Genomic DNA, 72,089 nt, shown 5'->3' with positions numbered 1-72,089 from the left:
GAAATACCTAGGGAATCATGGGGCGATGTTGCTAGGCGCTCTTACCATGATTCGATGGGTAAGTCGGAAATTGTTGTTCCGAGTCACAAGGAGTTGTGAGCCCATGGCTAGCTGTATTCCTGAACCATTGAGGGTTACACAAGTAATGGATTACTAAAACCCCGTAGAGATAGTTAAATTTAAAGAGTTAAATTTAATGAAAGAGAAGTTGGACATCTTAACTAAAGGGAGTGGGATTTCCTAAAATGACATAGGAATGAGCATTTTGGAAATCACTGAATTTGGATTCAGAAAAATTATCTTGACTCTAAAAGATGCAGAAATGGTTTCTGTGCACATTGGTGAAATCAGTTTATCAATCGGAGTCACGATGAATTTTATATTAATTTCTATAACAACAGGCTTGGCTTGTTGGGCTTAAGTTATGGATTGTGGGCTTTAAGGAGTTAGAGTCCTGATACAATTATAACTAGAAATTATCTATAAATAGAGGTGTTGGGTTCGAAAATCACACACATTGTATATTGCAATTTTCGAAAATACACTCTAGAATTTTCAAGGGGATTTTTGAAATCCTCTGTTCCTTTTGGAGAAAATTCGGGTTGTGATTTTTGTGAAAAATTACAATCCGGATTAACAGATCATATCTGTTTATTCTCTACGCAAACTTCTGATTGATTTCTAGTGCAGTCAATCAGAGGGTTTTGTTTTCTATTTGTGGACCTGATTGAAGAAACGTTCGTTCATCAGTTCCGGGGATATACAACAAGAGCAGATTAAATTCTGTTGGTGTCCATAATCTCGCTTCGAGATTTTAAGGTAAAATATTTAATAGTGATTATTTGTTTTACTTACACAATTTAATCGTAAAGTTTTGATACCCAGATATGGAATCGTTCCATATTAATAAAATAAATTTTTAAACTTCCGCTGCTCCGGGTATCAATTCTAATTGATCTGAGCACAGTTTTCCAACAAGAATGCCACATAAAAGAAATGTACTTGCAATGAACTTCTCATTCTCCTCTTGAGTATGATCCTAACACAGTGCAAATACCTACCATAGAACACGAGGTCTCAGATTGGTGATCCCCATCGAGTGTCTTCAGTGCTTATGATGCTCGAGGATTTTGATATGAGGAAGTTCCTCACTCGTATTTCTACATTCAGTCTGGATATTGTGAAGCAGTTCTTCACCTCTGCTAGAATTGAGAATCGAAACATCATTTGCACCATTGGAGAAACCAACTATGTTGAATACATAATTTTTGCGTTAAACTTAAAAGGGACAAAATTAGTAAAGGAAAAATTGGTAAATAAACATATAAGGCAACAATCCACAAGCATAACTGAATCTACAAGACTAGACTAGACTAGACTAGACGACTGAATATTTTAAGAAACTGTGACTAGGAGTAGTAAGCAAAAGACGACTGAATACCATGACTAGACTCAACACCTTAACTGAGTCGTAACTAGAAGGATTTCTCAACTGGTCAAGGATGCTCCACTAGTCTAACCACAACTGAAGACTGATGCATTACGGAGTATATTCAAGAAAGTCAGTCAAGACCACCAACATTTCGAGCATTATCAGAGTATATCAAAAATGGTAGTTGAACTTTTTGGATAAGTTTTTCCATACACTGTGAACGCTGCTACAATATCAGTTCCAATTTTTGTACTATAAGTTAGGGAATGATTACATGGACAAAACAACAAGGTAATGGATAATTCATTTAGAACGGATCTTTTTCAAACATTTATGACCGTTGCAACCGATGAATATAAATATGCTTGAAGATCATTCGAATAACAAGTTTGTGAATTCTCACAAGCTCAAGTATTCTATCAAGCTCTTACACTCAACTGAATCCTCAAACAATCAAAATATACAAGCACACTCTTCATATTCATATCTGATCAAGTTCAAGAATCAAATTTTGTAGTATATTTGAGTTGTCAAATATTTGTAACAATCTCATTGTATTTATTAAAGAACAGTTGACTAGGAGTTTTAGTTGAGGCAGAATGCTAAGTCCACGATTGAATTGGGGTTGTAGAATTGTTTTTGTATTAATCAAAGTCTTCTAGTATAAGCCTTCCAAAAAGGAATAAGGAGTGACATAGGAGTATTTAATTCTCCAAACATGAAGAAAAATTTTCTTGTGTTTTTCACTTTTCAGTCGAGTTATCTTTACGAAGTTTTCTATCTATTAGTTGAATTCATTCCCTACTACATTTAGTTAGTTGACTGATATTGATAGTCAAGAAAGAAGTAGTGGTTCAGTTGACATTTTCAACTGAGCTACTTTTTGAAGAAGAAAAAGTTACAAGTGTATATTCACCCCCCTCCCCCTCTACACACGTTCAATGATCCTAGGAAGTGGTATCAGAGAGAGGATGTTTCTTGCTTTGAACATATATATATATATATATATATCAAGATGGCTTCCTTCAGGAAAATTCCTATGTTCTCCAAAGAAGATTTCGATGACTGGAAGATTCACATGCAAGCTCATCTTGCAGCTCAAGATGATGATATGTGGTTTGTGATTACAGATAGACCCATGACTATTACCAAGATCAATACATCAGCAGCAGTTGGAGGTGGATGATTTGAAAATCCAAGAAGAGAATGGACCCGTGAAGACAAAAATAAAGTCAATCTTGGTAATGTGGCTTTACAAAACACTGGACAAGAACATGTTCAGTAAAATCAAGATATTTAAAACTGCAAAGGAAAAATGGGAGAAGCTAATCTAGTCATGTAAGGGCAACAATAATATAAAATAAAATAAACTATCAATAGCTACTCAAAAGTTTGACAACATCAAGATGAATCCAGGAGAAATAATGTCAGAATTTGACGAAAGAGTCAGTAGCATCGTGATTAAACTGAATGGACTTGGCAAAGTGATACGAATTCCTATTAGCATGAAAAGAAAACGCAATTATTGATGAAACTACACCTTCAATTCAATAACAAAAAAAGATTCAAAAAAGTTGTCCCGGTCTTTGAAACAAGTAATTTTGAAAAAATTCACCCCTAGTTTACGAGAATTAGTAACAAAGATTCACGAAAAACAATTGAGAAACCAAGAAGACCTTCAAAGGAACTTGTCTTTGATAATCCAAGTGATACTCAATTGAAAAATGCCACAAAGTATTAAACTTTGATAAGTTTGATTTGAAACAAATCAAAGCCGTGACAAAAATTATAGAGAGAATTTTTTATACACAGTAGATTCCTTTCTATGTTGAGACTCTGTTGGAGAGGGTTCACAGGGCGGAGCCACAACGAGTGGAGTGAACAAGAGAGAAATATATGAAGCAAATTACCTTGAATTTAGGCTTATTTAGCATGCATATAGGTCCCACCCTATACAGAACTAAGGCGAGCAAATACCAGGAATATTATGTAGCAGAGAGAAGCTAACATGAGGCAGAATATCTGAGAGAATAAAAAAAGATCGAGGCAGAGTGCAAAAGGAAATAATCTTTTCTTAGTGATAAAAGACAAAGCAAATATCTCAAGCAACCACAACCAATTAAACTTCGATAAAAAAATATTGGTGCATGAACCCTGAATCGATAGTAGCTAAACCTAACAAATTGATCAAATGATCTAAAATCCCAACCAAATCAAGAAGCATAAAAATAAACTAAATCCCCGATCCCAATTTCAGTTTCCCTCGTTCTTTATAAGCTACCAGCTCAAAGTAAGCTCGATAGGTAAAAATGTTGACTAAAACTTTAATCCAAATTCAACTGCGTGCAAAGATGACATCATGATGGGAACTAAGTTGCACCAAAAATGTCGCACATATTTTTTTTAAAATCCTATAGATATGTATAATATAACATTTAAATCGTCTCCTTCCCATAAAAAAGTTGATTCAGGCCAAAATATGAATTATAGAAGCATACAAGAAATGAACAGAAAATCTACATACTCGGTTTTGGTCGATGACGTCAAGATATTAAATAATTTTTTTCTTGCACGACTTTAGGAAAAGAAAAGAAAGAGTTTCACCCGTTTTCAAAAAGATGTTTTCTAAAAGATAGGACAGCATGAGTGCATGACATAGCTTATGGTTCTAGAGATTTTATTTTATTTTATTGTGATAGGAAATGATGCTTAAGATTCTAGAGAATTAACTTTAAAAGAAAACAAATACTTACCTGTCCAAGTCGCACAGCCTTCGGAGGAGACGCTGATCTTTCAGCAGATTTTAGGCACCGGGATGCAAGATCACACATGGAATGCAGCTGAAGAATACCACATAACAAGTACCTAAAAGTGGACTTGTCTCTTTCCCAAGCCATAATCACTGCAATCAGGCGCAAAGGAAGACATCTTGCAAATTTTTCCGCATCAATCTGCAAACCAATGTAACACCCTATCAATATTTAATGGCAGAAACTTAAGGTTAATAATAAATCATAACATTGTAATTCATTCTAACCTGAAACTGTGATCCATCTTCAGCAACATATCGGATAATATAGGTCCCAGAATCCTTTATTAGTTTTCTAAGCTGTTGAGCGCTAAGATCGTGAAGTGTATTTACAGCAGCAACTAAATCAAGAACCTTTATAAAGATGTACCATAAAAAATTATCATGCAATTTGATGAAACTTTGCCACATATAACCATGCCTAAAAAATTATATGTTGAGAGAAAGATCAGCCTCCTCACGTATTTTAGAGAAAACAAGTTTTGGAATAAAAAAATGGTAGTTTTTATTTGAATAAAGCCCATTGTTTAATCACTTGAAAAAAGAGTATGTAGAAGAAAAAATGGATAGGCAAGACAAATTGCATCAAGAAAACGAAAGTCCTGCAGTTTTCCATTCAAGGGTCATTCAAATGAGGTCATCTACTGAAACTCTTGGGCTAGATCAAGTTCTCCTAATGATAACTGTATAAAATGTAAAATATATTAATGAAGAAACTGTATATAACCTAGACTTTCATGCATACACCATAAAAAAGCAACAAAAAATGAAAAGCCTTGCAGATTCATAACAAATTTCTGAACACAAACTCACTGGCTCAGCTCGTCCTCTGGATTAAGTGTTTATCAGCTCAGTGCTGGTGGAAGCTTCATCCCTTGATGATCTCATGTTTCAATATCTGAAAAGAAGAAGAAGATATACAATTTTGAAATTTTCAACATATATTTTACATAGAAAAATTGTAGAAGGTTCAAAATTCTGTCACAGATTACACAATTAGAATTGTATCTATAGAATTAGAATCAGTCATATACACATACACAATTCCAACAACAACTAACCAATCACTAGAGACACCAATCACCTGGCAATGAAAATTAAAAACAAATGGATGGGCAAAAAAATTAATATATTGACTAAACCAGTTTCGAACTACTATTCATACTCATATCCATACTCCAATCACAAGAAACCCATACTGCCCACCGAAAGGAATGCAATAATGACGAACACTCAAATTACTAATAAAATAAGGAAATAAAAACGTACAATAAAAAATACAAACCATAATTTAAAAACAACATCACACTGGATCTCACAACATGAAAATGTTCATTCATTAACAACCCCCTTCCATCGGTGTTCAACAAAAAAACTTCAGCAAAATTTTGAAACCAAATGCGCAGCTTCGTAGAAAACCTAAAAATTTAGGAACACTTGTTGAGAAAACCCCAAAGTCGATCGGGAGTAAAATACAAGGAGTTTAACAAACTTGAATCCACACTAGAACACCAAGAATCAATCAAAAATCGGCGTTCAACTCACCAAAAAAGAAGCGCATAGAAGCAAATCTCGGAAATACTTCGATTGCACGAAAAAAGAGCTCAAATTAGTCGATCTTTGGCTCAAAACGAAGATTATGTTGTGGGGAACAAAACCATAACACAATTTTTATGATTCAAGAGAAAAGGACGGTGATTCGACGGCAAGAGTGGGCGGCTAGGGTTGAGAGACGAGAAAGGAACATCCACGGCACAAACTTGAAGAAGATGAAAATGAAATAAGACGATGCACGTGCAAGTCACGGAAAATAATATATATATTTTAAAAAACATAAAAAAAATCAAATACAATGGTTTTTAGAACTGTTGTTGAAGAACCTCAAAAAACACGCTTATAGACAACGGTTTTTTAAATCTGTTGTCGTAGAACCTTAAAAACAAGCTCATAGACAACGGTTTTAAAAAACCATTGTTGTAGACCATAAAAAAAACCTGCTAAACGACAACAGTTTTTAAAAACCGTTGTATTTGACATATAACCGTTGTCTTTGTTTATTAAAATATTGTCAACAACAACGGTTTTCGTAAAAACCGTTGTTAAATACCATAAGACAACGATTTTTTACAAAAACCGTTGTCTTTTCTATGTTTTTGATACCCAAATTTGTTGTAGTGAATCAGAATAGAAGACTCGATCTACTTCGCTCATCTATTCTCAGTCCGAGAAACTTAAGCTCTGATACCACTTGTTGTGGGGACCTCGGGTTGCTAATCTCATCTTAGGGATATTAATAATTAATAACACAATTAATCAAGTATTTAAAAGAATACTCAAACCAAATAAACTTTTTTTTAAAATCTTGCACCTCGCTCGATCGGTTGAATTCATCCGATCGAGCGAGCTGGAATCTCCATTTCTCGGGTCAAAGCATATTTTGGTCTCGCTCGATCGGTGGAACTCACCCGATCGAGCGAGCTCAAAATTCCATTTCTCTGTTTTGCATTTTAAAAGCCGCGCTCGATCGGTGGATTTCACCAGATCGAGCGGGCTCCAATTCCAGAAAAACTGTAGAACAAGATTTTTGTTGTCAAAGTATGAACAAGGCATGAATCATCAACAAACATGGATTCTAAACATGTTATAAATTCTAGAAACATGCATACATACATGTAGTAAGTTCCTAGCATTAAACCATGTGATTATTACATCAAACGGATCATTAAAAAGATGTTAAACTAACAGCATTCAACCAAACATCATAAGTGTTTCATGTCTAAACTTCTCTTAACAAGTTTGATGTATTCTACAGTACAACTTCAGCTACAACCCGAGTCCTCACTTTCTAAACTCTCTCCCAAGCTGTCAATGTTGTCTTTGACCAACTCCTACCCCCTCTGTTGCCATACACACATACAAAACAAAGCAACAACCGGATAAACTCCGGTGAGAATACAATCTTAGTATAATCGACATATAAAGTTTTAAATAAATCATATCAACTATAATCATAATCGACTCAACATTATAGTAAATAACGCATATATCGATTAAGAATTGATTCATATAACGTCGTTGCCATCAAGATTCGTAAACAATCTTGACATGAATATTCATCTATTGTAGTCATTCTGGACTAGAAAATAAGATCGCCTCAGATCTTGGCATAGAATCAATTCAATATCATATCATATCGTAATCATATTGACTCAAACTCAAAGATCCAATACCTGAGATGGATCGACAACATCAAAATCAAATCAAAATAATAAACAAGTATGTGATTTTGGCAGGACAACTCAAGAAGCTTCATTCTCGAGTTTCAAATCCCTGACTCGCGATGTCGTCTTATACCTTCATATTTTCTTGGTTTTGTACGCTTCAAATCTGAAACATAACATTACAACATTCATATAAAAATTCATTCAACTCTATCATTTCAAAATCGATTCAAAATCATCAATATATCTTCAATCAAAATCACTTCAACCTCGACTTCTTCTTCTTCGGTTCGAATTCAAGTTCTTGAGTCGTTAGCATTCAAAACTAGTATGAAATTGAAGAATAAAATTTCTATAACATCAACAACATCTAAATGAAGATTTCAGCTTAGTCATAGGCTATCAAAACGGTCTCAAAACATGAATTAACGGCGTAGCGACTGAAAATCGGTAACCGACATAATATCAAAACCATTCTAACTTCATATGCCACTTCTAATCAATTCATCTCAGTCATATACCATCAAAAACCAGCATAATCATAAGCTATACAAGTCGAAACACTTGCTGGAAATCTTAACAAACACAACCGATAGCCGTTCGTCGATTCGGTGTGGATACGATACACAAATAATCTCAAGAACATAACATATACTCAAATTATGATCTCTACCATATCTCAATATTCAAAACATGCCGAAAGAAATAAAGACTTACACTAGATCAAAGCCCTTTTCGCAAGGATTCCAGAACAATTTTCAAAATCGAAATCGGACGATCGGATCAAAAGTTACGGAGTTTTGTGTTGTAGAACGCGGCGATCAGATCAATCAGAATTGATACCCGGTGCAGTGGAAGTTTAAAAATTTTATATGGAACGATTCCATAATGGGTATCAAAACTTAACGATTAAATTGTGTGTGTGTAAAATTAAATAACAATTATAAATTTTTACCTCCAATCTCGAAGCGAGATTATGGACACCAACAGATTGCTCTGCTCTTGTTGTATATCCCTGGAACTGATGGACGAACTGTTCTTCAATCAGGTCCACGAACAGAGATTTAATCCCTCTGATAGATTGCACTAGAAAATCTATCAGAAGTTTCTACGAAGAGAATTAACGAATTTGATCCGTTAAACCAGACTGTAATTCAAAATTCACAGGCTGGATTTTTCCTGAGCAGAGGGGAGGGGGGCGGCCACTGTTAGAGAGAAAACTAGGGTTTATCAAAAATTGTGACCTGTTGTGTCTAATTTCTGTACTGCAATAACTTATTTATAATGTAGGCCGCTAACAGCTTAGGGCCCATTAGTCATAAGTTCAAGCCCGACAAGCAAAGCCCGCATGTTCAGAAATTAATATAAAATTCATCATGACTCCGATTGATAAACCGATTTCACCAATGTGCACAGAAACCATTTCTGCACCTTTTAAAGTCAAGATAAATTTTTTTGAATCCGAATTCAGTGATTTCCAAAAATGTCCATCCCTATGTCATTTTAGGAAATCTTACTCCTCTACTCTTAAATAAGAAGTCCAACTTCTTTGTTCATTAAATTTAACTCTTTCAATTTAACTATCTCAACGGGGATTAAAAATCCATTACTCTGTGTGACCCTCAATGGTTCAGGGATACAGCTAGCCGTGGGCTCACAACTCCTTGTGACTCGGAACAACAATTTCTGACTTGCCCATCGAATCATGGTAAGAGCGCCTAGCAACATCGCCCCATGATTCCCTAGGTATCACTGATAGTGCCTGCAAGAACCAATAGATTTTGGTTAGCATACAGTACGGTCCCTTCATCCATATATCCCGATCGAATCAACAACCATTGGTAAATCGAGAGTCGTTCGAGATTCGATAACTATGCAATACATCTTGAAGATCAAATAGTGACATCGCATGTGTTACTAAGAAACCATTTCTTAAAACACATCATGTACTCTGGCCAGAGATTCGTCACACTAATATCTCCTCAGATCGCATAGAATATCCACACTCGCAAGTATGTGGTGAATCCTTGACAACAAAGCATCGACTCCTATATGTGTTGTAACTGTACCCAATCCCGACACCTGATGACCCCAATAGAGTCGGTAAACGAGTCAAAGCACAGTACTAGCATATAGAGTCTCAATGATGTTTCAAGTAATAAGGACTAATGGTGTACAACCAAAAACGCGGACTTTATCCACTCGATAAGTGATAACCACTTGGAAAGTCCGGATAGGGTAGTTCGATCATTCATCGTATGAATATCCATTTGCATGCTTCGAACATCTCTATGTTCCTTACCAATGAAACGTGGTACTCTGCATCGCAAATGCTAGTCTCAAACTCGAGCGATCCTTATCCTTATTATCGGACGGCTCAATCGACTAGGAACAGTTTAGAATACACAGTGACTATAAGATGTGTTTCATGATAGACATCTCCATGTTCTACCACATCTTACATACACTATAGTATATTCAAGGTCTTTATCAAAACAACAATAGTATATCACAATATAACAATATGAAGAAAGATAAAGTCATTGTCATTAATAAAAGTGTAAATTATATTAAACAAAAGATTGTTTATACAAAGAGTCATCAAAGCCCTTAGCCACAAGTTGGCTCACCGGGCACCTACTCTTTCAATCTCCCACTTGCCCTAAAGCCAACTAGTCATACTACGTAGACCCATTGCTTCGCGATGTTTGTCAAATAATGGTCCTGGCAAGGGCTTAGTAAGTGGATCAGCGATATTGTCTGCAGAGGCCACTCTTTCGACAGTGATGTCTCCTCTTTCCACAATCTCCCGGATGATGTGGTATTTCCTCAGTACGTGTTTGGATCTTTGATGAGACCTTGGTTCCTTTGCCTTAGCAACGGCACCCGTGTTGTCACAGTACACCGGGACTGGACCAACAACTTCAGGAATGACGCCCAACTCTTGGACGAAATTCCTCATCCAAACGGCCTCTTTAGCAGTAGCTGATGCTGCAATGTATTCTACCTCAGTGGTGGAATCCGCTGTGGTATCCTGCTTGGAACTCTTCCAAGAGACAGCACCGCCATTGAGCATGAACACAAATCCAGAGGTTGACTTCGAGTCATCCACGTCACTTTGGAAGCTAGAGTCGGTATAGCCTTCTAATTTTAGTTCTCTTCCTCCATATACCATGAACATATTCTTAGTCCTTCGTAAGTACTTAAGAATATCCTTCACGGCTTTCCAATGCATTTGACCAGGATTAGCTTGATATCTGCTCGTGACACTCAGAGCAAATGCTACATCCGGTCTGGTAGATATCATCCCATACATGATACTACCTATGGCTGACGCATATGGTACATGTGTCATTTTCTCTATCTCTTCATCAGTCTTGGGACACATAGACTTGGATAGAGAAACTCCATGACACATAGGTAGATGTCCTCTCTTGGACCCATCCATTGAAAACCGTTTCAATATGGTGTCGATGTAGGTTGCTTGAGTGAGTCCTATCATTCTCTTAGATCTATCTCTATAGATCTGTATCCCTAGAATATAGGATGTCTCACCCAAATCCTTCATCGAGAATCTACCTGATAACCATATCTTTGTTGACTGCAACATCCCTACGTCATTCCCAATGAGTAGGATGTCATCAACATAAAGTACTAAGAATGTCACAGCATCCTTAACTACTTTCTTGTACACGCATGGTTCCTCCGGGTTCTTGATGAAACCAAAATCCTTTATTGTTTCATCAAATTTCTGGTTCCAACTTCTTGATGCTTGTTTTAGACCATAAATTGATCTCTGAAGCTTGCATACCTTATGCTCGCTTCCCATGGATGTATACCCCTCAGGCTGCTTCATATAGATTTCTTCCTTAATGTCTCCATTAAGAAAAGCAGTCTTCACATCCATTTGCCATATCTCATAGTCATACCACGCAGCTATGACAATAAGGATTCTTATGAACTTAAACATTGCAACTGGTGAAAAGGTTTCATCATAGTCAACTCCTTGTCTTTGAGTATAACCTTTCGCCACCAATCGCGCCTTGTAGGTCAATACCTTACCATCAGGCCCAAGATTTCTCTTGTAGATCCATTTACACCCTATTGGAACAATTCCATCGGGAGGATCTACTAAAGACCAAACTTGGTTTGTATGCATCGAATCTATTTCCGACTGCATAGCTTCAAGCCATAAATTTGAATCCGCATCAGAAATTGCTTCCTTGAAGTTTCTTGGATCACATCCAAAATCGGGTTCATCTTGATCCCCTTCAAGAAGAAGACCATATCGAATAGGAGGTCTAGAAGTCCTCTCGGATCTTCTAGGTACAGGCGTGCCTTGTAAGAGTGGGTGCCCAGTGAGCCAACTGTGTGGCTATGGGCTTTGATGACTCTTTGTATAAACAATCTTTTGTTTAATATTATTTACACTTTTATGGCAATGACTTTATATTACTTCATATTGTTATATTGTGATATACTATTGTTGTTTTGATAAAGACCTTGAATATACTATAGTGTATGTAAGATGTGGTAGAACATGGAGATGTCTATCATGAAATACATCTTATAGTCACTGTATATTCTAAAAACCGTTCCTAGTCGATTGAGCCGTCCGATAATAAGGATAAGGATCGCTCGAGTTTGAGACTAGCATTTGCGATGCGGAGTACCACGTTTCATTGGTAGGGAACATGGAGATGTTCGAAGCATGCAAATGGATATTCATAGGATGAATAATCGAACTACCCTATCCGGACTTTCCAAGTGGTTATCACTTATCGAGTGGATTAAGTCCGCGGTTTTGGTTGTACACCATTAGTCCTTACGACTTGAAACATCATGGAGACTCTATATGCTAGTGCTGTGCTTTGACTCGTTTACCGACTCTATGGGGGTCATCAGGTGTCGAGATTGGGTACAGTTACGACACATATAGGAGTCAATGCATTGTTGTCAAGGATTCACCACATACTTACGAGTGTGGATATCCTATGCGATCTGAGGAGATATTAGTGTGATAAATCTCTGGCCAGAGTAATTGATGTGATTTAAGAAATGGTTTCTTAGTAGCACATGCGATGTCACTAATTTGATCTTCAAGATGTATTGCATAGTTATCGAATCTTGAGCGACTCTCGATATACCAATGGTTGTTGATTCGATCGGGATATATGGATGAAGGGACCGTACTGTACGCTAACCAAAATCTACTGGTTCTTGTAGGCACTATCAGTGATACCTAGGGAATCATGGGGCGATGTTGCTAGGCGCTTTACCATGATTCGTTGGGCAAGTCGGAAAGTGTTGTTCCGAGTCACAAGGAGTTGTGAGCCCACGGCTAGCTGTATCCCTGAACCATTGAGGGTCACACAGTGTAATGGAGTTTTAATCCCCGTTGAGATAGTTAAATTTAAAGAGTTAAATTTAATGAAGTAAGGAGTTGGACTTCTTAAATAAGAGTAAGGGAGTAGGATTTCCTAAAATGACATAGGGATGGACATTTTTGGAAATCACTGAATTCGGATTCAGGAAAATTTATTTTGACTTTAAAATGTGCAGAAATGGTTTCTGTGCACATTGGTGAAATCAGTTCATCAATCGGAGTCACGATGAATTTTATATTAATTTCTGAACGAGCGGGCTTTGCTTGTCGGGCCCCAGCTTATGACTAATGGGCCCTAAGGAGTTAGTGGCCTGCATTATAAATAAGTTATTTCAGTACAGAAATTACACACAACAGCTCATAATTTTTGAGAAGCAAAAATCGAACCCTAGCCTCTCAAAAGTTTCGGCCGTCCCCTCCCTGTCCTCTGCCCGAGAAAATTCCGGTCTGTGATTTTGAATCGCAGTAAGGAATAGCGAATCAGATTCGTTTATTCTCTTCGCAGAAAACTTCTGATAGATTTTCTAGTGCAATCTATCAGAGGGATTAAACCTCTGTTCGTGGACCTGATTGAAGGAGTTCATCGGTTCCAGGGAGAGACAACAAGAGCAGATCAAATCTGTTGGTGTCCATTAATCTCGTTGCGAGATTGGAGGTAAAATTTAATAACTGTTATTTAAATTTTACACACACAATAATTTAATCGTTGAACGGTTGATACCCACACTATGGAATTGTTCCATAACAAAATTTTTAAACTTCCGCTGCACCGGGTATCAATCGTGATTGATCTGACCGCCAGTTTTTTCCAACAGTGGTATCAGAGCCAGGTTGCTCAGATCAAACGATTAAATTAATCAATTGTACAAAATTTTTGAGTCTCGGTTTTTGAAACAAAATAAATATTTTTAAATAAAAATTTTTTTTTTTCGGGGCAAAACCCGGGCAGCGATTGGATCGCTGCCCGGTGGGGCAGCAATTGTTGCTGCCCCGGGCGGCGCACGGCGCCGCCCAGGGCAGCGCGGTGCGCTGCCCAGCGCAGCGCTGGGCGCTGCGCAGGGCAGCGCTCGGCGCTGCGCCGCCCAGGGCAGCGCACGGCGCTGCCCTAAGGGGGCAGCCGGGCTGCCCCCGGCCCGCGCCCCGGGTGCGGGCCGGCCCGGGAGTGTCCCGGGCGGCCCGCGGGAAAAATTATATTTTTATTAATTTTAATATTTAAAATTTTATTTTTGGTCCGGTCAAAAATTGTTTTTGATTGGTTCACGAGATTTCGGATCGAATTGTTCGAGTCCGTAAATTTTAAAATTGATTTTGGATAAATTTGAATTTTTGGAAAATTTTAATATTTTATCCGTAAATTGAATTTTGAAATCAATTATTTTGGTACAATTGATGATAAGATATGATCTTATGATATATTAAGTAAAATATGATTTTATTTGTAAAATTGGATTTTATAGATAAAATATGATTTTATTTGATATAGAGATAAAATATGATTTTATATGTGAAATGAGATTTTATATATAAAATATGATTTTATCTTGTTTAAATTTGAATTGCCACAGCATGTTATCCAATAAATTAATTTTGAATTAAATGTTATTGGATAAGGATGATCGATTGCCATGACCAATTTTGTAGGTGTATGTTAGGAATTTACATTTTGTCTTTATTATTGTTGGTTTTATTAATGGGCCTGGTTTATGGCCCGATATGAATGTCATATGTAATAAAAGTGGGCTTGGTTTATAGCCCGTTCCCACCCCCTAAAAATGTATCCACTACTTGTCATTGTTATTTATTGTAAATACATTAGATTTAGTGGGAGATCAAGATTTGAAGATGGTGGGCCCAGCGGACAATGAAGACTGAAGAAATGTAAATTGGAAGCATATGTAATAGGATTGCATTTGCATACTGCATATTACCTAGGATTGGACTAAGACCCGTGATTGGCAACCACGGGTCAATTAGAAATGGAATCGATCATCCTATATAATATGTGATATTATGATTGTATGCATGTTTAGACATAAATTGCGTGAATCCGGCAATGCATGCAATAAATTAAATATGATGAGACAAATATTTTTATAATTAAAAATCCCTCATTTTAAATATGATTTAAAATTTATATCAAGATAAATAAAGGAAATTTAAATTTGTTTAAATGTTCCCACCTTCCATCAACGGTCAATGTATGTGACGCTACCCGCGGATACGGTCCGGCTCATATTATTGGGGGGGCCCGTCCGTCGGAAAGCTGTACATTGGATCGACAAATGTTGTAAGTTGGGTGGAACTCCCATGGGATCGGCTCATATTATTGGGGGATCCACATGGCGACCGTCCATCACAACTTAATATTGATGGGTCATCTTGACATGTCACTTTAAACGGCGTCATATTATTGGGCCCTTATTGGACATGAGGTAAAAACATGGGGGTTGCTTTGGAAGCAATTGGGCTCTACCTTTTGAGAATTATGGTTGGCTGATATTATTCGGGACCATAAGTTTGTCAATTGGACTCCATGTTCTCACTAAGGAAAAAGTTTCCCGTTTTCACTAGAGGGTGGTGAAATCGTTAAAATAGTGGGAGTGAGATTCATAAAATAAAATTCGCCAATTTTATGTCTTAGTAAATTATTTAAACAATCATCGATAATTGTCTGTTTTATCTCAGTAATCCACATGTTTCTGTTCTCCAACAAAACAAACTTATTGACGCAAACAATACAGAATGATTCCATAAGTTAAGATTGTCCTAAGTTCGGGAAAAGATTTTCTAAGTGTTAGAAAAGGCTTCTCCGAAAACAGCCCCGGCTGATGTAACTGCCGAAAGGTTGGCCGAATTAGAGAAATGGTTGGACCATGATCTCAAGGCCAAATGTTACATGCAAAATTGGACAAGTCTAAACAAGTTTGCCATCACTGCAAGAAACCCGGTAATTGGAAACGTAACTGCAAGGAATACCCCAAGCAGTTGCGAACTGCAAAGGGTATGTTTTACATTGAAATAAATGTTTTTCTTAATACTACTTCTTGGGTATTGGATACCAGATGTAGATCTCATATTTGCAATGAGTTGCAAATGATGACAAGAAGTCGCAGGCTTAGAATGGGTGAGACCCAGCTGAGGCTCGGGAATGGTTCCAGAGTTGAAGCTACGGCCATTGGAGATGTTTGTTTGATTTTGCAGAATGGTTTTAAATTATTGTTGAGAGATGTTTTATTTGTGCCAGATTTAATTAAAAACATTATTTCTATTTCTATGCTTGATAGAGATGGTTATTCTTGTAATTTTGTGAATGGGATTTGCAATATTTACAAGAATGAATGTTTAATTGGAAATGGACAACTTGAAAACGATCTATACAATTTAAAACTAAAAGACGTTCCAGTGAATTGTATTGACAAACCGGCGACAACAAACAAAAGGAAAATCGATAGTCAAAACCCGGCAAACCTTTGGCACGCTAGACTAGGTCATATTTCCTCAAGGAGGATGAACAAGCTAGTGGGAGAGGGCATGTTTGATATGTCTGATATTAACTCTCTACCTACTTGTGAATCCTGCCTAAAAGGAAAAATGACTAAATCTCATTTTAAGGGGAAGCCTGAGCGTAGTCAAAATCTGTTGGATTTGATCCATACAGATGTTTGTGGTCCATTTAGAGTTGGGACTCAACATGGCCACACCTACTTCATTACCTTTACTGATGATTATTCAAGGTATGGGTATTTATATTTAATGAAATATAAGTCTGAAGCATTTGAAAAGTTCAAAGAATTCAAGGCTGAAGTAGAAAACAAGCTAGGTAAAAGTATTAAAGCACTTCGATCGGATCGAGGTGGAGAATACTTGAGTACCGAGTTTTTGGACTATCTGAAAGAGAATGGGATTCTCTCTCAGTGGACTCCTCCTATGACACCACAACTTAATGGTGTATCGGAGCGTCGTAATCGAACTTTGTTGGACATGGTTCGATCTATGATGAGCTTCACTGAGCTTCCACCTTCGTTTTGGGGCTATGCGCTTGAAACGGCGGTATTGTTGTTGAACAACGTCCACACTAAAGCAGTGGACAAAACACCATACGAGTTATGGAATGGCAAAGCTCCTAAGTATTCGTACTTGAGGATTTGGGGATGTCCGGCTTACGTGAAGCGGACAGTGGGAGATAAGTTGGATAGTCGATCCAGCTTATGTTATTTTGTAGGGTATCCGAAGAATTCAATCGGATATTATTTCTATTATCCTGCTGAAACAAAGGTGTTTGTTTCTAGGAATGCCACCTTCTTGGAGAAGGAGTTCTTATTGGATAAGAAAGGCGAGATGATGGAACTCGAAGAAGTTCGAGAAGAACCCGAAATACAAAATAACGATCCTACACCTCAGGAACCATTGCTGGACACGCCTGCACCTAGAAGATCCGAAAGGACTTCTAGACCTCCAGTTCGATATGGTCTTCTTCTTGAAGGGGATCAAGATGAACCCGACATTGGATGTGATCCAAGAAACTTCAAGGAAGCAATTTCTGATGCGGATTCGAATTTATGGCTTGAAGCTATGCAGTCAGAATTGGATTCGATGCATACAAACCAAGTTTGGTCTTTAGTAGATCCTCCCGATGGAATTGTTCCGATAGGGTGTAAATGGATCTACAAAAGAAAGCTTGGGCCTGATGGTAAGGTATTGACCTACAAGGCGCGATTGGTGGCTAAAGGTTATACTCAAAGGCAAGGAGTTGACTATGACGAAACCTTTTCACCAGTTGCAATGTTCAAGTCCATAAGAATCCTAATTGCCATAGCTGCATGGTATGACTATGAGACATGGCAAATGGATGTGAAGACTGCTTTTCTTAATGGAGACATTAAGGAGGAAATCTATATGAAGCAGCCTGAGGGGTACACATCCATGGGAAGCGAGCATAAGGTATGCAAGCTTCAGAGATCAATTTATGGTCTAAAACAAGCATCAAGAAGTTGGAACCAGAAATTTGATGAAACAATAAAAGATTTTGGTTTCATCAAGAACCCGGAGGAACCTTGCGTGTACAAGAAAGTAGTTAAGGATGCGGTGACATTCTTAGTACTTTATGTTGATGACATCCTACTCATTGGGAATGATGTAGGGATGTTGCAGTCAACAAAGATATGGTTATCAGGTAGATTTTCGATGAAGGATTTGGGAGAGGCATCCTACATTCTTGGGATACAGATCTATAGAGATAGGTCTAAGAGAATGATAGGACTCACTCAATCAACCTACATCGATACCATATTGAAACGGTTTTCAATGGATGGGTCCAAAAGAGGACATCTACCCATGTGTCATGGAGTTTCTCTATCCAAGTCTATGTGTGCCAAGACTGATGAAGAGATAGAGAATATGACACATGTACCATATGCGTCAGCTATAGGTAGTATCATGTATGGGATGATATCTACCAGACCGGATGTAGCATTTGCTCTGAGTGTCACGAGCAGATATCAGTCTAATCCTGGTCAAATGCATTGGAAAGCCGTGAAGGACATTCTTAAGTACTTGCGAAGGACTAAGAATATGTTCATGGTTTATGGAGGACGAGAACTCAAATTGGAAGGCTATACCGACTCTAGCTTCCAAAGTGATGTGGATGACTCGAAGTCAACCTCTGGATTTGTGTTCATGCTCAATGGCGGTGCTGTCTCTTGGAAGAGTTCCAAGCAGGACACCACAGCGGATTCCACCACTGAGGCTGAATACATTGCAGCATCAGCTGCTGCTAAAGAGGCCGTTTGGATGAGGAAGTTCGTCCAAGAGTTGGGCGTTATTCCTGAATTTGTTGGTCCAGTCCCGGTGTACTGTGACAACACGGGTGCCGTTGCTCAAGCAAAGGAACCAAGGTCTCATCAAAGATCCAAACACGTACTGAGGAAATACCACATAATCCGGGAGATTGTGGAAAGAGGAGACATCATTGTCGAACGAGTGGCCTCTGCAGACAATATCGCTGATCCGCTTACTAAGCCCTTGCCAGGACCATTGTTTGACAAACATCGCGAAGCAATGGGTCTACGTAGTATGACTAGTTGGCTATAGGGCAAGTGGGAGATTGTAAGAGTGGGTGCCCAGTGAGCCAACTGTGTGGCTATGGGCTTTGATGACTCTTTGTATAAACAATCTTTTGTTTAATATTATTTACACTTTTATGGCAATGACTTTATATTACTTCATATTGTTATATTGTGATATACTATTGTTGTTTTGATAAAGACCTTGAATATACTATAGTGTATGTAAGATGTGGTAGAACATGGAGATGTCTATCATGAAATACATCTTATAGTCACTGTATATTCTAAAAACCGTTCCTAGTCGATTGAGCCGTCCGATAATAAGGATAAGGATCGCTCGAGTTTGAGACTTGCATTTGCGATGCGGAGTACCACGTTTCATTGGTAGGGAACATGGAGATGTTCGAAGCATGCAAATGGATATTCATAGGATGAATAATCGAACTACCCTATCCGGACTTTCCAAGTGGTTATCACTTATCGAGTGGATTAAGTCCGCGGTTTTGGTTGTACACCATTAGTCCTTACGACTTGAAACATCATGGAGACTCTATATGCTAGTGCTGTGCTTTGACTCGTTTACCGACTCTATGGGGGTCATCAGGTGTCGAGATTGGGTACAGTTACGACACATATAGGAGTCAATGCATTGTTGTCAAGGATTCACCACATACTTACGAGTGTGGATATCCTATGCGATCTGAGGAGATATTAGTGTGATAAATCTCTGGCCAGAGTAATTGATGTGATTTAAGAAATGGTTTCTTAGTAGCACATGCGATGTCACTAATTTGATCTTCAAGATGTATTGCATAGTTATCGAATCTTGAGCGACTCTCGATATACCAATGGTTGTTGATTCGATCGGGATATATGGATGAAGGGACCGTACTGTACGCTAACCAAAATCTACTGGTTCTTGTAGGCACTATCAGTGATACCTAGGGAATCATGGGGCGATGTTGCTAGGCGCTTTACCATGATTCGTTGGGCAAGTCGGAAAGTGTTGTTCCGAGTCACAAGGAGTTGTGAGCCCACGGCTAGCTGTATCCCTGAACCATTGAGGGTCACACAGTGTAATGGAGTTTTAATCCCCGTTGAGATAGTTAAATTTAAAGAGTTAAATTTAATGAACTAAGGAGTTGGACTTCTTAAATAAGAGTAAGGGAGTAGGATTTCCTAAAATGACATAGGGATGGACATTTTTGGAAATCACTGAATTCGGATTCAGGAAAATTTATTTTGACTTTAAAATGTGCAGAAATGGTTTCTGTGCACATTGGTGAAATCAGTTCATCAATCGGAGTCACGATGAATTTTATATTAATTTCTGAACGAGCGGGCTTTGCTTGTCGGGCCCCAGCTTATGACTAATGGGCCCTAAGGAGTTAGTGGCCTGCATTATAAATAAGTTATTTCAGTACAGAAATTACACACAACAGCTCATAATTTTTGAGAAGCAAAAATCGAACCCTAGCCTCTCAAAAGTTTCGACCGTCCCCTCCCTGTCCTCTGCCCGAGAAAATTCCGGTCTGTGATTTTGAATCGCAGTAAGGAATAGCGAATCAGATTCGTTTATTCTCTTCGCAGAAAACTTCTGATAGATTTTCTAGTGCAATCTATCAGAGGGATTAAACCTCTGTTCGTGGACCTGATTGAAGGAGTTCATCGGTTCCAGGGAGAGACAACAAGAGCAGATCAAATCTGTTGGTGTCCATTAATCTCGTTGCGAGATTGGAGGTAAAATTTAATAACTGTTATTTAAATTTTACACACACAATAATTTAATCGTTGAACGGTTGATACCCACACTATGGAATTGTTCCATAACAAAATTTTTAAACTTCCGCTGCACCGGGTATCAATCGTGATTGATCTGACCGCCAGTTTTTTCCAACATGTCTATCAATGGTTCCTGAGGTGTAGGATCGTTATTTTGTATTTCGGGTTCTTCTCGAATTTCTTCGAGTTCTATCATCTCGCCTTTCTTATCCAATAAGAACTCCTTCTCCAAGAAGGTGGCATTCCTTGAAACAAACACCTTTGTTTCAGCAGGATAATAGAAATAATATCCGATTGAATTCTTCGGATACCCTACAAAATAACATAAGGTGGATCGACTATCCAACTTATCTCCCACTGTCTGCTTCACGTAAGCAGGACATCCCCGAATCCTCAAGTACGAATACTTAGGAGCTTTGCCATTCCATAACTCGTATGGTGTTTTGTCCACTGCTTTAGTGTGGACGTTGTTCAACAACAATACCGCCGTTTCAAGCGCATAGCCCCAAAACGAAGGTGGAAGCTCAGTGAAGCTCATCATGGATCGAACCATGTCCAACAAAGTTCGATTACGACGCTCCGATACACCATTCAGCTGAGGTGTCATAGGAGGAGTCCACTGAGAGAGAATCCCATTCTCTTTCACATAGTCCAAAAACTCGGTACTTAAGTATTCTCCACCTCGATCCGATCGAAGTGCTTTAATACTTTTACCTAGCTTGTTTTCCACTTCAGCCTTGAATTCTTTGAACTTTTCAAATGCTTCAGACTTATATTTCATTAAATATAAATACCCATACCTTGAATAATCATCAGTAAAGGTAATGAAGTAGGTGTAGCCATATTGAGTACCAACTCTAAATGGACCACAAACATCTGTATGGATCAAATCCAACAGATTTTGACTACGCTCAGGTTTCCCCTTAAAAGGAGATTTAGTCATTTTTCCTTTCAGGCAGGATTCACAAGTAGGTAGAGAGTTAATATCAAACATATCAAACATGCCCTCTCCCACTAGCTTGTTCATCCTCCTTGAGGAAATATGACCTAGCCTAGCATGCCAAAGGTTTGCCGGGTTTTGGCTATCGATTTTCCTTTTGTTTGTTGTTGCCGGTTTATCAACATAATTTATTGGAACGTCTTTTAGTTTTAAGTTATATAGATCATTTTCAAGTTGTCCATTTCCAATCAAACATTCATTCTTGTAAATATTGCAAATCCCATTCACAAAATTGCAAGAATAACCATCTCTATCTAGCATAGAAACAGAAATAATGTTTTTAATCAAATCCGGAACAAATAAAACATCTCTCAAAAGTAACTTAAAACCGTTCTGCAAAATTAAATAAATATCTCCCACAGCTTTAGCTTCAACTCTGGAACCATTTCCGAGCCTCAGCTGGGTCTCACCCATTCTAAGCCTGCGACTTCTTGTCATCACCTGCAAATCATTGCAAATGTGAGATCCACATCCGGTATCCAATACCCAAGAAGTAGTATTAAGTGAAACATTTATTTCAATATAGAACATACCCTTCGCAGTTCGCAACTGCTCTAGATATTCCTTGCAGTTACGCTTCCAATGACCGGGCTTCTTGCAGTAATGGCAAACATCCTTGGATTTTTCCATGTTTGAAGCCTTTGTCTTGTACTTCTTCTCGGGTTCGATTTTCTTGGGTGGGGCAGAACGTTTCTTACCCTTTGTACTTGGCCCCTTCTTAGCAGAAGAAGAGGAGCCCACCAAGAAAGCCGGTTTATCCTTCTTTAATGTGGATTCATATGTCACAAGCATATTGACCATCTCTTCAAGGGAGGCCTCTATCTTGTTCATATTGAAATTCACCACAAATCCGTCAAACGAAGAAGGAAGAGATAGAAGTAGTAAGTCCACGTTGAGTTCATGCTCCAACACCAAATCAAGGGTTACCAACTTCTGTATGAGCCAAATCACTCGTACCCCATGATCACGGACCGAAGTCCCTTCACGCATGCGACACGTCATTAGCTCCTTTACAGTAGCGAACCTTTCAGCCCTCGATTGAGCCCCAAAAAGTTCCTTGAGTTGTACGTGAATGTCAGCAGCATTCACGGTGTCCTCAAATCGCCTCTGGAGTTCATCAGACATCGAGGCTTGCATATAGCATTTGGCCTTGATATCATGGTCCCACCATGTATCAAGTTTGCCTAACTCTTCCGGACTTATGTCAGCTGGTGCTTCCTTCGGAGGAGATTTTTCTAACACGTAGAGCATCTTCTCCGAAGTCAAGACAATCTTCAACTTACGGAACCATTCCGTATAGTTTGCGCCAGTCAATTTATTTTGTTCGAGGATCGAGAAAAGTGGATTACGCGAATTCATCTTTATGAAATACTGAAAAGAAACAGACAAATATCAGTGATTGTTTAAGCAATTTACTAAGACATAAAATAGGCGAAATTTATTTTATGAATCTCACTCCCACTATTTTAACGATTTCACTACCCTCTAGTGAAAACGGGAAACTGTTTTCCTTAGTGAGAACATGGAGTCCAATTGACAAACTATGGTCCCGAATAATATCAGCCAACCATAATTTTCAAAAGGTAGAGCCCAATTGCTTCCAAAGCAACCTCCACGTTTTTACCTCATGTCCAATAAGGGCCCAATAATATGACGCCGTTTATTGTGACATGTCAAGATGACCCATCAATATTAAGTTGTGATGGACGGTCGCCATGTGGATCCCCCAATAATATGAGCCGATCCCATGGGAGTTCCACCCAACTTACAACATGTGTCGATCCAATGTACAGCTTTTCGACGAACGGGCCCCCCCAATAATATGAGCCGGACCGTATCCGCGGGTAGCATCTCATACATTGATCGTTGATGGAAGGTAGGAACATTTAAACAAATTTAAATTTCCTTTATTTATCTTGATATCAATTTTAAATCATATTTAAAATGAGGGATTTTAATTTTGAAAATTTGTCTCATCATTTTTAAAATTTTTTATGCTTGCCGGATTCACACAATTTTGTCTAAAACATGCATACAACAATAATATCACATATTATATAGGATGATCGATTCCATTTCTAATCGACCCGTGGTTGCCAATCACGAGTCTTAGTCCAATCCTTGGTAATATGCAGTATGCAATGCAATCCTATTACATTGTGCTTCCAATTTACATTTCTTCTGTCTTTATTGTCTGCTGGGCCCACCTCCATCTTCAAATCTTCATCTTCCACTAAATCTAATGTATTTACAATAAATAACAATGACAAGTAGGGGATACATTTTTAAGGGGTGGGAACGGGCCATAAACCAAGCCCACTTTTATTACATATGACAATTCATATTGGGCCATAAACCAGGCCCATTAATAAATCCAACAACAATAAAAACAAATGTAAATTCCTAACATACACCTACAAAATTGGTCATGGCAATCGATCATCCTTATCCAATAACATTTAATTCAAAATTAATTTATTGGATAACATGCAATTACAATTTAAATTAAAAGGATAAAATCATATTTCATATATAAAATCTTATTTTACATACAAAATCATATTTTATCTTTTTATCAAATAAAATCATATTTTACATATAAAATCCAATTTTATACATAAAATCATATTTTACTCAATATTTCCATAAGATCATATCTTATCATCAATTGTACCAAAAATAATTAATTTCATAAAATCTGATTTAACGAATAAAATTTATAAATTTTCCAAAAATTCAAATTTATCCAAAAATCAATTTTAAAATTTTCGGACTCGAACAATTCGATCCGACGCCTCGTGGACCAATCAAAAACAATTTTCGATCGGACCAAAAATAGAATTTTATCATATTAAAATTTTAATTTTAAAAATTAAAAATTAATTTTTCGCGGGCCGCCCGGGACGCTCCCGGGCTGCCCGCGCCCCAAAGGGGCTCGGGCCGGGCAGCCCGGCTGCCCCTAGGGCAGCGACGATCGCTGCCCTGGGTAGCGACTCTCGCTGCCCACGGGCAGCGATCCAATCGCTGCCCGTGTTTTTGCCCGAAATTTTTTTTTTTTTTAATTTAAAAATTTATTTTGTTTCAAAAAACCGAGGCTAAAAAATTTTTGTACAATCGATTAATTTAATCGCTTGATCTGAGCAACCTGGCTCTGATACCACTGTTGTAGAACGCGGCGATCAGATCAATCAGAATTGATACCCGGTGCAGCGAAAGTTTAAAAATTTTATATGGAACGATTCCATAATGGGTATCAAAACTTAACGATTAAATTGTGTGTGTGTAAAATTAAATAACAATTATAAATTTTTACCTCCAATCTCGAAGCGAGATTATGGACACCAACAGATTGCTATGCTCTTGTTGTATATCCCTGGAACTGATGGACGAACTGTTCTTCAATCAGGTCCACGAACAGAGATTTAATCCCTCTGATAGATTGCACTAGAAAATATATCAGAAGTTTCTACGAAGAGAATTAACGAATTTGATCCGTTAAACCAGACTCTAATTCAAAATTCACAGGCTGGATTTTTCCTGAGCAGAGGGGAGGGGGGCGGCCACTGTTAGAGAGAAAACTAGGGTTTTTCGAAAATTGTGACCTGTTGTGTCTAATTTCTGTACTGCAATAACTTATTTATAATGTAGGCCGCTAACAGCTTAGGGCCCATTAGTCATAAGTTCAAGCCCGACAAGCAAAGTCCGCATGTTCAGAAATTAATATAAAATTCATCATGACTCCGATTGATAAACCGATTTCACCAATGTGCACAGAAACCATTTCTGCACCTTTTAAAGTCAAGATAAATGTTTCTGAATCCGAATTCAGTGATTTCCAAAAATGCTCATCCCTATGTCATTTTAGGAAATCTTACTCCTCTATTCTTAAATAAGAAGTCCAACTTCTTTGTTCATTAAATTTAACTCTTTAAATTTAACTATCTCAACGGGGATTAAAAATCCATTACTCTGTGTGACCCTCAATGGTTCAGGGATACAGCTAGCCGTGGGCTCACAACTCCTTGTGACTCGGAACAACAATTTCCGACTTGCCCATCGAATCATGGTAAGAGCGCCTAGCAACATCGCCCCATGATTCCCTAGGTATCACTGATAGTGCCTGCAAGAACCAATAGATTTTGGTTAGCATACAGTACGGTCCCTTCATCCATATATCCCGATCGAATCAACAACCATTGGTAAATCGAGAGTCGTTCGAGATATAACTATGCAATACATCTTGAAGATCAAATAGTGACATCGCATGTGTTACTAAGAAACCATTTCTTAAAACACATCATGTACTTTGGCCAGAGATTCGTCACACTAATATCTCCTCAGATCGCATAGGATATCCACACTCGCAAGTATGTGGTGAATCCTTGACAACAAAGCATCGACTCCTATATGTGTTGTAACTGTACCCAATCCCGACACCTGATGACCCCAATAGAGTCGGTAAACGAGTCAAAGCACAGTACTAGCATATAGAGTCTCAATGATGTTTCAAGTAATAAGGACTAATGGTGTACAACCAAAACCGCGGACTTTATCCACTCGATAAGTGATAACCACTTGGAAAGTCCGGATAGGGTAGTTCGATCATTCATTGTATGAATATCCATTTGCATGCTTCGAACATCTCTATGTTCCTTACCAATGAAACGTGGTACTCTGCATCGCAAATGCTAGTCTCAAACTCGAGCGATCCTTATCCTTATTATCGGACGGCTCAATCGACTAGGAACAGTTTAGAATACACAGTGACTATAAGATGTGTTTCATGATAGACATCTTCATGTTCTACCACATCTTACATACACTATAGTATATTCAAGGTCTTTATCAAAACAACAATAGTATATCACAATATAACAATATGAAGAAAGATAAAGTTATTGCCATTAATAAAAGTGTAAATTATATTAAACAAAAGATTGTTTATAGAAAGAGTCATCAAAGCCCTTAGCCACAAGTTGGCTCACCGGGCACCTACTCTTTCAATTTGAAAATCGGAAAACAAAAGAAATATGAAGATCTCGACTTCTGCTCGCAAAATTCTGAGTGAAGTATGTGTTTCACACATATACATGCTGATGAAGCAAATAATAATCTGATAACTTCATGCCAAATTGCATTTTAACCCCTCAAATCTTCAGAAATTGCAATTCAGTCATCGACCCTTATTTTAATTCAATTTCAATCCTAAATAATTTAAGAATATTAGAATTTAAATTGAAACTCTAAATATTCCCAAATTAAATATACTCGGATTAAAATTAAATAAGTTTGGATTAAATTATATAATCCCGGGCTTTACACTCCGCTCACGCGATAACTCCCGGTGTCAGACAATATAAATAGGTGTAGAGCTGAGCGGCTCTACTATCATGGCTATCACAAAGGAAATAGGATAAATGTATATGTGCACATGACATATGAATATAAAAGCTGTAAAACATATATCATGCCACATAATCATGCCATTTAATGCAACATATAAGCATGTATGCTTGCTGGATATCTCAGTCAGTACTTACGTACCTCTAGTAGTAGATCAAGTCTAACAGAGTCTAAGTTCCAAGCCTACAATCAAATATATATCGTATCACTAATCTTGCTCTACTAGCCTTAACTAAGCTAACATATACTCCTATAAATTAAATAGGAATTTCGGACCATACCTTCGTCCGTCGTTAGTCCGCTGATGTCAAAACCCTAGTTTCTGCTCTCAACTTGATGATATTAGTCCAGTACCTCACTTATACCGTCGGGCCCTCAATATACTACTGATCAGAGAAGGGAAACTCGGAATTGGTACTTCAAATAACTGTCCAAAGACCCCTATTTATAGCCCAAACCTCGGCTGAGATTGGAAGCTCCGATCAGGGGATCGAAAGTTCTGATCTCTGCATGCTTGACACGGGAGATCGGACGTTCCGATCTCTGCATGGCATACACATGTCAAACCTCATGGATTAGTCACCGGTACACATCATCGGAAACTCCGATCTTGTCTTCGGACCTTCCGAACATGATCGGAAGCTCCGTTCCTACGATCGGATGTTCCGATCTGCCTTGCTTCCGAATAAATTTGTTGCTTCCAAACTGTGCGTAGTTCGGATCTTCCGAACCCAGTTCGAACCATCCAAACTCACCAAAATATTCGAAGTCCAGAATTTATATTTTAATCTCATTTAATCTCTTGATCATGTATTTAGTAACCTTTAATCATGATTAAAATTAATTTAACTTAAAATAGGATACGGGTTACTACAGGATTTGTGTAGTAAATATTTAAAGTTTTGGTAAAAAGACTGAAGAGTTCAAGAGGTGAGAGGATTGCAAGGTGAGAGGATTTCAAGGTACAACTGTTCGAATCTCTAACGCTTTAAAGCGATAAATTTTGCATATGTTTATTGTTATTTTGTTATTACATTATTTTGATGCACGACCTTTAAACTTCAGTGTTAAAGAAAAGTTTAGATTTAAGTATAATCAATGACGGTCTCGTGACGATGAGTTTTAATGATTTTAAGTTTTTAATCTTTTATGTTGTTTATTTCATTATGATAGATTTATGATTGGTTTTCCGAATGTTTTATAAAGTATTTTTCGCACTAAGTTTATTTTATTAAAACTCATGTTTCGTCCGCTTTCTTAAGAATTTAATCGTCGGTTCAGGTTTGTCATATAATTAGAGGTTTTGACGTGCCCGTATAACAACCTTTGTTGATTGTAGGGTTGCATCTTTTGTTTCAAAACTTTTATGTCTTTAGAGTCTCGGGAATTTTTAAGTGTTATTTACATAGATTTTAATTTCAATCACGATTTATTGAACATGAAAACGCGACTGCTATACTTGAAAATTTTCCCCACACGTTTTTGAGTCTAAATTCTTTAAAATTTCTAAAATCATAGGACGTCACATTCCACCAAGGGGAAAAAGATTACGCCAAGCTAGAGTACAAACAAATCTGTCAAACTACACAAATATTAACTCAGCCCCTTGCCTTCTGTTGCACCAGGTGAAAGGTTCTCCTCTACTTTCGATGTCTACAAGCCTGCAGTATTCTAAGGCATGTGAGAAAGCTAACATTTGAGACTGATCTCAATGTTCCACCACTTTTTTCTGATTCATATAAGATTTCAATAAAATCTCCTCCTATTCTTAAGTTCGGCTATTCCCGCCAAACGACGTAGAAGCTGCCAAGAATGACATCTAAGCCCGATAATCGGTTTCTCATAAAACCCGGTAAAACGTCACTCCTTCATATTATGTTTCACAGTATAATCTATGTGCTCTGTCGATAAAGACAATACATACATCAATGCTTTCTTTCCAAAGGATCATTAGACTCAATTTCTCATTTCCTAATCTCCCTTTAAAAAAATATATATAACATAATAATAATAATAAAAGAGATTCCATCATCTCAAACAAAGCATTAACGTACGTACAACGAGAACCACCAAATAAGAAAAACAAAATCATTTGCCCCAATTCTCCAAACCCTAATTCGAACCCCCAGCAATGGACCCGCGCCGTGTTCCTCGCACTGTCAGCGACCCGAAATTCCGGCAAGTCGGATTCTTCGCTCCACCCGATCGGTCTCAATCGGCTCCACCCGACCCCACATCATCGTCCCCTCCTGTCTCCAACATTTCACCCTCTGGAAACTCCTTGTACCCCGTCATGATCCCGCCGCCGCGCAACTTACCCACTGACCTCTCACGCCACTCTCCTCGCGGGCCACCGTTATCCCTTCTCCATGCCTCCCGCGCTGCGGATTCTGATATTCCAGTTGGAAGCTATAACCCCTCTACGGCGGTCACAGATTTCTCGGAGGACCACATATCCCCTAAGTTGGGCCGGGGTGGTTCTGGAAAATTTGCCACTTCTTTGCCTGCTGCTGGGTTCGAAATGGCAGCTGTTAAGCAGAATAGTGTGGTGAAATTGCATCATGATGTCACAGGTTTTCTTCTTTCTACTTTTTCACTTATGTTCGCCTGACTTTCTAGATTATCTCTATGATACGATTTTTTTGAGAAAATAGATGGAGGGGTAAATGAGGAAATGCGGAAAGAGAAGAGGCCTGCCGGTGTAAAGCCATTGAAAGAGAAGACCTCCAAGGCTGAAAGACGGGCTGCTCAAGAGGCTCAAAGAGCCGCAAAGGCTTCTGCTAGAGGTGTATAATTTATTTTTATTTTGGAGAGATTTATGTTATGGAGTTAATACTTACTTGTGTTGGTTTTGAACGGATAGTGGATGTGCCACTCAATGTAGCACTATTTACCACTGATATTGTCAGTTCGTTTCAAATTGTTTTCAAGTGACTGATTAGTGTTTTAGTCTTGTTTAGTTTTTTTTTTCTCTGGAACGATTAAAGCTAAGATCTTGCTTGTGGTGACCATTGAGAAGATGTGTCTGTCCTCAATTTTGAGGATGTCAATAATTTTACTTCTAGTATGTTCGGGTGGATGAGTCTCGTTGTCCTATCTGATGTTGTAAAGCTCAGGTGCTTTAAAGATTCGAATTGTTTGGTTCGTAGTTCCTTACCTGTGGTTTAGCTATGAATTATCTCTTTGTCTGTTTCTGAATCAATTCGTGGCTCTTCATCAGTTAAATGGCTTAAGTCTGGCAAGCATTTTGTTCAATTTCTTGTGACATCCTGCGTGTTTGAAGTTGAAGAACCTCGCAGTTTGTTTGTTTTTCTTTAAATCTATTGCATTATTTTGAATTCCTCGCCCTGTGTGCTGAAAATTTCATCTTATTGCCCAGCTTTGCTTGCCTGTCTCCTTTTTTTTCCTTTTTGTTTTTCTATTTGGTGGATGATGACCTGTGTCAACTAAATCAGTTATCGCCATGCACGCCTGTTTTTTACGCTTTCAGAAATTTTTTCTGTAACACTTTTCCATTTTTTAATGTTATATATATCTTTCCAGGTGAGGGAAATAAGGCTTCTGTTGCATCTGGGGCCAATTCTGCAAATGCCAATACCGGTAAGGCTCTGAAGGTGGTTCCACAGAGGACAGATAGCTCTCCTGTTGCCGCTTCTGAGAAAAAAGGTGGCGAACGCCAAATAGATAAAGATAGAAAGAAAGATGTCCCTCATCCTAGGATGCAGTTTGATGATACAAATAGAGTTGAAAAGGCAAAGAAACGATCAGTGGTAAAACAAATTGAAGCCAAAAATAGGGTTGAACTCTTTAGGCATTTACCACAGTATGAACATGGAGCACGACTTCTTGACCTGGAATCGAAGTTATTTCAACTTGATACTGTTCATCCTGTAGTTTACAAGGTAACTAAGGCACATATATTTGCTTTTAAGCTTGTCGTTGATGAAAGGAATTACCTTGGCTATGAACAGTATGAGTGACTTTGTACAAAGTTCTTGGTCGTATAATCTTTCCGGGGATTGTCGAGTGTAAAATACCTTCCCCCAATTTATCATAGTCAGTAAAATAATTTGCCCCATTCTTGTTGCAGTCTATCCTATAGTGACTTTACACTTGTCAGGTTGGTCTAAGATATCTAGATGGTGATATATCTGGTGGCAATGCTCGCTGTGTTACTATGCTCCAAGCATTTCAAGAGGCAATTAAAGACTACTACACACCACCAGAGAAAGCCCTGATCAGGGACTTGACTACAAAAATTAATGGTTACATCTCTTTTCTGATTGAATGCAGACCCCTTTCAATTAGCATGGGGAATGCTATTAGATTTCTTAAAACTCGAATTGCAAAATTACCTTTGAGCCTGTCCGAGTCTGAGGCAAAAGCAAGTCTTATCTCGGATATTGAACATTTTATTAGTGAGAAGATAATTTTAGCAGATAAGGTGATTGTAAATCACGCTGTGACCAAAATCAGGGATGGTGATGTTCTTCTCACATATGCTTCTTCATCTGCTGTTGAAATGGTGTTGTTACATGCTCATGAGCTTGGTAAACAGTTCCGAGTGGTGGTAGTCGATTCACGTCCGAAGCTTGAAGGACAAAAGTTGCTTCGTAGGCTCGTGGGAAAGGGTATTAACTGTACATATACCCATATAAATGCTGTTTCTTATCTCATGCACGAGGTGACTAGAGTATTTTTGGGTGCTTCATCGATATTGTCTAATGGGACGGTTTATTCGAGGGTTGGCACCGCATGTGTTGCTATGGTTGCTCACCAGTTCCGCATCCCAGTCTTGGTATGTTGTGAAGCGTACAAATTTCACGAAAGGGTTCAACTTGATTCAATCTGCTCCAATGAACTTGGTACAGAAATAGCTTTTCCTTTATACAGTTTTCCTGCATTAGTGACTGCTTAGATTTCCTGCCAAGGCCTTGACATGCCATTACAGGTGATCCGGATGCTATCTCAAGAGTTTCTGGCAGAAAGGAAATTAGTTCTTTAGATGGTTGGGCCAAAAGTGAGAATCTACAAATGCTGAATCTGATGTAAGCTTGGTTTTGTTGTATACACGATTTCATATTTGTAATGCTATTTGTTATTGTTATGGTTTACCTTTTTCATTTCATTGCTCCAGTTATGATGCAACACCTTCTGATTATGTTTCAATGATCATAACGGACTATGGCATGGTAAGTTTTTTTGCACTGGATTTACAATTTCTTGAGTTCATACCATATCGATATGATTGAGAAAAATTGAATTTGTGTTTCTTTATTTCTTTGGTAATAAATATTTTTATTTTTTAGAAATAAAAAAAAAATGGAATTCTGAACTTGGTGTTGTAGCTGCTTCATTTAGTTTTCCTGTATTTCTCTTCTCCATGCAGCTGATTTATTTTTATGTTCACAAATGATAATGTTTGTTTAGATACCACCGACGAGTGTGCCTGTCATTGTTCGAGAATATCGACGAGAACAATTGTGGACATAAAGATGCATACTAGATCCCGGTTTGTTTTGTATCCCATTTTTGGAACAATAAGAATTTATGTCATTACAAGAACTGATTTCTGATTTGAATTTTTCACCTGATTCTGTGAAGAGTGCGAATATTCCGCCTCTCCGGGCAGATTTTGGATGGAACGTATCATTTTGTAATGAGCTTTTGTAACCCTTTAAGAATTTTGGTATTCTTACCGTCTTTTATTGGCATTACCAATCAATAATCAATATTTTTGAAATAATGCTACCTATTACCCGTTTGTAACAAATCTTAATTCTCAACTTGTGTAAACGTAGGATGTCTGTTACCAAAGAGCAACTGCCTTTACATGATATCTCTCGCCTTTCTTTACAGAAACAAACCCGAAAAACAAATCTCGCAGCATCTTATTAAAATAACACCTAGCTTTTGCCGTAAGACTCTAACTAATCTGCTGATCCCCTAACTGTATAAACAGGGGAGAGTACTCCAAGAATCACGAACCCAGCCAAAACAATAATCAACATTCCCAAAGAATTTACCAGCAATGCCTCAGTCGAGTAGCGCGTTATTGTCTTGCTTGTTTGAAGAAACGTAGCTTTCTCTAAGAGACCAGTTGTGCATGTCGCCACAGCCAGACCGTAGATATATATGCCGAAAAATACGTGCCACGGTAAAAGGGTAGCTCGACTATTTCTCGAACCACCTGGATACCAATATGTAACAAATGCGGCAGCCCACTGCACATAAATAAATTAATTAATTAATCGATATCACGTAAAGTAATACTTGTGGATAGGGATGACAACGGGGCGGGTTCAATCCGGGTTAGACCCGTTGGATCCGTCAAAAATTAAATATTTTTAAATTTATTAAATTAAAAAGTTTAAAAATTTACAAAAATCATTTAATTTAATTTCAAATATATATTGATAATGTTTAAGCACAAGTTAAAATTTATCAACTTGTAATTAATTGTATAATATTATTAATATTATGTATATACTTTATATTTATATATATAAATGTATATACATATATATATTATGACGGGGTGGGTCTGGCCAAACCCGAGACCCGCCCCGGACCTGCTTTTGGATCCGCTTAGGCGGGTCTAGACCCGCCCCATCGGGACGGGTTTGATGCGGGGTCGGGTTTAGATCCGACCAATTGCCATCCCTACTTGTGAACTAAATTTGTATTATCAATTTTCCCTCATAGTTCCTCATATACCCCATGGTCGGGTTTAGATCCGACCAATTGTCATCCCTACTTGTGAACTAAATTTGTATTATCAATTTGCCCTCATAGTCCCTCATATACCCATGTATCTATCTATTATCTATAGTCAGAGCGACGCAAACGATGAATCGTAAAGGCCCTGAAGACTTATATAAGAAGATGATTTAAAACTGGAAAATATAAACCTGAACTCCGAACAAGAAAAGACATGCTATGCCCAGCCACGAGTGGAGGCTGTAGAAATTATCGATTCCTTTGTCAATGTGAAACTTCCATGCGGCCCATAATCCAACGACGCCGCAACAGAATGCCAGGAATTGCAGCGAAAGATGAACCAGTTTTTTGAAACTTTTTGTTCCTGAAACGGTCTTATAGGCTAGCATTGCTGCAAATTCATTTTATGTCGTTAAAACATGACAATCAATGGTGACCGAAAGCTAAAACGTTCAATATGAATCATAGAGTAATCATAGGCTCACACCAAAGGGGGAAAAAGAAAAAGAAGAAGAAAAAAGGCTTTGTATACAAATCATTTGCGGCGAGGTTTCTTCTCTTTGAATCCACTGTTACTTCCAAGTTCCTCTAATTATGAATTCTAAACTGTTATCGTATCCCGCATATTGTTCTTACCTTCACCATTCAGAAGAACGAGTCCAGTCACCATCAAAAGAGGATGAACCTGAAAAAACCCAAAGAAGAAAATCCGCCCAATTCAATAACAAATTCCCCACCAACACCACAATCCATAATTTACTCCAAAACCCATTAAAAAAAAAAAGAAGACTCCACAATCAGATCAAAGTAAACCAAGAAAATAAGGAGAAGAATACGTTAAATATGAGATCTTTGTTTTCCGATACAAGCGCTAATCCACCTCTGTAATGCAGAGTCCATAGAAGTACCAATGCGACAACTGCAATTCCGAGTGTTCTCACCAGAGGGAAGATCGAGAACTGAACAATCGGGACTGCCATCCGAAGAATTTTTCCGTCAGCGGGGAATACAAAAATCTGAAATTCTTATACGTAGAGTGAGGCAGAGGGTCTTTATTTTGTATCGGGATCTCTTGTTTACAACATCAAGATAAGAATAGGCGCTGTTGACCGAGAAATATAGCTACTATTTCCGGGATAATTATTAAAATATCCCTCTAATTTCAAGCTAGTCTCAATTATGTTCTTAATGTTTTTTCGAGACGGTTTATATCACTCATGTTTTGAATTGTGTTTCAAATCTGTCCCCACCGTCAAGTTTTTTGTTAGTGGTTGACGGGATAATTCATTAAAATATCCCTTTAGTTTTAACCGAGTCCTGATTATGTCTTTAATGTTTTTTCATGGTCATTTATATCCCTCATGTTTTGCATTGTGTCTCAAATTCATCCTCGCCGTCAAGCCTATTGTTTGTGGTTGACGGAATTATCATGAGAGATACACGTAAAGATATTTTCCCAAATTAGAAGCTCAATTATATTCTCTCCAACCTTAATTCCCAAATCGCCCCATTCATTAATTCTCGTGTGGCTACCTCGCGCTTGTGAAGGTGTACCTTACGTTTGGATTGCTTTCCCCCACTAGGACTCTGCCATATGGAATAAGGTGGTTGATGAGTGGTAGAGTCTTGGGATTGTGCTCAGTTTGAGCACGGTGAATATTTTCTTCGGGTCGGTTCGTTCGGTTTGTATAGAATAGGTTCAGTACCGAGTCGTTAATGGATTCCCACCCGGCTTCACATTTAAAACGATGAGATCGTCGGTGTGCAGGATAGGTATGTCGGGCATTACCCGACCCATCGGCATGTCTTCCATAACCCATTTTGGATTCGGATTCGTAACCCGAATTCTCCAACGTGATTTAGAAGCTTCCATGAAATCACCCTTCACAGCATAGACGCGCAACCTCTTGAACCGCTGAACACCATCACCTCCACCGACGGTAAAATCAGCGAAAGCGGAAAAAAAAATCCACAGGATGGGGGGTATTTATCATTAATGACAAGAATAGTCGAGGAACCTGTTGCCGGATACGATCTTTTCTCACCTGGAATTGCCTGAAATTCTTTCACAGTCTTGTATTAATTCACGTGATCCAGAATTGGAGAGAATTTCATGATGACATAGAGAGAATTGGAGAGAATTTGAGGAGTAAACAAGGGAGCGAGTTGGGAATTAGGGTTGAATAGAGTGGAATTGGACTTTTAATTTGGGCAAATATTATCACGTGCATCTCTCGTGATAATTCTCTTAATGGGGATAATTCATTAAAATATCCCTCTAGTTTCAAACGAGTCTCAATTATGTCCTTAATATTTTTTCGAGGTGGTTTTATATCCCTCATGTTTTGAATTTTGTCCCAAATCTGTCCCCACCGCCAAGTCTTATGTTAGTGGTTGATGGAATTATCACGAGACTTGACGGCGATGATAAATTTGAGACACAATGCAAAATATGAGGGATATAAATTGCCATGGAAAAACATTAAGGACATATCATGACTCGGTTAAAACTAAAGGGATATTTTAATGAATTATCCCACTATTTCCCCTTACCGTAAAAAAAGCAAAAAAATAAACATAAAATTCAATTTGATTAGGGGTGTATTGGTTCCAGATTTTTAATGATTTTTGTGAAGTTTAAAATTATGGAGATATTCAATCTAGACTTTTATATACTCCATAAAAGTTCAGTGGTATTCAAGATGAACATTTGTTTGTAGAATTTTAAACAGTCATGTGGTATTCAAATTTTGATTTTTAAAAACTCTATAAAAGTATAGAGATATTCAAAATATCAATAGACTTTTAAAGACTCCATGAAATTCTATTAAGTACAATAATTAAAAACTAAGGTACAACAATAAAATGTCAATAACTGTCTTTGGTTCAACCTAAAGATTTGGATGAACAATTAATTCAAACTCACACATTTTTTTTTCATTTCTATTAAAATAGTCTTTATACTAACACTAGTCTCATACATACTAGTTATATTAAAAATAATATATATATACAAATATATTTTTCTATTTCCAAAATAAAATAAAGTTTTATCATTCATAATTTTTCGAATTTTAATTACAAAACCTCACGAGATTTAAAATAATATTTATTAAAATTTTATAATAAAAACTTATTATAGTACACCAAAAAAATTATAATATTTTATTGATCATAAATTGAAAATAACAATATGTAACACACCATCTGTCCCGATTACTTTGTCCTGTTTTGTTTTTCACACAGATTAAGAAAAATTTATTGGGAAAACAAATTTTCTATAAACTTCCTATTTTATCTCTATTTAATGTATTAAAAAATGATTGCACAATTTTTAAGGTGCAGTTAATAGAGATATATTAGTAAAGAAGTGTAAAAAAATATTAATAAATATGATATATGACTATATATTTGGGACAAAAAAAAAAAAAAACGTGGACATTATAATTGAGATGAAGGGAGTATTATAATATACACATGCTTCCATATATATATATATAGAGAGGATTGGTTCCCTGCACACTAGTGTGCAGGGGATCCATGGGCTTCAGCTGGCGCCAAAATAATTTTTTTTTCTTTTTTTTGTTTATTATTATTGGCCCCAATATTGCAGGCCAAATGTAGAAGCTGTCTTCTCTGGGAAACGCATAGCTTCTTCGCTATATTCTTCTCTCGGAACGCTCCGTTGCCGCGACTCCACCTGCAAGTTCTTGACTAATTCCATTTTTTCTTGATTAAATTTTTGTGTTTTCTCTACCTTTTTTCCTCCGATTCCCACATACCTTCTCTCCGACCGACCGACCGACCCACCTTCTATTTCCATTATTTTTCTTCATGTTCAGCCCCGATAATCGATCCACCATATTTCATTTGTTGGAATTTTTGTTCCCAGTAGCATGAATCGGACTCGAGATCTAAACTCTTGAAAACATCACTGGATTTTAATTACTCTGTTTGTTTGGTTATTAAACTTAAGGAATTCAATTCAATGGTTGACTCGATAACTGTTGATTTGAAGGAACAGAAGTTGACGGTGGTCGGAGAAATGGTGCGGCGGCGGCGGCGGTGGTGAGCAAATCAAGATTTTTAAATCAAGATTGCATCTTGCACAAATTGGAAGAGAATACTAATATTTTTAGTATTTGAAATCAAATCTTGAATCAAATGGAAGAAAATACTAATATTTTTAGTATTTAAAATCAAATATTGTGATTAATGGAATATAATAACAAAATAAATCAGGAGGAGCCAATCAAATTGCGACACCTCATCAAATCAAAATGGTAAGAATCTGCATCCTTCAGCTATAAATAGGGGACATATGACCAAAAGAAAACACAACAAAGAAGACTGAAGCAAAGAAGTAGAAGAATTCAAGATTTTTCTCTCAAGTCACATTCAAGAAGTTCAAGGTGCAATCCAAGGCGTTCTTCTTCAAAATCATCAAATTCGAGAAGATCAAGACGTGATTCAAGGGATTAATTGCGTTCTTCTTCAAATATACTAAAATTCATTCAAATTCAAGAAGTTCGTGTTCTTCATCAAATTCAAGAAGTTCGTGTTATTCATCAAACAAATCAAATTCAAGAAGATCGTGCTCTTCATCAAATTCAAGAAGTTCGTGTTCTTCAACAAATAAATCAAATTCAAGAAGATTGTGTTCTTCTTCAAATTCAAGAAGCTCGCATTCTTCATCAAATAAATAAAATTCAAAAAGATTGTGTTCTTCATCAAATTCAAGAAGTTCATGTTCTTCAACAAATAAATCAAATTCAAGAAGATTGTGTTCTTAATCAAATTCAAGAAGATCGTGTTCTTCATCAAATTCAAGATAACAAATTTCAAGGCGCGATTCAATGAGTTCATCGCGTTCTTCACAAATTTTGAAGTTTAATTCGATATCAAGGTGTTAACTCATCGAATTAACTCTATCAAGACATCAAATCAAATCTCAAGACATCAAATCTTCCTCTAGAAGATCAAATACTCAAGAAATTCAAATTCATCAAGAAATTGTCATTGAAGAGGAAAATCAAGGGATTATTTAGAGATTGCATCCACTAATATTTATTTAATTTCTCAAATTCACTTTGTATCCATTTTTTATTTTTTAATTTAAAGAAATAAAGAATTTTGCGCTACAAATTTTGGCACGTCCAGTGGGACCATCTCTACCCTTCATCTTTTCTCTTCATCAAAATTTCTAAGCCATCATGTCCACCAATGAAAAGATCACTAACATGAATATTTCTACTACAAAGTCAACTGGAAGTCTTGGAGTCATCACAAGAAGCATGTCTAAGAAATTACAAGAATCTTGTAAGCAAACCCATTTTCTTGAAACCCATCAAAACTCTCACATAGAAAGCGTGATGGTGACAAATGCCACAACTTTAGAAGATCAAATAGCAAATTTGACAAAGGCCATTGAGGAACTCTCGAGACATGTTCAAGAACAGGATTTTCAAATTATGAAGTTGATGGACAAGATAAACCATACTGATACAAGTTACATGGACAAAGAATATGAAACTAATGATAGAACTGGGTCATCATTGAAGAAAAAACAAAATGAACAAACTAAAGACTTATATTTTTCATCTGATGGGTCAGTTTCCATGGACCAGTTAAAAGACTTCATCATGGGTAGTATAACTAAAATTACACTAGGTTCACACTATAGTATAACTAAATTTACACTACAATAACACTATAGTATAACTAAAATAACACTAGAATTACACTATAGTATATAACTAAAATTACACTAGGTTTACACTATAGTGTAACTAAATTTATACTACAATAACACTATAGTATAACTAAAATAACACTAGAATTACACTATAGTATAACTAAAATTACACTATAGTATAACTAAATTTACACTACAATAACACTATAGTATAACTAAAATAACACTAGCATTACACTATAGTATAACTAAAATAACACTAGCATTACACTATAGTATAACAAAAATTACACTAGGTTTACACTATAGTGTAACTAAATTTACACTACAATAACACTATAGTATAACTAAAATAACAGTAGCATTAGACTATATCATAACTAAAATAACACTAGCATTAGACTAATGTATAACTAAAATTACACTAGGATTACACTATAGTATAACTAAATTTACATTACAATAACAGTATAGTATAACTAAAATAACACTAAAATTACACTATAATAAAACTAAAATTACACTAGGATTACACTATAGTTTATAACTAAAATAACACTAGCATTACACTATAGTATAACTAAAATTACACTAGGTTTACACTATAGTATAACAAAATTTACACTACAATAACACTATAGTATAACTAAAATAACACTAGCATTACACTATAGTATAACTAAAATTACACTAGATTTACACTATAGTATAACTAAATTTATACTACAATAACACTATATTATAACTAAAATAACATTAGCATTATATTATAATATAACTAAAATTACACTTGGATTAACTATAGTATAACTAAATTTACACTACAATAACACTATAGTATAACTGAAATAACACTAGGATTACACTATAGTATAACTAAAATTACACTAGGTTTACACTATAGTGTAACTAAATTTACACTACAATAACACTATAGTATAACTAAAATAATACTAGAATTACACTATAGTATAACTAAAATTACACTAGGATTACACTATAGTATAACTAAAATAACACTAGCATTACACTATATTATAACTAAATTTACACTACAATAACACTATAGTATAACTAAAATAACACTAGAATTATACTATACTATAACTAAAATAACACTAGGATTACACTATAGTATAACTAAATTTACACTAGTTTTACACTATAGTATAACTAAATTTACAATACAATAACACTATAGTATAACTAAAATAACACTATAGTATATAACTAAAATTACACTAGGTTTACACTATAGTGTAACTAAATTTACACTACAATAACACTATAGTATAACTAAAATAACACTAGACTTACACTATAGTATAACTAAAATTACACTAGGATTACACTATAGTATAACTAAATTTACACTACAATAACACTATAGTATAACTAAAATAACACTAGCATTACATTATAGTATAACTAAAATTACACTAGGTTTACACTATAGTATAACTAAATTTACACTACAATAACACTATAGTATAACTAAAATAACACTAGCATTATACTATAGTATAACTAAAATAACACTAGCATTAGACTATAGTATAACTAAAATTACACTAGGATTACACTATAGTATAACTAAATTTATACTACAATAACACTATAGTATAACTAAAATAACACTAGAATTACACTATAATAAAACTAAAATTACACTAGGATTACACTATAGTATATAACTAAAATAACACTAGCATTACACTATAGTAGAACTAAAATTACACTAGGTTTACACTATAGTATAACAAAATTTACACTACAATAACACTATAGTAAAACTAAAATAACACTATCATTACATTATAGTATAACTAAAATTACACTAGATTTACACTATAGTATAACTAAATTTACACTACAATAACACTATAGTATAACTAAAATAACACTAGCATTAAATTATAGTATAACTAAAATTACACTTGGATTAACTATAGTTTAAATAAATTTACACTACAATAACACTATAGTATAACTGAAATAACACTAGGATTACACTATAGTATAACTAAAATTACACTAGGTTTACACTATAGTGTGACTAAATTTACAGTACAATAAAACTATAGTATAACTAAAATAACACTAGAATTACACTATTGTATAACTAAAATTACACTAGAATTACACTATAGTATAACTAAAATAACACTAGCATTACACTATAATATAACTAAATTTACACTACAATAACACTATAGTATAACTAAAATTACACTAGGATTATACTATAGTATAACTAAATTTACACTACAATAACACTATAGTATAACTAAAATAACACTAGCATTACACTATAGTATAACTAAAATTACACTAGGTTTACACTATAGTATAACTAAATTTACACTACAATAACACTATAGTATAATTAAAATAACAATAGAATTACACTATAATATATAACTAAAATTACACTAGGTTTACACTATAATGTAACTAAATTTACACTAGAATAACACTATAGTGTAACTAAAATAACAATAAAATTACACTATAGTATAACTAAAATTACACTAGGATTACACTATAGTATAACTAAATTTACACCACAATAACACTATAGTATAACTAAAATAACACTAGCATTACACTATAGTATAACTAAAATTACACTAGGTTTACACTATAGTATAACTAAATTTACACTACAATAACACTATAGTATAACTAAAATTACACTAGCATTAGACTATAGTATAACTAAAATTACACTAGGATTACTCTATAGTATAACTAAATTTACACTACAATAACACTATAGTATAACTAAAATAACACTAGAATTACACTATAATAAAACTAAAATAACACTAGCATTACACTATAGTATAAATAAAATTATACTAGTTTTAGTGTAACGACCCACTGTATCAAGACGGGTCTTTTCAGCGTACTTTTGTCCTCACTCACACGCACCCTGAGAAACTTCCCAGGGGGTTACCCATCCTATAATTTCCCCAAGTCAAGCACGCTTAACTTTGGAGTTCTTATGTGATGAGCTTCCGAAAAGAAGATGCACCTTCTTGATAAGAGCAGTACATATGAAATCTTATAAGCCCTCCTCAACTATGTAGTCCCATACCTACACAGTTTCAGAATCCCCTCTCATTCCGACACGGGATCGGTTCATTCATGTCTCCCTCCGCCTAGAAGCGTACCTGGAGCCGCTCATTGTCCGTGCAACCTCTTGTCACCGGCGATCACTCCCTGCCTCTTCAGCTCCTGGCATCACATGCCCACCAGCTTCCGCTTGGTTCGTCCCCGAACCATACCGTACTAAGAGAGGTCGGCTTTGATACCATTTGTAACGACCCACTGTATCAAGATGGTTTTTTTCAGCGTGCTTTTGTCCTCACTCACACGCACACTGAGAAACATCCTAGGGGGTCACCCATCCTATAATTTTCCCAAGTCAAGCACGCTTAACTTTGGAGTTCTTATGTGATGAGCTTCCGAAAAGAAGATGCACCTTCTTGATATGAGTAGTACATATGAAATCTTATAAGCCCTTCTCAACTATGTAGTCCCATACCTACACAGTCTCAGAATCCCAACTCATTTCGGCACGGGATCGGTTCATTCATGTCTCCCTCCGCCTAGAAGCGTAACAGAAGCCGCTTATTATCCGTGCAACCTCTTGGCACCGGCGATCAATCCCTGTCTCTTCAGCCCCGGGCGTCACATTTACATTATAGTATAACAAAAATTACACTACAATAACACTATAGTATAACTAAAATAACACTAGCATTACACTATAGTATAACTAAAATTACACTATATTTACACTATAGTATAACTAAATTAACACTACAATAACACTATAATATAACTAAAATAACACTAGCATTAAATTATAGTATAACTAAAATTACATTTGGATTAACTATAGTATAACTAAATTTACACTACAATAACAATATAGTATAACTGAAATAACACTAGAATTACACTATAGTATAACTAAAATTACACTAGAATTACACTATAGTATAACTAAAATTACACTAGGATTACACTATAGTATAACTAAATTTACACTACAATAACACTATAGTATAACTAAAATAACACTACCATTACACTATATTATAACTAAAATTACACTAGGATTACACCATAGTATAACTAAATTTACACTACAATAACACTATAGTATAACTAAAATAACACTACCATTACACTATATTATAACTAAAATTACACTAGGTTTACACTATAGTATAACTAAATTTACACTACAATAACACTATAGTATAACTACAATAACACTATAGTATAATTAAAATAACACTAGAATTGCACTATAGTATATAACTAAAATTGCACTAGGTTTACACTATAGTGTACTAAATTTACACTACAATAACACTATAGTATAACTAAAATAACACTAGAATTACACTATAGTATAACTAAAATTACACTAGGAATACACTATAGTATAACTAAATTTACACTACAATAACACTATATTATAACAAAAATAACACTAGCATTACACTATAGTATAACTAAAATTACACTAGATTTACACTATAGTACAACTAAATTTACACTACAATAACACTATAGTATAACTAAAATAACACTAGCATTAGACTATAGTATAACTAAAATAACACTAGCATTAGAATATAGTAGAACTAAAATTACACTAGGATTACAATATAGTATAACTAAATTTAAACTACAATAACACTATAGTATAACTGAAATAACACTAGAATTACACTATAATAAAACTAAAATTACACTAGGATTACACTATAGTATAACTAAAATAACACTAGCATTACATTATAGTATAACTAAAATTACACTTGGATTAACTATAGTATAACTAAATTTACAATACAATAACACTATAGTATAACTGAAATAACACTAGCATTACACTATAGTATAACTAAAATTATACTAGGATTACACTATAGTATAACTAAATTTACACTACAATAACACTATGGTATAACTAAAATAACAATAGCATTACACTATAGTATATCTAAAATTACACTAGGTTTACACTATAGTATAACTAAATTTACACTACAATAACACTATAGTATAACTAAAATAACACTAGCATTACATTATATTATAAATAAAATTACACTTGGATTAACTATAGTATAATTAAATTTACACTACAATAACACTATAGTAAAACTAAAATAACACTAGCATTACATTATAGTATAACTAAAATTACACTAGATTTACACTATAGTATAACTAAATTTACACTACAATAATACTATAGTATAACTAAAATAAAACTAGCATTAAATTATAGTATAACTAAAATTACACTTGGATTAACTATAGTTTAACTAAAATTACACTACAATAACACTATAGTATAACTGAAATAAGACTAGGATTACACTTTAGTATCTAAAATTAAACTAGGTTTACACTATAGTGTAACTAAATTTACAGTACAATAACACTATAGTATAACTAAAATATCACTAGAATTACATTATTGTATAACTAAAATTACACTAGAATTACACTATAGTATAACTAAAATAACACTAGCATTATACTATAATATAACTAAATTTACACTACAATAACACTATTGTATAACTAAAATAACACTATAATTACACTATAGTATAACTAAAATTACACTAGGATTACACTATAGTATAACTAAATTTAAACTACAATAACACTATAGTATAACTTAAATAACACTAGCATTATACTATAGTATAACTAAAATTACACTAGGTTTACACTATAGTATGACTAAATTTACACTACAATAACACTATAGTATAATTAAAATAACACTAGAATTACACTATAGTATATAACTAAAATTACACTAGGTTTACACTATAGTGTAACTAAATTTACACTACAATAACACTATAGTATAACTAAAATAACACTAGAATTACACTATAGTATAACTAAAATTACAATAGGATTACACTATAGTATAACTAAATTTACACTACAATAACACTATAGTATAACAAAAATAACACTAGCATTACACTATAGTATAACTAAAATTACAATAGGTTTACACTATAGTATAACTAAATTTACACTACAATAACACTATAATATAACAAAAATAACATTAGCATTATACTATAGTATAACTAAAATTACACTTGGTTTACACCATAGTATAATTAAATTTACACTACAATAACACTATAGTATAACTAAAATAACACTAGCATTAGACTATAGTATAACTAAAATAACACTAGCATTAGACTATAGTAGAACTAATTTTACACTAGAATTACACTATAGTATAACTAAATTTAAACTACAATAACACTATAGTATAACTGAAATAACACTAGAATTACACTATAATAAAACTAAAATTACACTAAGATTACACTATAGTATAACTAAAATTACACTAGCATTACATTATAGTATAACTAAAATTACACTTGGATTAACTATAGTATAACTAAATTTACAATACAATAACACTATAGTATAACTTAAATAACACTAGCATTACATTATAGTAGAACTAAAATTACACTTGGATTAACTATAGTATAACTAAATTTACAATACAATAACACCATAGTATAACTGAAATAACACTAGCATTATACTATAGTATAACTAAAATTACACTAGGATTACACTATAGTATAACTAAATTTACACTACAATAACACTATAGTATAACTAAAATAACCATAGCATTACACTAGAGTATAACTAAAATTACACTAGGTTTACACTATAGTATAACTAAATTTACACTACAATAACAATATAGTATAACTAAAATAACACTTGTAACGACCCACTGTATCAAGACGGGTCTTTTCAGCGTGCTTATGTCCTCACTCACACGCACCCTGAGAAACTTCCCAGGGGGTCACCCATCCTATAATTGCCCCAAGTCAAGCACGCTTAACTTTAGAGTTCTTATGTGATGAGCTCCCGAAAAGAAGATGCACCTTCTTGATATGAGTTGTACATATCAAATCTTTTGTACCTCTCATTCCGGTGTGGGATCGGTTCATTCATGTCACCCGTCGCCCATTCTTTGGTGGGGTTTCCATCTTTCAGGTATTAACCACCCATATTGCGGACCATGTACCGCCCTAGGACTTTTTTTTTGGCTCTGGGTGTCACATGCCCACCAGCTTCCGCTTGGTTCGTCCCCGAACCACACCGTACTGGGAGAGGCCAGGCTCTGATACCATTTGTAACGACCCACTGTATCAAGACGGGTCTTTTCAGCGTGCTTATGTCCTCACTCACACGCACCCTGAGAAACTTCCCAGGGGGTCACCCATCCTATAATTGCCCCAAGTCAAGCACGCTTAACTTTAGAGTTCTTATGTGATGAGCTCCCGAAAAGAAGATGCACCTTCTTGATATGAGTTGTACATATCAAATCTTTTGTACCTCTCATTCCGGTGTGGGATCGGTTCATTCATGTCACCCGTCGCCCATTCTTTGGTGGGGTTTCCATCTTTCAGGTATTAACCACCCATATTGCGGACCATGTACCGCCCTAAAACTTCTTCCGGAGTTAAAGCTCTTGGGCTATTCGAAGCTAACGACCCACTGTATCAAGACGTGTCTTTTCAGCTTGCTTATGTCCTCACTCACACGCACCCTGAGAAACTTCCCAGGGGATCACCCATCCTATAATTGCCCCAAGTCAAGCACGCTTAACTTTGGAGTTCTTATGTGATGAGCTTCCGAAAAGAAGATGCACCTTCTTGATATGAGCAGTACATATGAAATCTTTTAAGCCCTCCTCAACTATGTAGTCCCATACCTACACAGTCTCAGAATCCCCTCTCATTCCGGCACGGGATCGGTTCATTCATGTCTCCCTCCGCCTAGAAGCCTACCAGGAGCCGCTCATTGTCCGTGCAACCTCTTGGCACCGGCGATCACTCCCTGCCTCCTCAGCCCCGGGCGTCACATGCCCACCAGCTTCCGCTTGGTTCGTCCCCGAACCATACCGTACTAAGAGAGGTCGGCTTTGATACCATTTGTAACGACCCACTGTATCAAGACGTGTCTTTTCAGCTTGCTTATGTCCTCACTCACACGCACCCTGAGAAACTTCCCAGGGGATCACCCATCCTATAATTGCCCCAAGTCAAGCACGCTTAACTTTGGAGTTCTTATGTGATGAGCTTCCGAAAAGAAGATGCACCTTCTTGATATGAGCAGTACATATGAAATCTTTTAAGCCCTCCTCAACTATGTAGTCCCATACCTACACAGTCTCAGAATCCCCTCTCATTCCGGCACGGGATCGGTTCATTCATGTCTCCCTCCGCCTAGAAGCCTACCAGGAGCCGCTCATTGTCCGTGCAACCTCTTGGCACCGGCGATCACTCCCTGCCTCCTCAGCCCCGGGCGTCACAACACTAGCATTACATTATAGTATAACTAAAATTACACTTGGATTAACTATAGTATAACTAAATTTACACTACAATAACACTATAGTAAAACTAAAATAAAACTAGCATTACATTATAGTATAACTTAAATTACACTAGATTTATACTATAGTATAACAAAATTTACACTACAATAACACTATAGTATAACTAAAATAACACTAGCATTAAATTATAGTATAACTAAAATTACACTTGGATTAACTATAGTTTAACTAAATTTACACTACAATAACACTATAGTATAACTGAAATAACATTAGGATTACACTATAGTATAACTAAAATTACACTAGGTTTACACTATAGTGTAACTAAATTTACAGTACAATAACACTATAGTATAACTAAAATAACACTAGAATTACACTATTGTATAACTAAAATTACACTAGAATTACACTATAGTATAACGAAAATAACACTAGCATTACACTATAATATAACTGTAACGCCCGAATTTATTTAAATTTAATCCGAGAATATTTAATTTGGGAATATTTAGAGTTTTGATTTAAATTCTAATATTCTTAAATTATTTAGGATTAAAATTGAAAGAAATGATAAGTTGAGGACTGAATTGAAAAGAAGCAGGAATTGGAGGACTTGTAAGGCCCAAAAATATTAAATTATTAATTATGGAGTTTGAGAATTAAATTTCATATTATGGGCTAATATTGATTTGAGAAGTTATGAAAATGATAGATTTAATTTCCGAGCCAAAAATATTTAATTTTAGAATTTATGGATTTTGAGAATTAAATTCCGAGAATTCTTAAATTAAGAGAATAAATATTCGATTTGAATATTTATGGAATTTAAGATTAAATTCCATGTTTCGGGAATTAAAGAAGATTAATTTTGAAGATACAACCCGATCAGGGACTGATTTTAAAATATCGAAGTTGAAAGGTTAAAATGCAAAAGGCCGGGATTTTTTGATTAATCCAAATTTATTTAATTTTAATCCGAGAATATTTAATTTGGGAATATTTAGAGTTTTGATTTAAATTCTAATATTCTTAAATTATTTAGGATTGAAATTGAATTAAAACAAAGGCCGAGGACTGAATTGCAATTAATGAAGACTTCAGGAACTAAATTGCAAATATGACAATACATATCCGATTTCTAAGATAATAATCAGCATGAAAAGTGTATTACTCAGAATAGAATCAGATGTGAAGACAAAAGCTCGAACCCCTTTCATTTTCTTTGTCTTCGATTTGTTCAAAACCCCGTAACTTTTGATCCGATCGTTCGATTTCGATTTCGATTCCGAAAGATGTTCTGGAATCCTTGCAATGAGGAATTCGATTTGATATAAGTATTGTGAGGTTTCTGATAGATTTCAAAATCATTATATTGGACAGATCAGATGTTGAGCATGAATATTGGTTTTCAATGGGTTATGTAGTTTCGTATTGATGTCGAATCGGTTATTTGATGTCGTATGAATTCCAATGAGTTTTTACAGCATGTATCTCGAATGTATACTTCTGATATGCTGCGAATATGATGTTATGTTGCTGATATGTTGATTAGAAGCCATAATTGAAGTTGGAAATGGTTTCGATATTTTGTCGGTTACCGATTTTTAATCGCTACGCCGTCGATTCGTGTTTTAAGACTAGTTTGATAGCTGATTATCGAGATGAGATGTTCTTTGATATGTTGATGATTATAGATGTTGGTATGAAGAGTTGAATGCTAATGAACGGATATGAAAATCTGTATTAATGGAGTTGAAATTAGAAATGAATTCAATATTGTAACTATTCTCGATTGTCAATCGCTACGATGCTCGGTTATGTTTTGAAACCATACTGATAGTCTACGATTGAGCCAATGATTTTGGGATTGTATACTGATTTTGGTACATGGTAATCTTTACATTTCAGACGTGCTACGAGCTCAATCAACTCAAGAGGTCGGATTGTGAACCGAGGAAGTTTGCTTGAGGTTTGAAATGAATTTGATTAAAGATGTGTTGATGATTTTGACTCGATTCTGAAAGGAATGAATTGAACGAAGATTGATGTGAATGTTTTGAGGTCGCAATTCAGATTTGAAGAATTCAGACAGACGAAATACGAAGGTAAAAGTGGACTACTACTTGAATGGGATTATAACTCGAGATGGTTTGTATCGAGTTCCCTAAATCACATACTTATTTGCTTAATTACTTTTCTATGCTCTTATATGATTTATTGAATGAGTATTAGATGTTAATGAATGCTCTTGTGATGATATATATTGCATTCATCTTGAAAGACTTATTCTTTGATTTTGAAATGAACGGAAACGTTCGAATAGACGATTTGAGGGATTATATATGTATGGCCTGGGTGGTTGACGTAGACTAGCATCTGAAATGCATATGTAGTGGCTTCAAAGTCTAGAGAAGTAAGATAAGTAGCCCCACCTCGATTGGGAGAGTCGGTGGTTAGCTATGATATCTTCTTCTCGGGATCCCAACCGACGAGATAAGAGATGAACCTTGTTTTAAAACATGCATTGTCTTTATTTATATCATGAGCTTGATATATGTTTATATGCATGTTTAGTTGCTTTTATTGGGAAATATATTTCTCACCGGAGTTATCCGGCTATTGTTATGTTGTATGTGTCATGACAATAGGCGGGAGTGGAACAGGGCAAAGGAGATCTTGAAGAACAAGGGATGAGAGAATAGCGTGATGATCCGAGTTTAGATGTTTGTGTGAGCTGTCAATGTTAGAGTTGAGTCCAAAAACATGAGTATGTTATAGCTACTTGTACCAAGACTTGTTGGTTATCAAGTTGTTGTCTTGCTGATGTATATAGGATTGGAAATGATGTTGTAAATCCTTAAGACAACATGATGTAGCTTAATATTTATTGTATAACAATGATTCTTGCATGTTTGTGAGCCTTTATTATTATGATTGTAAGGCCTTGTTATGATCTAGTTCCATTAATTGTATAGCATGTTGGAATGCATGTTAGTTGTTGATATTGATTAGATCATGTGTGAACTGAAGCTAGATGTAAATGCATGAAGGAACTCATTCTTGACAGCAAAAGTTTCTCCTGTTATTTTCCTGGAAATGAGCTCGCTCGATCGGTGCAATGTCACGGATCGAGCGAGGCTCTGGATTTGGAAACAGAAAGTTGAGCATATTTGGCTCGCTCGATCGGTGAAATGTCACGGATCGAGCGAGGCGAAAACTAGAACACACCCGAGAGATTGAGCTGCAGGGCTCGCTCGATCGGTAGCTTTTCACCGATCGAGCGAGGTGCTCATTTTAAAATTTTTTTTTTTTTTTTACTTTGTTTAGACTTTGATTCTTTGTCTATTAATTACAATGATTTGATTAATGAGAGATTAGAACTCGGGTCGTCACAACAGGTGGTATCAGAGCGTAGTTCTTGGACTGAGATAGAAGCTGAGCGGGGTAGATTGAGTCTCATGCATTTATAGTATAGTATGATTATGCCTTACTCGATTTTATGAGACGATGATTTGATGAATTGCATGTGAGTATGATCTATCTTTGGAATTCAACTGCCTGATTTACTGATTGTAAATTTTTGAAATTTTTACCGTTTTGTTATAAGATTTTTACCGGGTGATGTAAGCACCCATAATTGAATAGAACAGTGTTCTTTGGGTGACGTAAGCACCCTAGATTGAACAGAATGGTATGGTCAGACTGAACAGAACAGAACGGTATTGCCCAGCTGAATGAAGTATCTCTGATTGAAAAGAACATAATATTAGCAAATGAATAGATGATGTTGTAGGTACCGGTTGGCTTGAAGAACTTGGCCAGTTGTTCAAATATCTGAAAGATTCAGATGAATATCGGATCAGATTGATTGAATACCAACTTCAAAACCTAGCAATCAGCTGGTGGATTGTGTTAAAGAAATGATGAAAAGACAGAGGTATGTTGATTGTTGGTAAGTGCCTAGAACAGAATTTTGTTTATAGTTCTTTGCCACAACAGATAGAAATGATGAGAAGAAAAAGATACTCTGTAGAAGCTGAATATTTTGAATTTGGGAAAGACCTTATTAGAATTTTCAAGTCTATTACAATTCTTTGAATTGTAGATGATGAAAAGCTCAAGATTGAATAAATTATTTAATGGCTTGAATTCGAAGGTTATGTCTGAATAAATATCGACGACAACAATTTTGTGTTTTTATAAGAAATAGTCCTGTCTAAAAGAATTGAAGCTAAATGATGAGTTAAGAGAATGAAATTGTAGACAGGCAAGAGTATATTAGAACTTATTACACTTATTGTAGAGGAAGATATCCGAACAAGCAGTTTAAGGACAATCACTACAAGAATATTGGGATTCAACAACGTTTAATAGACAACGGTTTTTTGAAAAACCGTTGTATTTTTCTCTTTGACAACAGTTTTATTGAAAACCATTGTCGTAAGTTCAAAAAACCCGCTCATAGACAACGGTTTTTTTAAAACCGTTGTCTATGAGCGGGTTTTTATGGCCTACGACAACGGTTTTTAAAACCGTTGTCTATGAGCCTTTTTTAAAGCTATACGACAACGGTTTTTTAACAAAGGACAACGGTTTTAAAAATCGTTCTCTATAAGCTGGTTTTTTGGTATATAATTTATAAGACAAAATTATCGTGTCATTCTTCTTTTCTTCCTTCTTTTTTTCTTCAAGGAAATAACGCAATTCTTCCTCTCTCCTTTCATTCCTCTCATGATTCCCCCAAATCCCAACCCTAGCCGCCCACTTCTTGCCGTCGATTCGCTGCCACCAAATTCGGAAATCTGTTATTGGAGCTACAATTAGGTTAGATCTCTTCCTAAGAGAATCGCGACTTGAAGCGTCGAAGCCGTCGCTCTGTTCGACTTTCATTTTCTTTTCATTTCTTCTTTTTGTTTCTGAGTAAATTGGCTGAGTAAACCACGGCCTCTGGGAGTTGCTGGCTCTGGTCGGCTGCCGCGTCTCCGTAGAAACCCTCACCGGAAAGAAACTCGCCATCGGTATGGAAAATCCTCTCCTGTGATACCACGTTCTGCTTAACCAAGGTTTTCCTCGGTTTACTCCTGTTCTGTGGAAGTTGTCTTTTTAAACTTGGTGCAAATACTTATCTGAAGGTGAAATGAGGCACTAAATTGCTTTTTTCCTGTGACTTTGTGAGATAGACATGATATATTGATTCCTATATTGTTTTACAAAGAAAACATGCGGTTTTTAACGCTGATTCATAGTGAAAATGGAAGTTAGCGAGTTTTCAACATTCGTGTTGTAAATGAATTCTAATTCTGCTATTGTCTGTTGGACTAATTCCTTGCTTCTATATATGAGCTCATTGTATAGCAAGTTCTATCGTGACTATTTGTTTTCTTGTTTCATGTGTGCGCAGTACAAAAATGTCTGTAATTATCATGCATCCAATTCTGGAGATTGTGTTTTTTTTTCCTGTTCAAAATATAACTATTCTGAGATCTTCTTTTGGAATTTTGTGTCGAGCAGCACAATTTTGTGTATGTGCGGATGGTGGAGCTAACAGGGTGTATGATGAGTTACCGTTGTTGTTCCCTGAGGTGCAGCCTTTGGATATTCGCAGAAGGTTTGTAGTATGATTCCCTTGGTTTGATTTTGGGCAGATAAAAGTAAATATTTATGGCAGGTGAATGCGTTAGGTATCATTTGCTCTTTTTTTTGTTGCTTTTTGTACTGGCCTGCCTACTTACTTTAGGCATATTGTTATTTCAGGCATGATAATCAGATATCCCTTTAATAAATTGAGCTGAAAATGGTGTTTTGGTGGTGATTTGCTTCCTAAGGAGAGGATTGACCAATTGTCTTATGTTTGGAATTTGTACCTGGGTGGTCCAGGTATAAGCCGGATGTGATAAAAAGGAGACATGGATTCAATCAGAGCAGAAGTTTTGGAATTCTAACAAAATGCGGTTGGTTAATTTTTTTTCTCTCTACACATATGCTCCATCATTTGGACATCTGATTTAAAATGAGATGATTAGTTGCACAATGAAAACCTTTGACAGGGTACACAGTTCAAAATTATTTTGATTATCCTTTTGTACCTTCTGTTCAATCCTTGTTTTTTGATTGGTTAAAGATGCAAGCATGCAATTTATCAAGCGCGCAATGGAGGAAAATTGCTTATGGCTTGGTCGCACCATTCTCGCTTCTTCAGAGCAGTAAAAATTCTATGGACGCATCCCATTACAAGAAATATTGGTAATTTATTCCAACTTATGCTTTTGTTTACCGGACTGATGCTATGTTGGATGGGCATTTGAATATTGTCGGATGTTGGAGCTATAATCCATTGTTAAAAGCCATCTACCATGTTAAAAGCCACCTACAGGTATGTATATCAGTAAGCATGCTTATTCTCAAACCTAAATTGATTTTATACCTTTGAAATGGAATATGATCCCTTGATCGCAGAAATATCGAACTGCAAGATACAAGCCAAAGACAACAGAAGGTGTGTCATTGTTTCTGTCCAATTTTTTTGTCCAATTTGTATGTTCATCCTGTCAATTATGCCATTTCATTGATTGTGTTGTTCTGAACTTCTGATGGTAAAAAAAATAGAAGAAACATGAAGCATTGATAATTTGGGTAAAATTACATCCATGACTTGGCAATATAATTTTTTTCCCCTCTCTTTGTTTTAACAGAGTCTTGGTTTCAAGTTAAAAATTTTGTCTTCCCCCCTCCCCCCTATTTCCACATGTGAGTTTCTATAGTATATGTTCATTCACTGGTATTCATTTTGTTGTTGAATTTTCTTAAGTTCAGCCTTTTTAATGTTTAGGTTCCAAATTCCAATAGTTCTTGAGGTGGTTTATACTTTATGTACTTTTTTGTTTCATTCACAGTATTACCCTATGTATACATTCTTCCTGCTCGCCATAGTACTTTGCAAATTATAAAGTTTATTTTAGGCATAATGATTCTTGATAAGATTTTACTGATTGGTCCATCTTCGTTGTGTATTCTTTATCATCACCTTTTTCTAGTTCGCAATGACAAGAAGTATTTGTGTCCAATTCTGTCTTTTGTTGTTATGCTCTTCTTAACTATGCATGCTATAAATTCACCATATGGTGTATTTGTTTTGGCCTACTTGATATTGTATTTTTTTTTCTGTATGCAGAAGCCGAGAAAAAACTGACCTCCATTGACGAACTCTCATCACTGGACCTAAAAACGTAAGTTTGATGCATCTTTGTTGAATTCTTATGGTGAATGATAAATTCACGGTGTTTCAAATGTTTTTATGACTCTTAAAGTATATATATAATATGATATATATTGGGATGGTGGCAGCCAGCTTGTCTTGTAATAAATCAACTTCTAAACGAATATGAATATAATATATAATACTGAAGATGAGATTATAAAGTTCGAGGTTTTGATTGAATTATCAGTTCGCTTCAAAAGGTAAACAAATGTTTCTCGTTGGTTTTCTACTAAATCAGAATTCAATACTTGGACCGACCTACCAACTATGATTGGTTGATTTCTCATAATTTAGACCTGTATGTGTTTCCAAAACTTCACCAATATCTGTTTGGTTTCATCGTGGGAAACAATTTGTTATCATTTTTTAGTTATCTTAACTTCCAACATCAAACATATCTTTGACAGCTAACTTTGTATAAATCTCGCAACATGAAATAATCATTAATTTTACAAATTTCGATGTTTTATCAGTTTTCAAGAGGATTCTATTGTCTTACTGTGCATATATCAAACATCCTATTGGTAGTTGATTTATCAACATTAATTTACTTAAAATTGCAGATCGACTTTAATTTGTTTGGCGATGCTTGAGTTTGTAAAATTTATGTTTAACATCAGAGATACTTTTTCTTTTCGTTGTATTTTGGATGTGACCATTGTTACCTTATTTTCTAATTTGATGTGTCGACTCCTTTATTTTAACGGTTCGGTAGTCTACCAATTTTTAATAAATTATATAATAGGTTATTTTGTATGTGTATTTTCTCCGAGGCTGTTGAGAATGATCCTGAGTATTGGGAAGCTATGTCCTCAGGCTTAGCAATTGGTGGCTTGATGTTTCACTCTGAATGGAGGTCACTTTGCGAAGCTTTGCATCCTAAGGTAAATTAACTTATCCTCACACCAAATTCTTGGGTCATTCCGTATCTATATAGTTTGTTTCATTTCAATATAGTGACCAGTTTATGATTTTACTTTTGTGAGATTAATAGTACTTAAGAGGAACATCATTGGTTGTTTGCTAAATTAGGTTCTTACATAGGTGATTTCGGCCTGTACAAGTTCCATAAGCTCTAATGCTCTCGAAATTGTGCAATTTCATGTTATATGAATGTAAATCATATACTTTATATAATTTGTGTGTTTTTGCATATACATTATTTTGTTTGCAATCGTAATTCAGCTATATTAGAAAAATAATTTCTTAAAATTGATATTTGACCTACTTCTTTCCGATGATTCTTTCATATTCCCATATTATAAAATCATTTCTAAAGTTTATCTCATTTGCATCTACATCACTATCTCGATGGTATTTTCATTGCTTAAAATAGTATTTTCATCGGCTTATTCTTGTTGATTTTGAATTTCTTCTACTCGTTTCTTTTTCAGTTGGCAGTAAATTGAGTTCAATGAGAAGTCGTTCGTGGTTGATTTGAAGAAGGGGATTAAAGAAGGCTATGGTTCTAGCTTGTTTTCTATCCGATTCCATGTTGATTAGTATAGCTCTATTTTTTAGTGTATTTGAATTTTAATTTTTTAATTTTGAGTCATTTGTAATAAAAAAATATTTTATAATAAATTTTATTTTCAAATTTGTGTAATTTATAATATTGGATAAATTTATATTAATTTTTTTTTATTTTATAGTTGAAAAAAGACAAGGGTGGAAAAACGTTGTCTATTGCATGTTTAAAAACCGATGTTAAAAGATATGTTGTTAAAAGTGTAGTCAAAGACAACGGATTTGCGCCGTTGTCTTTTTAGCAAACGACAACGGTTTTTTACTCAATTAACAACAGTGAAACACCATTGTCGTAAGCTCAAAATGACAACGGTGAATAACCGTTGTCTTTTACTGGACTTTTAACAACATAGCTTTTAACATCGGTTTCAGACCCCCTTTAACAACGTTTTTTCACCCTTGTCTATTACCTTTTTTGTTGTAGTGAATTCAGACAGATGTGCTAAAATCTATTCAATGAATAAAGTCCAGAAGTATACAGAGGATTAGAATAATATTGCACCTGGGAATGAGACTTACAGGTAACATATGTATGTTGTTTTGACCTATTTATTATTGTTGCAATAGATACATAATAGCTGGAAGCTTATTATATGATCACCTCTGTATCAGAAAAGGGATTTTGTGAATTGAACTGAAGAATAGAACTATTGCTTCGATGAACTGAAACTGAACATGAAATTGTGCATATGGGAACTATGCGGTTGCGTTGCATGATAGATTATAAGACTACCCAAGTACTGATTAGTGATAGTTTCAGATTATTGAATCACTGGATTTTGTTATTTAACCAATCAGTATGATGATAAGAAGCGATAAAAATAGATCAACAAGAACATGATGTGCGTGTGAATATGATGATATGATATAGATTCTCGAATTAAGATTCTGTGATTTCGGTTTGATATATGATGTTTGATTAAAGAAATATTCCGAAATCAGTATATTCGATGCACTAGATATATTCAAGATCTAAATTAGCATTGATAGGTATGCCAATGCATAGAGATTACAGATATGTTCCAGTAAGGATTTTTTTTTACTTTAGTTTAAGTTGTGAACTGGAATTCAATAGCGAATTGATGAATTTATGAATTACCGAATTGATGAGATTATGAACTGAATATTAATCTTGAGGTTTAGAAGATAGAAGATGATATGAAGATCAGTTACAGATGAGTCTTTTATTTGATTATGCTGAATCGAATACATCAATTGGATATATAATTCTTGAAATAATTAATTTCGAGTGGCTCTCCTTGTTTTGTTCATAGAACCTGAGTGATTTACTCATTCTAAGTTATGTGATGCAAGTGAGTTGTTTTCACTTTGCAGAGTTTGTTATCCAGAAGATTTGATTTTGGATGACCTTGATTGGGGAATTTTCTCAATCTTGATTTATTTTTTTTGATTTTGAGAATTATTGATCCTTGGATGATATTTCAGCGTATTTAAGATTGTGGCTCGTAATTGATAGAAGAATTTGAATATGATCCATGATTTTTGGGTTAGATGATATGAATTATCGGTCTTTGTAGATAGGAATAAGGAATGAAATAGGCATCCGATGAATTGAATTCAGATTTCTTTGTATTCTGGTTTAAATATTCAGACGAATATATCACCAATCAGAATGATTTTTCGATTGAAAGTAAGGCAGAACTGTTCAGAAGATGAAAGCAACACAGGAAGTAAACTGAAGAGATGAGAAGTCAGTAAAGAATGCCAGATTGAGATATGAATTGAAGCCTCTGATCCAAATGAATGAATTATATTGTGATTGATTATTTGATTTATTCTGATATTTCCGAACAGAGATATCAGAATTTGAAGTATTGCACAACAATGAATTCAATATTCATTCGATAATTGTTTTATCAGAAGATAAATCAAATAGAAATAACAGAATTAGTACGTTTTTGAAGTTAAACGTACAGAGAGTTTCCGATGAAGTTGAAAATTGTTGACCAGATGAGTTCAGTGATAGTTTGGAAACTCCAAACATTGAACGAGAATATAATTTGAAAGAATATCTTGCAAAACTACCCTGATGAAACAGTACAGATGAGGTAAACAGGTGGTAGTTATGAACAGCTTGATTGAAATTACAGTATATTATGATCTGTCTGTATGATCAAATCACTGAATTGTGATTAGATTCGTTGCAAGATGAACAGGAAGCTAAGAAATAATGTTCAGATTGAAACATTGGGTTTACTGTTAAATTGTAATACAGATGATCTGAAGACTTTGAGTATTTTTTTTTTTTTGAATTCAAGGTACAGTATATTATCCTTGAATTGGAAGAATAGTCAGAGAAGATGAATCGAATTTCGAGAATGAACTTCATTTGATGTGATATCAATTATTAACAGTTCTGAATATTTTGACATCTGTAACTACATCATATTATATTCTTATTAATAGATAGTCCGAATAGACTAATCAGAATTTTGCAAAATTCACTATATGAGATGTGACGAACAACTATCTATTCAGATCTGTGAAGAAGATAGAGATATGATGAAGTACAGGAATGATTAAAAATCTATTGTCAGAATTAAGACTTTAGCTTTATTCGACAAAGTGGCATCGATTGATTGATTGAAATTCTGAGAGTTGGTTATATGTGATTGCATTATACCTTCTTCAATTGATGGATTATCTGAGTCGATTTTCCAGATATTGAGAATATTCTCAGAACTTTAATACCTGATTCAGTATTACTTGACTTGATGTGTTGCCACTTAATGATTATAATTCTTGTAACAGCTATTGAGACGATTTTGAAATAATGCTTTGATGTTATGATGGAGAGAAATCTGGTTTCGTTATGTTGAAATGATACTACTGAAATTTATGACATCAGGTCAGACATGATTAGTCGATATCCGATCAGATTGGATTTGAGACACACAACGATTTTGAAGATGAATCTGTACGAAACGAAAACGGAAAAGAAGAACCAGAATTAGTAATGAATGATAGATGTAACTTGTGAAGCTGAAACTGATTAGTTAAGCGGAAAAGTTTTTCTTGAAACTTCATTCAATGCAGCATAGAGAAAAAGCAGAATATAAGTTACAGATTCAGAATATGAAGTTGAATACTGATCTTGAAGTAACGAAATGAATGATAGCGTAGACTTGATATGTTCTATAAAGAACATTGAATGATATTTAGAAAGAAACGAATCGACACAAATACTGAACTTCATTGAATAAGATGTCAGATGGAATTGAAGATGGGAAAGATTTATTCTTTACAGCTTGATACAATGAATCTGAATTGGTTCACGTATCTAAAGTAAGGAAGTATTGATAGATTCCTTCTGTGTACTTGAATCAGACAAGAGGAATAATGAAAAGATTCTGAGGTAAGTCGAATATTCGACAGATTCTTGATTTAGAATAGAAACAACTCAGAGAGAATTTTTTATCAATACTTAGAATACAACTGAACAGATTAGAGTTAGATTATTGAAGTGAGAATAACTTCAGATAATCATTTAGTCTCTCAGACTTGATATTTGGTTTGACTACGATTTCGAGGACGAAATCATTTCTTAGAGGGGAAGAATTGTAAGACCCGAAAATATTAAATTATTAATTATGGAGTTTGAGAATTAAATTTCATATTATGGGCTAATATTGATTTGAGAAGTTATGAAAATGATAGATTTAAGCCGAAAATATTTAATTTGAGAATTTACGGATTTTGAGAATTAAATTTCGAGAATTCTTAAATTAAGAGAATAAATATTCGATTTGAATATTTATGGAATTTAAGATTAAATTCCATGTTTCGGGAATTAAAGAAGATTAATTTTGAAGATACAACCCGATCAGGGACTAATTTTAAAATATCGAAGTTGAAAGGTTAAAATGCAAAAGGCCGGGATTATTTGATTAATCCGAATTTATTTAATTTTAATCCGAGAATATTTAATTTGGGAATATTTAGAGTTTTGATTTAAATTCTAATATTCTTAAATTATTTAGGATTGAAATTGAATTAAAACAAAGGCCGAGGACTGAATTGCAATTAATGAAGACTTCAGGGACTAAATTGCAAATATGACAATACATATCCGATTTCTAAGATAATAATCAGCATGAAACGTGTATTACTCAGAATAGAATCAGATGTGAAGACAAAAGCTCGAACCCCTTTCATTTTCTTTGTCTTTGATTTGTTCAAAACCCCGTAACTTTTGATCCGATCGTCTGATTTCGATTCCGATTCCGAAAGATGTTTTGGAATCCTTGCGATGAGGAATTCGATTTGATGTAAGTATTGTGAGGTTTCTGATAGATTTTGAAATCATTATATTGGACAGATCAGATGTTGAGCATGAATATTGGTTTCCAATGGGTTATGTAGTTCCGTATCGATGTCAAATCGGTTATTTGATGTCGTATGAATTTCATTGAGTTTTTACAGCATGTATCTCGAATGTATACTTCTGATATGCTGCGAATATGATGTTATGTTGCTGATATGTTGATTAGAAGCCATAATTGAAGTTGAAAATGGTTTCGATATTTTGTCGGTTACCGATTTTTAATCGCTACGCCGTCGATTCGTGTTTTGAGACTAGTTTGATAGCTGATTATCGAGATGAGATGTTCTTTGATATGTTGATGATTATAGATGTTGGTATGAAGAGTTGAATGCTAATGAACGGATATGAAAATCTATATTAATGGAGTTGAAATTAGAAATGAATTCAATATCGTAACGATTCCCGATTGTCAATCGCTACGATGCTCGGTTATGTTTTGAAACCATACTGATAGTCTAAGATTGAGCCAATGATTTTGGGATTGTATACTGATTTTTTTACATGGTAATCTTTGCATTTCAGACGTGCTACGAGCTCAATCAACTCAAGGGTCGGATTGTGAACCGAGGAAGTTCGCTTGAAGTTTGAAATGAATTTGATTAAAGATGTGTTGATGATTTTGACTCAATTCTGAAAGGAATGAATTGAACGAAGATTGATGTGAATGTTTTGAGGTCGCAATTCAGATTTGAAGAATTCAGACAGACGAAATACGAAGGTAAAAGTGGACTACTACTTGAATGGGATTATAACTCGAGATGGTTTGTATCGAGTTCCCTAAATCACATACTTATTTGCTTAATTACTTTTCTATGCTCTTCTATGATTTATTGAATGAGTATTAGATGTTAATGAATGCTCTTGTGATGATATATATTGCATTCATCTTGAAAGACTTATTCTTTGATTTTGAAATGAACGGAAACTTTCGAATAGACGACTTGAGGGATTATATATGTATGGCCTGGGTGGTTGACGTAGCCTAGCGTCTGAAATGCATATGTAGTGGCTTCAAAGTCTAGAGAAGTAAGATAAGTAGCCCCACCTCGATTGGGAGAGTCGGTGGTTAGCTATGATATCTTCTTCTCTGGATCCCAACCGACGAGATAAGAGATGAACCTTGTTTTAAAACATGCATTGTCTTTATTTATATCATGAGCTTGATATATGTTTATATGCATGTTTAGTTGCTTTTACTGGGAAATATATTTCTCACCGGAGTTATCCGGCTATTGTTATGTTGTATGTGTCATGGCAATAGGCGGGAGTGGAACAGGGCAAAGGAGATCTTGAAGAACAAGGGATGAGAGAATAGCGTGATGATCCGAGTTTAGATGTTTGTGTGAGCTGTCAATGTTAGAGTTGAGTCCAAAAACATGAGTATGTTATAGCTACTTGTACCAAGACTTGTTGGTTATCAAGTTGTTGTCTTGCTGATGTATATAGGATTGTAAATGATGTTGTAAATCCTTAAGACAACTTGATGTAGCTTAATCTTTATTGTATAACAATGATTCTTGCATGTTTGTGAGCCTTTATTATTATGATTGTAAGACCTTGTTATGATCTAGTTCCATCAATTGTATAGCATGTTGGAATGCATGTTAGTTGTTGATATTGATTAGATCATGTGTGAACTGAAGCTAGATGTAAATGCATGAAGGAACTCATTCTTGACAGCAAAAGTTTCTCCTGTTATTTTCCTGGAAATGAGCTCGCTCGATCGGTGCAATGTCACGGATCGAGCGAGGCTCTGGATTTGGAAATAGAAAATTGAGCATATTTTGCTCGCTCGATCGGTGAAATGTCACGGATCGAACGAGGCCAAAACTAGAACACACCCGAGAGATTGAGCTGCAGGGCTCGCTCGATCGGTAGCTTTTCACCGATCGAGCGAGGTGGTCATTTTAAAAAAATTTTTTTTTTTTACTTTGTTTAGACTTTGATTCTTTGTCTATTAATTACAATGATTTGATTAATGAGAGATTAGAACTCGGGTCGTCACAGGACTAAAGTGAAAAATCCTGAATTTGGTGGACACTTGCTAATCTTGAGCTTATTCACGTGTATACCATCATGTTTCATCAGAATTTTCAGAGACAAGAACCGAGAGCAAGAACAAAGAAATTCCAAGTTTCATTCTTCATCTTCAAATTGCCGTATCTTTTGTTCCGGTTATCCAATTTTGATTCCAAAATATGTTCTGGAATCCTTGCAAGAAGACCTTCGATTTGATGTAAGTTTTCTCTTAGTTCATTATGGATTATGAATTCGAAAATGGCAGAGATCATATGTGGTTATGACTTGATGTTGTGGAGTTTTATTCCTTGATTATATTGAAGTTGGGTTGAAGAATGGTTGTTGGATCAATTCTTATGCTTTCTCAGCCACTAGTCGACTTATATGCTTGCTGATATGATGGGTTTGAGTTGATATGCAGCTGATATATGTGTTTATATTGTGAGCTTTGATATAGTTGGGTTTCGGATTGCCGAATTATACCGATATGCCATCGAACTTTTGATTTGAAGTTGTTTTGCTTGTTTATATGTGAGCTGCTATTGACATGGATTGGAGTTGATATTTCATTGGCAATTATGTTATGTTTTCAATTTGTAAACAAGGAACAACGAGCTCGAGAACGTTAACTTCGAATCGGTAGAAGAAAGATCAATGTTTGAAGCTATTCTATAATGGAGTTTGAGTGGTTCTAAGTGTAGATTTTGATACAAGTCTTGTGATTGTGTTGTTCAGATTTGGAGAGCTTGAACTCACCTTGTAATAATATTTGAAAGGTAAAAGTGGACTACTATTTTGAATGGGATTATAACTCGAGATGGTTTGTATCGAGTTCCCTAAATCACATACTTATTTGATTACTTGCTTTTATATGATTTTCTATGAATGGTGGAATGAGTCTTGATGTTAATGAATGCTATTTTGTTGATATATGATGCATTCATCTTGTAAGACTTGTTCTTTGATTTCGAAATGAACGGAAACGTTCGATTAGACGATTTGAGGAAGTATATATGTATGGCCTGGGTGGTTGACTTAGCCTAGCATCTGATTTACATATATAGTGGCTTCAAAGTCTAGAGAAGCAAGATAAGTAGCCCCACCTCGATCGGGAGAGTCGGTGGTTAGTTATGATATCTTCTTCTCGGGATCCCAACCGATGAAATGAGAGAATTGTTAGAGAACCTTGTTTTAAAATATGCATTGTAGTTTTATATCATGAATTTGATATATGCTTTGTTATGCATGTTTAGTTGCTTTTACTGAAAAATATATTTCTCACCGGAGTTATCCGGCTATTGTTGTGTTGTATGTGTCATGGCAATAGGCGGGAGTGGAACCGGACAGAAGCGAGCTTGATGAACAAGGGATGAGAGAATAGAGTGATGATTCGAGTTTAGATGGTTGTAAGCTGTCAATGTTGTATTGAGTTCAAAAACATGATCATGTTGTGGTTACATATGCCAAGACTTATTGGCTATGAGGTTGTTGTCTTAATAATGTACACAAGATGTGAGATGATGTATATTAATTCTTAGGACTTGACTTAATGTTTGTATACAATGTTCCATGTTTGATATGTGAGCCTATCTTGAGTTGATTTTAAGGCTTTGATATGATCTATTTCTATCAACTTATATCATGTTAGAATGCATGTTAGCTTATGATTTTGTATAGGCTATGTATGAGTTGATGTTAGATGAGAAATGAATGAAAGAACTTGAGTTGTCAGCAAAATGATCTGTGTTTTTTTTTTCTGCTGGACAGATGCCCGCTCGATCGGGTGATTCCTACCGATCGAGCGAGGCCTTCATATTTGAGGCAGAGAAATGAGCAAATTTGGCTCGCTCGATCGGTGAAGATTGACCGATCGAGCGAGGCCAAAACTTGTCCAACCCGAGAATTTGAGTTCCAGGGCTCGCTCGATCGGTAGCTTTTAACTGATCGAGCGAGGTGCAACCCTTTTAAATTTTTTTTTTAATTTTATTTAGTCTTTGATTCTTTGACTATTATTTATGATAATTTGTTTAATGAGAGATTAGAACTCGGGTCGTCACAACAGGTGGTATCAGAGCAAGAAAATTCTGGACTGAGTGAAAGAGTGGGTGCCCGGTGAGCCAACTTGTGGCTAAGGGCTTTTATGACTCTATGTATAAACAATCTTTTGTTTAATATAATTTACACTTTTATAATTGCATTTACTTTATCTTTTATCATATTATTATGTTGTGACATACTATAAGATGTTTAGATGAAGACCTTGAATATACTATAGTGTATGTAAGATGTGGTAGCACATGGGGATGACTATCATAAAACACATCTTATAGTCACTGTATATTCTAAGCAGTTCCTAGTCGATTGAGCCGTCCGTTAATAAGGATAAGGATTGCTCGAGATTGAGACTAGCATTTGCGATGCCGAGTACCACGTTTCATTGGTATGGAACATAGAGATGTTCAAAGCATGCAAATGGATATTCATATGATGAATGATCGAACTACCCTATCCGGACTTTCCAAGTGGTTATCACTTATCGAGTGGATAAAGTTCGCGGTTTTGGTTGTACACCATTAGTCCTTACTACTTGAAACATCATTGAGACTCTATATGCTAGTACTGTACTTTGACTCGTTTACCGAATTTATTGGGGTAATCAGGTGTTGGGATTGGGTACAGTTACGACACATATAGGAGTCGATGCTTTGTTGTCAAGGATTCACCACATACTTGCGAGTGTGGATATCCTATGCGATATGAGGAGATATTAGTGTAACGAATCTCTGGCTAGAGTACATGATGTGTTTTAGGTTACTCGGTGTTCCTAGTAACACCTGCGATGTCACTATTTGATCTTCAAGATGCATTTCATAGTTATCGAATCTCGAACGACTCTCGATTTACCAATGGTTGTTGATTCGATCGGGATATATGGATGAAGGGACCGTACTGTACGCTAACAAAAATCTATTGGTTCTTGCAGGCACTATCAGTGATACCTAGAGAATCATGGGGCGATGTTGCTAGGCGCTCTTACCAGGATTCAATGGGTAAGTCGGAAATTGTTGTTCCGAGTCACAAGGAGTTGTGAGCCCACGGCTAGCTGTATCCCTGAACCATTGAGGGTCACACAAGTAATGGATTTTTAATCCCCGTTGAGATAATTAAATTTAAAGAGTTAAATTTAGTGAATAAAGAAGTATTCGGATTCAGAAAGTTTATCTTGACTTTAAAAGATGCAGAAATGGTTTCTGTGCACATTGGTGAAATTGGTTTATCAATCTGAGTCACGATGAATTTTATATTAATTTCTGAACATGCGGGCTTTGATTGTCAGGCTTGAACTTATGACTAATGGGCCCTAAGCTGTTAGCAGCCCACATTATAAATAAGTTATTGCAGTGCAGAAATTACACAACACAGGTCATAATTTCAAAAACCTAGAGAGCTTTCTCTCAAGGAATTCGGCCGCCCCCTTTCCTCTACTGTGTTCGAAAATTCAGTCTGTGAATTTTTGAATTTGCAGACTGATTTAACAGATCATATCTGTTCTATCTCATCGTAGAAACTTCTGATAGACTTTCTAGTGCAGTTTATCAGAGGGATTAAATTTCCGTTCGTGGACCTGATTGAAGAAACGTTCGTTCATCAGTTCCTGGGATATACAACAAGAGCAGATTAATCTGTTGGTGTCCATAATCTCGTTTCGAAATTTTAAGCTAAAATTTATATTGTTTAAATTTTATGTTATCAATTTTAATCGTAGGAATTTGATACCCATATGGAATCGTTCCATATAAAATTTTAAAACTTCCGCTGCAACGGGTATCACTTTCTTTTTCGATCCGAAAACGACTGTGTTCCAACAGTGGTATTAGAGACAGGTTGTTCTCGGATTTTACGATTAAAATTTGATCGATTTTACAAAGCCTCGATTTTTCAGAAAAATAAAATGGAAAAGAAAAGAAAAAAAAAATATTTTTGGGGCTGCCCGCTGCCCGAAGGCAGCGAGCAGCACCGCGCGCAGCCCTGCAAGCAGATGGGCTGCACGCAGCAGCCCTGCGCGAGCTAGGGCAAGCGTTGCCCTAGCCCGCGCAGCTGGGCCACATGGAGCGGCCCAGCAACGGGCGGGCAGCCCGGGACTGTCCCGGGCTGCCCAGAAATTTTTTTTTTTTTTAAAATAAATTTTTCCTTGAATTATGAATTCTAGCCCAAAATGGTTTTGGGCCCAGTTTTTGGCCCGATTGAAAATTGTTTCAGTTGGTCCACGAGGCAATGGGTCAAAATTGTTTGAGCCCAAAATTTTTAAGAAAATTAATTTTTGGATAAATTTTGAATTTTGGAAATTTATAGATTTAATCCAATAAATTAAATCTTTAATTATTATTCTTGGTACAATTGATAATAAAATATGATTTTATGTATAAAATTGGATTTTATATGTAAAATATGATTTTTTGGATAAACTAGATAAAATATGATTTTATATATAAAATAAGATTTTATGTATGAAATATGATTTTATTTATTTAAATTTTATTGACATTGCATGTTATCCAATGAATTAATTTGGAATTAAAATTATTGGATAAGGATGATCGATTGCCATGACCAATATTATAGGTGTATGTTAGGTTGTTTACATTTGGTTTTATTATTGTTGTTGTGTTTTAATAATGGGCATGATTTATGGCCCAATATGAATTGTCATATGTAATAAAAGTGGGTCTGGTTTATGGCCCGTTCCCACCCCTAAATATGTATCCCCTGCTTATCATCGAAATTTATTGTAAATTTTAGACTTAGTGGGAGATGAAGATTTGAAGACATAGGTGGGCCCAGCAGACAATAAAGATCGAAGAAATGTAAATTGGAAGCTCAATGTAATAGGATTGCATTGCATACTTGCATATTACCTAGGATCGGACTTAAACTCGTGATTGGCAACCACGGGTCGATTAGTAATGGAATCGATCATCTTAAAACAATATATGATATTATTGTTGTATGCATGTTTAGACTAAATTGTATGAATCCCGCAAGCATACAAATTTTAAATAATGAGACAAATTTTCGAAATTAAAATCCCTCATTTTAAATATGATTTAAAATTGAGATAAAGATAAACAAAAGGACATTTAAATATTGTTTAAATGTTCCTACCTTCCATCAACGATCAATGTATGAGATGCTACCCACGGATACGGTCCGGCTCATATTATTGGGGGGGCCCGTTCGTCGGAAATCTGTACATTGGATCGACACATGTTGTAAGTTGGATGGAACTCCCATGAGATTGGCTCATATTATTGGGGATCCACATGGCGACCGTCCATCACAACTTAATATTGATGGGTCATCTTGACGTGTCACAATAAACGGCGTCATATTATTGGGCCCTTATTTGACATGAGGTAAAAATATGGAGGTTGCTTTGGAAGCAATTGGGCTCTACCATTTGAAAATTATGGTTGGCTGATATTATTCGGGACTATAGTTTGTCAATTGGACTCCATGTTCCCACTAAAGAAAATGTTTCTCGTTTTCACTAGAGGGTAGTGAAATCGTTAAAATAGTGGGAGTGAGATTCATAAAATAAATTTCGCCTTATTTTATGTCTTAGTAAATTAATTAAACAATCACTGATTATTGTCTGTTTCTTTTCAGTATTTCATTAAGATGAATTCGCGCAATCCACTATTCTCTATTCTCGAACAAAACAAACTGATTGGCGCAAACTATACAGAATGGTTCCGTAAGTTGAAGATTGTCTTGACCTCGGAGAAGATGTTCTACGTGTTAGAAAAATCTCATCCGAAGGAAGCACCAGCTGATATAAGTCCGAAAGAGTTGGCCAAACTTGATAAATGGTGGGACCATGATATCAAGGCCAAATGCTATATGCAAGCTTCGATGTCTGATGAACTCCAGAGGAGATTTGAGGATACCGTGAATGCTGCTGACATTCACGCACAACTCTAGGAACTTTTTGGGGCTCAATCGAGAGCTGAAAGGTTCGCTACTGTAAAAGAGTTAATGATGTGTCGCATGCGTGAAGGGACTTCGGTCCGTGATCATGGGGTACGCGTGATTTGGCTCATTTAGAAGTTGGTAACGCTTGAATTGGTGTTGGAGCATGAACTCAATGTGGACTTATTACTTCCCTCTCTTCCTTCATCGTTTGACGATTTTGTGGTGAATTTCAATATGAACAAGATAGAGGCCTCCCTTAAAGAGATGGTCAATATGCTTGTAACTTATGAAGCCACATTAAAGAAGGATAAACCGGTACTCTTGGTTGGCTCCTCTTCTAACTCTAAGAAGGGGCCAAGTGAAAAGGGTAAGAAACGTTTTGCCCCACCAAAGAAAACAGTACCGAAGAAGAAGGGCAAGACAAAGACTTCTAATGGGAACAAAGATTATGATACTTGCCATTACTGCAAGAAACCCGATCATTGGAAACGTAACTACAAGGAATATCTCGAGCAGTTGCGAACTACAAAGGGTATGTTTTACATTGAAATAAATGTTTCACTTAATACTACTTCTTGGGTATTGGATACCGGATGTGGATCTCACATTTGCAATGATTTGCAGGTGATGACAAGAAGTCGTAAGCTTAGGATGGGTGAGACCCAGCTGAGGCTCGGAAATTGTTCTAGAGTTGAAGCCAAAGCTGTGGGATACGTTTATTTAATTTTGCAGAACGATTTTAAGTTACTTTTGAAAGATGTTTTATTTGTTCCAGATTTGATTAAAAACATTATTTCTATTTCTAAGCTTGATAGAGATGGTTTTTCTTGCAATTTTGTGAATGAGATTTGCAATATTTACAAGAATGAATGTTTGATTGGAAATGGACAACTTGAAAACGATCTATATAACTTAAAATTAAAAGACGTTCCAATAAATTATGTTTGTAAACCGGTAACAACGAACAAAAGGAAAATCGATAGTCAAAACCCGGCAAACCTTTGGCATGCTAGGATAGGTCATATTTCCTCAAGGAGGATGAACAAGCTAGTGGGAGAGGGCATGTTTGATATGTCTGATATTAACTATCTACCTACTTGTGAGTCCTGCCTGAAAGGAAAAATTACTAAATCTCCTTTCAAAGGGAAGCCAGAGCGTAGTCAAAATCTATTGGATTTGATCCATACAGATGTTTGCGGACCATTTAGTATTGGTACAAAATTTGGTCACACCTACTTCATTACCTTTATTGATGATTATTCTAGGTATGTGTACTTATATTTGATGAAATATAAGTCTGAATCATTTGAAAAGTTCAAAGAATTCAAGGCTGAAGTAGAAAACAAACTAGGTAAGAGTATTAAAGCACTTCGATCAGATCGAGGTGGAGAATACTTAAGTACCGAGTTCTTGGATTATCTAAAAGAGAATGAGATTCTCTCTCAGTGGAATCCTCCTATGACACCTCAGCTGAATGGTGTTTCGGAACGTCGCAATCGAACCTTGTTGGACATGGTTTGATCTATGATGAGCTTCACTGAGCTCCCACCTTCGTTTTGGGGCTATGCTCTTGAAACGGTGGTATTGTTGTTGAACAACATCCACACTAAAGAAGTGGACAAAACACCATACGAGTTATGGAATGGCAAAGCTCCTAAGTATTCGTACTTGAGGATTTGGGGATGTCCTGCTTACGTGAAGCAGACAGTGGGAGATAAGTTGGATAGTCGATCCACATTATGTTATTTTGTAGGGTATCCGAAGAATTCAATCGGATATTATTTCTATCATCCTACTGAAACAAAAGTGTTTATTTCAAGGAATGCCACCTTCTTGGAGAAGGAGTTCTTATTGGATAAGAAAGGCAAGATGATGGAACTCGAAGAAATTCGAGAAGAACCCGAGATACAAAATAACGATCCTATAAATCAAGAATCATCACAAGACACGCCTATTACTAGAAGATCCGAGAGGACTTCTAGGCCTCATATTAGATATGGTCTTCTTCTTGAAGGGGATCAAAGTGAACACGACATTGGATGTGATCCAAGAAACTTCAAGGAAGCAATTTCTGATGCGGATTCAAATTTATGGCTTGAAGCTATGCAGTCGGAAATAGATTCGATGCATACAAACCAAGTTTGGTCTTTAGTAGATTCTCCCGATGGAATTGTTCCAATAGGGTGTAAATGGATCTACAAGAGAAAACTTGGGCCTGATGAAAAGGTACTGACCTACAAGGCACGATTGGTGGCAAAAGGTTATACTCAAAGACAAGGAGTTGACTATGGTGAAACTTTTTCACCAGTCGCAATGTTCAAGTCCATAAGAATCCTTATTGCCATTGCTGCATGATATGACTATGAGATATGGAAAATGAATGTGAAGACTGCATTCCTTAATGGAAACATTAAGGAAGAGATCTATATGATGCAGCCTGAGGGATTCACATCCATGGGAAGCGAGCATAAGGTATGTAAGCTTCAGAAATCAATTTATGGTCTCAAACAAGCATCAAGAAGTTGGAACCAGAAATTTGATGAAACAATAAAGGATTTTGGTTTCATCAAGAACCCGGAGGAACCGTGCGTGTACAAAAAAGTAGTTAAGGATGCTGTGACATTCTTAGTACTTTATGTTGATGACATCTTACTCATTGGGAATGATGTAGGGATGTTGCAGTCAACAAAGATATGGTTGTCAGGTAGATTCTCGATGAAGGATTTGGGTGAGGCGTCCTATATTCTAGGGATACAGATCTATAGAGATAGATCTAAGAGAATGATAGGACTTACTCAAGCTACCTACATCGACACTATATTGAAAAGGTTTTCAATGGATGAGTCCAAGAGAGGACATCTACCTATGTGTCATGGAGTCTCTCTATCCAAGTCTATGTGTCCCAAGACTGATGAAGACATAGAGAAAATGACACACATACCATATGCGTCAGCCATAGGGAGTATCATTTATGGGATGATATCTACCAGACCGGATGTGGCATT

The 72,089-nt window shown here is 35.6% G+C and overlaps 2 protein-coding genes and 1 long non-coding RNA gene across 3 annotated transcripts; 1 reads left to right on the top strand and 2 right to left on the bottom strand.

Annotated features, from left to right (window-relative positions):
- Window positions 1-4,466: 4,466 nt before the first annotated feature.
- On the bottom strand, window positions 4,467-5,972 carry LOC140886529 (uncharacterized). Its single transcript, XR_012151578.1, has 3 exons — window positions 5,787-5,972; window positions 5,055-5,139; window positions 4,467-4,595 (listed from the first exon to the last, which is right to left on the bottom strand). It is a non-coding gene; the product is annotated as an uncharacterized lncRNA (long non-coding RNA).
- Window positions 5,973-29,113: 23,141 nt separating this feature from the next.
- Window positions 29,114-32,788, top strand: LOC140886384 (translation initiation factor eIF2B subunit delta-like). Its single transcript, XM_073292938.1, has 7 exons — window positions 29,114-29,671; window positions 29,753-29,884; window positions 30,642-31,000; window positions 31,219-31,963; window positions 32,050-32,146; window positions 32,236-32,290; window positions 32,529-32,788. Exons 1-7 carry the CDS (start codon window positions 29,230-29,232, stop codon window positions 32,589-32,591), a joined length of 1,893 nt encoding a protein of 630 aa, XP_073149039.1. The 5' UTR covers window positions 29,114-29,229; the 3' UTR covers window positions 32,592-32,788.
- An 85-nt stretch (window positions 32,789-32,873) lies between these two features.
- On the bottom strand, window positions 32,874-34,885 carry LOC140890385 (transmembrane ascorbate ferrireductase 2). Its single transcript, XM_073298145.1, has 4 exons — window positions 34,655-34,885; window positions 34,455-34,503; window positions 34,010-34,209; window positions 32,874-33,322 (listed from the first exon to the last, which is right to left on the bottom strand). The coding sequence occupies exons 1-4, from the start codon at window positions 34,796-34,798 to the stop codon at window positions 33,029-33,031; spliced, it is 687 nt and encodes a 228-aa protein (XP_073154246.1). The 5' UTR covers window positions 34,799-34,885; the 3' UTR covers window positions 32,874-33,028.
- Window positions 34,886-72,089: the final 37,204 nt, after the last annotated feature.

Source organism: Henckelia pumila, chromosome 3, assembly GCF_033568475.1.
Source record: "Henckelia pumila isolate YLH828 chromosome 3, ASM3356847v2, whole genome shotgun sequence".
Lineage (NCBI taxonomy): Eukaryota > Viridiplantae > Streptophyta > Magnoliopsida > Lamiales > Gesneriaceae > Henckelia > Henckelia pumila.
This window is presented reverse-complemented; position numbering and strand designations above follow the sequence as displayed.

Excerpts from the sequence above, each read along its gene's own strand:
- LOC140886384 (XM_073292938.1), top strand. The coding sequence starts at position 29,230 with ATGGACCCGCGCCGTGTTCCTCGCACTGTCAGCGACCCGAAATTCCGG. Across the intron at positions 29,885-30,641 it reads CGCAAAGGCTTCTGCTAGAG|GTGAGGGAAATAAGGCTTCT; the intron begins GTGTATAATTTA and ends ATATCTTTCCAG. Across the intron at positions 31,964-32,049 it reads AATCTGCTCCAATGAACTTG|GTGATCCGGATGCTATCTCA; the intron begins GTACAGAAATAG and ends ATGCCATTACAG.
- LOC140890385 (XM_073298145.1), bottom strand. The coding sequence starts at position 34,798 with ATGGCAGTCCCGATTGTTCAGTTCTCGATCTTCCCTCTGGTGAGAACA. Across the intron at positions 34,504-34,654 it reads ACAAAGATCTCATATTTAAC|GTTCATCCTCTTTTGATGGT; the intron begins GTATTCTTCTCC and ends GGGTTTTTTCAG. Across the intron at positions 34,210-34,454 it reads CGTTCTTCTGAATGGTGAAG|CAATGCTAGCCTATAAGACC; the intron begins GTAAGAACAATA and ends ATGAATTTGCAG.